Source organism: Oncorhynchus mykiss, chromosome 2 (assembly GCF_013265735.2).
Source record: "Oncorhynchus mykiss isolate Arlee chromosome 2, USDA_OmykA_1.1, whole genome shotgun sequence".
Classification (NCBI taxonomy): domain Eukaryota; kingdom Metazoa; phylum Chordata; class Actinopteri; order Salmoniformes; family Salmonidae; genus Oncorhynchus; species Oncorhynchus mykiss.
The window spans coordinates 51245721-51315576 of NC_048566.1; the positions used below are offsets into that span (position 1 = coordinate 51245721).

Consider the following 69856-nt stretch of genomic DNA (forward strand, 5'->3'; position numbering starts at 1 on the left):
GACTTAACACTCTACACTTCAGTTACTTAACACTTAACAAAAAGCTGCTGTTAGTTTCAGAATGGGTGGCAAGGAATAAGTTTAGTCCTAAATATTTCAATAACTAAAACCATTGTATTTGGGACAAATCATTCACTAAATCCTAAACCTCAACTAAATCTTGTAATGAATGATGTGGATATTGATCAAGTTGAGGTGTCTAAACTGCTTGGAGTAACCCTGGATTGTAAACTGTCATGGTCAAAACATATTGATACAACAGTAGCTAAGATGGGGAGAAGTCTGTCCATAATAAACCACTGCTCTGCCTTCTTAACAACACTATCAACAAGCCAGGTCCTACAGGCCCTCGTTTTGTCACACCTGAACTACTGTTCAGTCGTCTGGTCAGGTGCCACCAAGAGGGACTTACAAAATTACAATTGGCTCAGAACAGGGCAGCACGCCTGGCCCTTAAATGTACACGGGGAGCTAACATTAGTGATAGGCATGTCAATCTCTCATGGCTCAAAGTGGAGGAGAGATTGACTTCATCACGACTTGTTTTTCGTAAGAAGTGTTGGAAAGCTGAATGCATTGAGCTGTCTGCTTAAAGTACTGGCACACAGCTTGGACACCCATGCATACCCCACAAGACATGCCACCAGAGGTCTCTTCACAATCCCCATGTCCAGAACAGACTATGGGAGGCGCAAAGTACTACATAGAGCCATGACTCCATGGAACTGATGCAAGTAGTGGAATCCAATTAAGAAAACGGATAAAAATACACCTATTGAACAGCGAGGACTGTGAAGAGACACACACACAGGCACACAAACGCTAGCACACAAACTCTATACACACGTACAGTGTAATATTGTTGTATGGGGGAATTATACATTTTGTTTTGTAGTGGTGTAATAATGTCATATGATGTACTGTTTTATATTTTGTTTTATATGTAATATATTATATAATATATAATATATATAAATATAATATATTATGTGACTTAATGGGGACAAGCAAATACATACATACAAACACTGCCTGGAAATAATAGTTTTTTGCGTGGACATAGCCATTGATGACTTCCACCATTTTAAAGTAGTCAACTGGGTGGGACTTCCTATGGGTTTAGGAAGGATCACACAATTACATCCAGGTCATCAGGAGGGATCTGCCAAGGAATTATACTTGTGAGCAAATATTCCATAACTGCAGGTGAAAGTAAATCGGCAGCCTTGGCTTCATACCAGTTCAAACAACACACTCCAAGTGGCAGTGTGTTTAAGTGTGTTTACCAACTCAAGTAGGATAATAAGAAAATTGACTTCTTCTAAATGGAGATGGCCTCAATGGCACTGCCCAATTGGATACAAAGTCCATGTGAGGAACACTTCATATGGGGCGGCAGGGTAGCCTAGTGCTTAGAGCAATGGACTAGTAACCGGAAGGTTGCAAGTTCAAATCTCCGAGCTGACAAGGTAAAAATCTGTCATTCTGCCCCTGAACAGCCACTCTTCCTAGGCTGTCATTGAAAATAAGATTTTTTTCTTAACTGACTTGCCTAGTTAAATAAAGTTAAAATAAAAAAAATAACAAATAAATATACAGCACAGTGTCCTCCTACAAAACAACTAGCATGAAAGTGAAGCTGGATATCAACTCCTGCCTCCCACTCTTAGTACAGTATAGCCCTACCCCTCAGACAAGGCTTGATGGCCCCTTGTAGAGCTGAAAACAACTGAATGGGTGTAAGCAATATGGCAAGCAACTCTGTCCAACCCACGAAAGCCTGCCTGCCTAACCCATGACAGTTTCCACCATAGGGAGACAGTCAGAGACACTGACACTTATCATTACAGACACACTGAACTGATTGTCAACATGACATCCATGTTGAATCTATAATGCATTGAAACACTAATGAAATACGTGCAGTGGTTTCTTTCTGTCTGTCTCACGGTGTAACCTGACACCACTGCTCCAGAGAGAGACCCCCTTCACCCTGCGGACCAGTATGCAACCTGGCTATATTTAAACTTCCCTAGTCAATCTCGTAATGAACTTTCAGGACTGTAACGCATGCAAGGATGACCGACTGTCTGTATGACTGACTGTCTGACTGATGAGGTGACTGACTTGAATAGTTATTATAAAAGCTAATAGCTGGACCTCAGCCTCAGAGGAGAGAGAGACAAGAAGAAAGACTCTTCAGCATTCATACCCTGGTAAGACAACACTGTGTCAGATTAGTAAGTACACTGTTCTGAACTCCTGGTTCTGGAGGTTTGCAGTCAAGGTTGAGGTCAATTGCATTTATATTCAGACAATTCAGGAATTAAACTGAAATTCCAATTCAATATTTTTTCTCATATACAAGCACAGATGTCTTGAGGGGGGAGTTGGAATTTTTGTTTATTTCCTGAATTGACTGAATTAAATGGAATTGAGGTGGTGACACTACTAAGCGTCGCTCAGTTCGCCACACTGATTTAAGACAATGCTCTAACCCTGGTTGCAGTATGAGCAGGGTTCTGCCCTAGCCCAGCACTAACACATGATATTCAGCTAATCAAGGTCTTGAGGAATTAGTTGATTATTTAAATCAGGTGTGTTAGTGCTGGGTTGGGACAAATACCTCCACAAGTCGCAGCTCTCTTGGACCACAAGATATACAGATATACTGTAAATTCTGGATTAGAGGTCAATTCTGGATTGGCTCCTAGCCACAGACAGACTAGATATAGACAATTTGTTGGGGCTCAATTTATACTTTTACTGGACCTTTCTGGTCATAGAGAGAATTACTTCTCAGCTACAATAGTCAAAAAAACTATTTGATTGAGTTGAAGTTATAGTCTAGTTGAAGTTATAGTCTGGTTGAAGTCGTAGTCTAGTTGAAGTTATAGTCTAGTTGAAGTCATAGTATAGTTTAAATTGTAGTCTAGTTGAAGTCGTAGTCTAGTTGAAGTCGTAGTCTAGTTGAAGTTATAGTCTAGTTGAAGTCATAGTATAGTTTAAGTCGTAGTCTAGTTCAAGTCGTAGTCTAGTTCAAGTCGTAGTCTAGTTCAAGTCATAGTCTAGTTGAAGTCATAGTATAGTTGAAGTCGTAGTCTAGTTGAAGTTATAGTCTAGTTCAAGTCGTAGTCTAGTTCAAGTCATAGTCTAGTTGAAGTCATAGTATAGTTTAAGTCGTAGTCTAGTTCAAGTCGTAGTCTAGTTGAAGTCGTAGTCTAGTTGAAGTCATAGTCTAGTTGAAGTCATAGTCTAGTTGAAGTCATAGTATAGTTGAAGTCGTAGTCTAGTTGAAGTCATAGTCTAGTTGAAGTCATAGTCTAGTTGAAGTCATAGTCTAGTTGAAGTCATAGTATAGTTGAAGTCGTAGTCTAGTTGAAGTTATAGTCTAGTTCAAGTCGTAGTCTAGTTGAAGTCATAGTCTAGTTGAAGTCATAGTATAGTTTAAGTCGTAGTCTAGTTCAAGTCGTAGTCTAGTTCAAGTCGTAGTCTAGTTTAAGTCGTAGTCTAGTTGAAGTCATAGTCTAGTTGAAGTCATAGTCTAGTTGAAGTCATAGTCTAGTTGAAGTCGTAGTCTAGTTGAAGTCGTAGTCTAGTTGAAGTTATAGTCTAGTTGAAGTCATAGTATAGTTGAAGTCGTAGTCTAGTTGAAGTCGTAGTCTAGTTGAAGTCTTAGTCTAGTTGAAGTCGTAGTCTAGTTGAAGTCGTAGTCTAATAGAAGTCATAGTATAGTTGAAGTCGTAGTCTAGTTCAAGTCGTAGTCTAGTTCAAGTCGTAGTCTAGTTTAAGTCGTAGTCTAGTTGAAGTCATAGTCTAGTTGAAGTCATAGTCTAGTTGAAGTCGTAGTCTAGTTGAAGTCGTAGTCTAGTTGAAGTTATAGTCTAGTTGAAGTCGTAGTCTAGTTGAAGTCGTAGTCTAGTTGAAGTCTTAGTCTAGTTGAAGTCGTAGTCTAGTTGAAGTTGTAGTCTAGTTGAAGTCGTAGTCTAATAGAAGTCGTAGTATAGTTGAAGTTGTAGTCTAGCTGAAGTCGTAGTCTAGTTGAAGTCGTAGTCTAGTTGAAGTTATAGTCTAGTTGAAGTCGTAGTCTAGTTGAAGTCATAGTATAGTTGAAGTCGTAGTCTAGTTGAAGTCGTAGTCTAGTTGAAGTTATAGTCTAGTTGAAGTCATAGTCTAGTTGAAGTCGTAGTCTAGCTGAAGTCGTAGTCTAGTTGAAGTCGTAGTCTAGTTGAAGTCGTAGTCTAGTTGAAGTTGTAGTCTAGTAGAAGTCGTAGTATAGTTGAAGTTGTAGGATTGTTGAAGTCGTAGTCTAGTTGAAGTCGTAGTCTAGTTGAAGTCGTAGTCTAGTTGAAGTCATAGTCTAGTTGAAGTCGTAGTCTAGTTGAAGTCGTAGTCTAGTTGAAGTCGTAGTCTAGTTGAAGTCGTAGTCTAGTTGAAGTCATAGTCTAGTTGAAGTCGTAGTCTAGTTGAAGTCGTAGTCTAGTTGAAGTCGTAGTCTAGTTGAAGTCGTAGTCTAGTTGTAGTCTAGTTGAAGTTATAGTCTAGTTGAAGTTATAGTCTAGTTGAAGTCGTAGTCTAGTTGAAGTCGTAGTCTAGTTGAAGTTGTAGTCTAGTTGAAGTTATAGTCTAGTTTACTTGCTGCTGTTTTTCTTTTATTTCTCCTTTTTCTCTGACAGTTCCCTTGTAGACACAATGATAGTTTGGATTGGCTAGTGCATGTTAAAATGAGTTGTTCCCCTCCTCTTTCCCCCTCAATATTCCTGAACAACATCTGGGACCTCAGCTGAGAACTACATTATCTATTCTCTGTTTTCTTGGAAAAGGGGGTTTAGAAATATTAGTGTTATGCCATTGGCATTTTTTTAAATGTCCTCCAAAAAATTGCACAAAGTTGTCAACAGTTTCACTTGAATCACAGAGAAAAATGTATTATGATCTCTTCCTTCTGTTTAAATATTCAAGAAAGGTGTTGTTATCTTTTATAGTAAACAATAAAGGATTGTTGGGGGCTAACAGGCTAATATTACAATATTACATTTGTTTGTTGAAAAAGAAAAAGGTAGACAGAATTAGAATTACAGATCATACAGTCTCATTGAAAGTGAGAAATGCAGCATTCCCTCATTAGAGATCTATCTTTTATCCAGTGCATTTGGAAAGTATTCAGACCCCTTAACATTTTCCACATTTTGTTACATTACATTCTTCTTCTAAAATTGATTAAATTAAACATTTTCATCATCAATCTACATACAATACCACATAATGACAAAGCGAAAACAGGTTTGTATGCATTTTTGCAAATGTATAAAAAATGTAAAACAGAAATACCTTATTTACATAAGTATTCAGACCCTTTGCTATGAGCCTCCATCATTCTTCAATGAGAGAAGTCTGGAATCACCCAGACTCTTCCTGGAGCTGTCTGCCCGTATTGACTCTCTCTGACAGAGCTCCAGGGCTAGGTACTCCCCAAACTGCAGTTAGTTATCCTCTTCCACTTCCGTTTCCACATCTGCCCAATCACACCCTCTCACTCTCATCTGAACTAAAAACATACTCCACATCCTCGGTCTCGCGTCCTCTCTCTTTTCCCTCTGAGGAGACGCTTCAGACCTCTAGGTGCTCCTGTTTTATCTCACACCTTTCGGGCCTGTGGCCTCCCATTTCTTCTTGAGCGGGTGCCGAAAGTGTCCATGAGGCGCTGCTTTTGGTAAGAGGGAAGTTGTGGTAGATAAAGAGGAGCCAACCCTTCAGGGTGTAGGTATTCAGGCCCTGAACATCTCCACCCAGTTTCCAACTGTTCCTTACTATCCCATTTTTTGCGCAACTGTACTCAGCCTGCATGCCATTGCAGGTCTGAGGGCATCATCTGAGTCAACATTAAAAGGGATACTGCGTTTCTGCTTGACCCCCCATCTCTCCCCCAGTGCCTGTCATTCACCGTTCCAACACTGTATGACTTACTTAAATGACTATACCCACATATTGTACTAGGTACTCCCCTCTCATAGTATAAGCTACATTTATAGTCTGATTGTGTCACTATTGTGGGTGTCTTGTCCATGATATCCTCTGGAACCACATACATGTCTGAATATTCACTTTCCAAGAGCCTCCAGACATCTATCCATCCCAAGGGAGGTACTAATTATTTTCCCTAAGTTTCCCTCTCTTCTCCTAACATTTTATAAAACAGGCCACCCAGTTTTCTAATGTGGCTTCTGCCACTGATCCTGAACTAGGATCTCTGGTCAGTTACAGCCTATCCTGTGGTTTAACCGGGTTCCAGTTGAATTATCATTCTTTCAATTCTACCATTAGATGAATCCATTTATCACAGTCAATTTTTTCACTCATTAACTTTACTTTTACTGTTTCTGGTATTTTGTCCCATACTAAGATTGAGAGGCTTCTTGTCACAACAAATTACTTTAAGTTGCTTTTTCGACGACCAGGTATATTTTACTCTGGCTGTCTTTAGACCAGTTACCTCAGGTCAATAAACTCAAAACTTAACTGTTATAGCCTGGACGTCTCTAATTGGATTTAATGAATTAAGACTCTGTTCCTAGAGATTTAGTTCTTATACCTCTGGTTTTATTCTTTATTTCTCAGGGCCTTTTTAGTTCTTGTACCTTTTATTCTTTATTTCTCAGGGCCTTTTTAGTTATTGCACCTTTTATTCTTTATTTCTCAGGGCCTTTTTAGTTCTTGTACCTCTTATTCTTTATTTCTAAGGGCCTTTTCAGTTCTTGTACCTTTTATTCATTATTTCTCAGGGCCTTTTTAGTTCTTGTACCTTTTATTCTTTATTTCTCAGGACCTTTTTAGTTTGGCGCCTCACCTTTATTCTACTAACCAATTACTTTAGGTTACTTTGTAGATTAGATCCATAGATCCACGTTAGGCGCCAAGAATGTCGAGGTGACTAGTATGGATCGTCTCCCTGATGATCCTACTAAATTCACTCACGCATGGGTAGTCCTGTGGATCTTCACTTGACCTCACAGGTTGGGTCAACTCTCACCACACCTTGTAAGCCTGGATTATCCCATGGTATAAGCCTCTTTCCCAGTGAGGGGGCCTCCCTGTCGTGCTAGCCTAAATTGTGTTTAGAGCGTCAAACTAAATTTTAACAACCGGGTTACCCCTCTTGGTCTATCCCTGCTTGCCACAGGGGTTACCTCACTCCTTCCTACTGATTACACTTCACTGGTAGTTCGTGACAAGGTATACTATAAGTCAGTGGGGGCTATTCTAATATATAATGCTATTAAGCGATGCGATATTTAGTTATAGTACACTATGTACTATTTTAATACGTGGCACGGCTCTTACTACACTGCTGTCGCTGTACTCACAGGCTACGTTCCGCAATAGGGTTATACTACTTATTATAAGCGTGGCATAATCACAAACACTCCTACCAGCGGCTGGTCCTCCCTTCCTAACTGACCGGACAACACCCTCCCACGTGATTCACACTCGTTAAGTCCCGTTGTATAGGGTTTCAACTAAATCATCTTTAGCTGAAAGCAGGGGTTCAGGACTTCGTATGGGTAGAGGACTAAAGCGCTATAGGCTAGACTCCCAGTGCTCCTTTTGAGTGTGCCTTTAACACAGTTACCCTCAAGCTCCCCTTTGGTTGCCTGCTTGAGCTCACAATATGGTTTGGCAACGGGCCACCTTGAAGGTGAAGCCCCTTAGCCAACAGTCGTTATAATGTTCCTTTACTTCTTAGCGCGTTCTCAAACCAACACAATAACTGGTCAATGAAAAACAGTAAAACGTCTTATTTGATTCAGTGTTTAATAGTCACATGTACAGGGAGCAGATTCATTTGATATGGTTCACAACTGATGGATTTTATTAATTTTTAAAACATCTTCAGGATGGGTGTCCCATCCACCAGACGGTTGAGCTAACGTAGGCTTTCCCAAGACATAAACATCAGATATTGGCAGAAAGCTTAAATTCTTGTTAATCTAACTGCACTGTCCAATTTACAGTAGCTATTACAGTGAAAGAACACCATGCTATTGTTTGAGGAAAGTGCACAATTTAAAATTCAACTAGACTAATAAACAAATTAGGCACATTTGGGCAGTCTTGACACAATTTTGAACAGAAATGCAATGGTTCATTGGATCAGTCTAACACTTTTCACATACACTGCTGCCATATAGTGGCCAAAATCTAAATTGCACCTGGGCTGGAATAATACATTATGGCCTTTCTCTTGCATTTCAAAGATGATGGTACAAAAAAATACAAAACGGTTTCTTTTTTCTTTGTATTATCTTTTACCAGATCTATTGTGTTATATTCTCCTACATTCCTTTCACATTTCCACAAACGTCAAAGTGTTTCCTTTCAAATGGTACCACAAATATTCATATCCTTGCTTCAGGGCTTGAGCTACAGGCAGTTAGATTTGGGTATGTCATTTTAGATGAAAATTGAAAAAAAGGGGGCAGATCCTTAAGAGTTTTTAGCAAACTCACATAATATACTGTCCCATTTACACATTATGTTTAAGCAAAGTTACACAACACGGCATCTCCATTACAGTTGATGTCTAGACAAAGTAACACATTGTCTGCTTCACACTTGACGATGTGGTGGCATCTGCTTCAACGCCCACGTGCCATCTGGCAGCTCCACCAGCTCTAACCCAGGGCTTGAGATCAACGGGGATGTCGCCATATAGAATTTACTTCCGCCCTCAGGCAGAGGAACATCTGTATACATACCATCCACAGCCGCCACTTCCTCCCTGCCTTTAAGTGGGCTGTTATGAACCCCTTTGGCCCTGCAGTCTAGGGGGGATGGAAACGAGACCCGTAATATATCTCATGCAAATCATAACAGTGAAAAGGAACAGTGAGAACTAATAACCACAGACAACTTAAATCTACCATTAAACACAATTGATTTATTTTTAAACACACGGTAAAGGGGAGGGGGGGAGCTGAGCTGGACCCAAGGAAAGAAATAATAAACATTCAAAAACCAGGTGGTCCCTGTACAGGGACCGCTCAGCGGAAATTTCAGAGCGCCACCTATAGTACTTTACTTAGTACTCGATAAATCTCAAACTTTCATAAAAATACACATGCAAGGTACTGAATTAAAGCTACACTCGTTGTGAATCTAGCCACCAAGTCAGATTTGTAAAATCTTTCGGCGAAAGCATGAGAAGCTATTATCTGATAGCATGCACCCCCCAAAATACCAGCACGACACGTAAACAACAGATTTTGCGGTAGCTGGCGCTACCCAAAACGCAGAAATAAAATATAAAACATTCATTACCTTGGACGAGCTTCTTTGTTGGCACTCCTATATGTCCCATAAACATCACAATTGGGTCTTTTTCCCGATTAAATTCGTCACTGTATACCCAAAATGTCATTTGCTGAAGGCCAGTCTGATGCTGCAAAAAGTCCATTTACAAGACGCAACGTCACTTTTTAAAATTACAAAAGTCGCCTATAAACTTTTACAAATCACTTCAAACGACGTTTCTAAACCAACTTTAGGTATAAATAAACGTTAATGATGTATCAAATTGATCACGGGGCGATCTGTATTCGACAGCAGCAAGTCTGGAAATCATCTTCCATTTTTTCAGTTTCACAACATACTGTGGTGCTCCTCAAGAAAGGAGGGGTCTATTCGTGTTGTAACCAAGGATAAATGATTCAGATATTGATAGCAATGGTGACATTGTGTGGAAGCTGTAGGCGTTTACATGGGATTCGCATTCATTGAATGGCGGACAAATATTTTTTTTTAGTTTTTGGTAAACAGTTTTACCAGGGATTTTTACTCCTAAACACATTCTGTTATAGCCACAGACCCGATTTAACCAGTTTTAGAAACGTCAGAGTGTTTTCTATCCACACATACTTATCATATGCATATACTATATTCCTGGCATGAGTAGCAGGACTTTGAAATGTTGCGCGATTTTTAACAAAAAGCTGCGAAAATTTGCATCATCCATAACAGGTTATGAACCCCTTTGGCCCTGCAGTCTAGGGGGGATGGAAACGAGACCCGTAATATATCTCATGCAAATCATAACAGTGAAAAGGAACAGTGAGAACTAATAACCACAGACAACTTAAATCTACCATTAAACACAATTGATTTATTTTTAAACACACGGTAAAGGGGAGGGGGGGAGCTGAGCTGGACCCAAGGAAAGAAATAATAAACATCCAAAAACCCCTAAGCTAGTCTTACTTACTTAGGAGCAAAAACAAAAGAGAGAGAGCTCAATCCAAAGAAAGAGGGAGAGAGACAGAGAGAGAGAGAGAGTTTGGGAAAACAACTGAGTGCGTTTTTAAACCAAGGGAAAGGGGATGTGATTAGGTAAGGGGAAAGGAGCAGGTGTGTCTTCTGTCGAGACTGATTAGAGAATGATGATTGCCACCTGTGAGGAGGGGAGAAGGAGAGAGAAGAAATACACGCAGGACACCTGTATCCGTAACATGGGCCATGCTGTTCCTCAGCAGATCCAGGCTGATCCTTTTCTTGTCCTTCTTATGCTTCCTGTTTCAGTGTTAACAAAGTCCGGTCGGGGGACTGAAGGAGTCATGAAGGAGGTCACAATGACCAGCCTTTTTCACAATACCAGGCAAAAAAACACTCCAAGACAAACCTTCAAACCATAATGTCTACACACAACCTACATCATTGTCATCATATTAGATAATGTCAGAGTCAACATAGCTAGTAGAACTAACGCATTAGTAAACCCACAATCTAATCCATGTGTAGAATCACGCAGTAGTGTACGGCAAGCAGTTTAGCAGTTAGCAGATTACCTTGAATTGGAAGTGTTAGATAGCCAGCTACCTAACATAAATGTACCTCCTCTCTATTTGAGTCAGGTTGTTGAGTAGGTTAATTAGCTGGATTAGCTAGCGTAAGTGAAACTGAACCTGAAAGAGAGTTCTCTCTCTGCTGCTTCTCCTTAATTTTTTTTAACTGTTCAACTATTGTTTTTTACTCTCTTTGAGTCAACTACCCGCCACATTGTATGCACTGCAGTGCTAGCTAGCTGCAGCTTATGCTTTCAGTGCTAGATTCATTATCTGATCCTTTGATTGGATGGACAACATGTCAGTTCATGCTGTGATAAGTTGGAGGACATCCTCCAGAAGTTGTCATAACTACTGTGTAAGTCTATGGAAGGGGGTGAGAACCATCAGCCTCCTAGGTTTTGTATTGACGTTGATGTACCCAGAGGAGCGGAAAAAAAAGTTGTCCTCTGGCTACATCATGGTGCTACCCTGTTGAGTCCTGTTGAGCCTGCTGTAGACCTTCATTGCAAAACAATGTGTTTTAATCAGTTATTTGGTGACATTTAGTATAGTTTGATCTAAAAAAGGATAACTTTTAAAAGTTTCACTATTAGTATTTTTATGAAATTCACTGATAGGGATAGTCCTCCACTTCCTGTTCTCAGGAGCCTACACTGACTGAGACATTGAGGAGCTGAGGGGATGATACTTGTTATGTATGGTACAATGGGCTGTATGTTGTACTGTACGTTGTTATGGTTTCCGACAGTGTGCTGCTTTACATATGAATGGGTTTTCAGAATTAGTGGCACATGTCATAAAACTTCAGAGTGATGTAGAATATTAAACTGTGCAGATGTGTGTTCTTCTACAACTAAGCTAGTTACACTGGTTCCTCAATTAAATATTCCTCAATTAAATATTTGGAGCTTATGCCGCTGTCAAGGCTCAGGAGTAGACTCAGATGCAAACAGTTTCGAAGTAACAACAGTTTATTACAAAAACAAGGGACAGGTCAAAGGCAGGCAGAGATCAGTAATCCAGAGCAGAGTCCAAAAGATACAGAACGGCAGGCAGCCTCAGGGTCAGGGCAGGCAGAGGTCAATAATCCAGGGTGGTGTGACAAGGTACAGAACAGTACGCAGGCTCAAGATCGGGGCAGGCAGAATGGTCAAAACTGGGAAAAATAGAAAACAGGAACTAGAGAAAGGCAGGAGCACGGGAAAAACGCTGGTAGGTTTGACAAAACAAAATGAACTGGCAAAAGACAAACAGAGAACACAGGTATAAATACACTGGGGATAATGAGGAAGATGGGCGACACCTGGAGGGGGTGGAGACAAGCACAAAGACAGGTGAAACAGATCAGGGTGCGACTGTTTGAGTTCGATGGTGGCACATTGTAGTAAATTGCATGATTCTGGTCATTGCACCAAACAATCAGAAGGGGAAGTTGCTGATCTATCGGTAGTCTAAACTGTGGCACAAATTGACTATCTTTTCGTAAATTCATGGAGGGGTGAATGTTTCAGTCCGGTTTTATGAGTGTAATTTCCCATTGTAATACTTCTGACAGCCAAATTTCTAACTCCACCCATCATTTATTTTACTTTATAACATTCCCAGAAGGCATGGATTATTATAACCTAATGAAAAACAAACCTGGTAATATAATTTAATTTACTGCAGGCCTAAGACATATGGGTTTAACCTTCAGAATGAATGATTATATTGAAGATCGAAGCCGCCTCAATGACTTCCGAGAGGCAATCCGTTACCCAACAAAATAATATACCTAATTGTTTTTATGACCACAAATGCTAGGCTATTATTCCTCTTTTCCTGCATTAATTAATGTGTCTGCTTGTCTATTTAACATTTGGATAAAAATAATACATGCCATGAATTGAGAACAGATATCTTTTTTTCACAATGCAATTTGTGCTACAGTTTGACAACTCAAATCACTTTAAAAAGCCTTCTAATATTAAACAAATAAATATACTAAAACAATAACTTTAAAAATAAGGTCCATTCGTCACTAGATTTCTTCAAATTACTGTGCAGGAAAAGGATGTCATTTAACGTGCCTGGTTGCAGGCTCGCAGCTGGCTTCTCCCTGAAACCACAGATCCATCTGAAGGTGACGCTTTATCCACCGTGCCTGGTCCCAGACTCGCAGCTGGCTTCTCGCTGAAACCACACATCCATCTGAAGGTGACTCTTTATCCACCGTTCCTGGTTCCAAGCTGACAGCTGGCTTCTCTCTGAAACCACACATCCATCTGAAGGTGACTCTTTATCCACCATGCCTGGTCCCAGGCTCACAGCTGGTTTCTCTCTGAAACCACACATCCATCTGAAGGTCACTCTTTATCCACCGTTCCTGGTCCCAGGCTGACAGCTGGCTTCTCTCTGAAACCACATCTATCTGAAGGTGACTCTTTATTGTTTGGAACCACACAATTACCAGGTGGACAGTAGGCCTCTTGAAGAGATCATGGAAATTCGCAATAGCTGGCCTTATGTTTTCTGCAGTTTTCAGCTGCAGTATCACCTTTTTTCAAAAATCGTCAGTCCACATGTCAAGTGTAATTGCGCCAATGTATTTACCCAAGTTCTCTCATCATTGAATCACACCTGGACCTCATTACCTCCCCTTTATAAGTCCTTTCCTTCTGTTCATTCCTCAGTTGGTATTGCACCTGTGTTCATGTTGACTCGCTTCTGTTATGCTGTCTTGTTTGTTGTTTTCATTAAACGTTTTACCTGCACCTGCTTCTCGACTCACAGCGTCAACGTTACATGTGGTCAATCAGAGTTGACTCCTATTGTAAAGAGTAGCCTAATGGCCAAAATCTTGCATCTGATGCTTAAGTACTCTAAAGTTTTACATTTCTAACTCAACATCACAGACCAGATTTGCCCTAAGGAAAAATGCATCCACCCGTAGAAATATATTTATTTATTATAATCCACATAATAATTCAAATGAAATTAGCTGTAGTGAGAGGAGAGACTGCATGCTAAAGACAATCAGAAAGAATGGTGTCTTTAACGTATATTATAATATAACTTATTTTGAACAAACGCCAGGAATGACTGAGCCCTATGCTGTTTCTGCTTCTGTTGCCTATTTGAGTTTTTGTTTAATATCCTACTGATTCTGTGATTACCAAGCCTCATGCAATCGCAAAATGTTGGATCAAGCAATTTCACAAATCCGTCTGTTTTTAAAAACTTTGTTATTCTGTATTAAAGACTTTACAATTTGTTTTCATTAGAACAGACTCGGCGGTATTACTTATACTTTATTTAGTATTGTTTAAACTGTTCCATATCTCTTGTGCTTTTGACAATGATTTTAAATGAGGCCCAATTCACATGACATGCCTAAAATACTTATATCCACTAAGCTAATAAATAATCACATTTTTCCTTTTGATTATGTTATTTTAATGTATTACTTTGGAATACATGCAAAAGCGATTTGGAGTTGTTGAACAAGAGTGACAAAATGTATTATAATTCAATTTGAATTAACTGAATGATAAGGATGAAGAAGAAGAGTGTGATTGAATTTAGAACAAAAACATATTTTATTTTGTTTCTACTTTGTCAGAAAAAGCTGTAACTTGTAGCCGTGGCTAATTACTTACTAAACCTTACACTTACACTGTAAGGTTTTTATTCTGAGAGAAACAAAACTGGTCTGTTATATTCCATTATATTCTTAAAATATATGTGTTGACTGAATATAAGCAAATGATGTTTGCTAAATTAACAAGTTGATGTCGAATCCATAACGCCTCTGCTACTAAGCACATCTAATCATATCTACAGTATATACAGTATATGCAAATGAGGTAGGATATGAGAGGTAAGGCGATAAATAGGCCATGGTGGCAAAGTAATTACAATAAAGCAATTAAACACTGGAATAGTAGGATGTGCAAGTTGAAATACTTGGGTGCAAAGGAGCAGTACAGTATGGGGATGAGGTAGAATGGATGGGTTATTTACAGATGGGCTATGTACAGATGCAGTGATCTGTGAGCTGCTCTGACAGCTGGTGCTTAAAGCTAGTGAGGGAGGTAAGAGTCTCCAGCTTCAGAGACTTTTGCAGTTTGTTCCAGCCATTGGCAGCAGAGAACTGGAAGGAGAGGCGGCTAAAGGAAGAATTGGCTCTGGGGGTGACCAGTGAGAAATACGGGTGGGTGCTGCTAAGGTGACCAGTGAGCTGAGATAAAGCGGGCTTTACCTAGCAGAGACTTGTTGATGACCTGGAGCCAGTGGGTTTGGCGACGAGTATGAAGCGAGGGCCAGCCAACGAGATCATACAGGTTGCAGTGGTGGGTAGTATATGGGGCTTTGGTGACAAACGGATGGCACTGAGATAGACTGCATCCAATTTGTTGAGTAGAGTGTTGGTGGCTCTTTTGTAAATGACATCGCTGAAGTCGAGGATCGGTAGGATGGTCAGTTTTACGAGGGTATGTTTGGCATGTTGAGTGAAGGATGCTTTGTGGCGAAAAAAGGAAGCCGATTCTAGATTTAATTTTGGGATGGAGATGTTTGATGTGAGTCTGAAAGGAGAGTCTACAGTCTAACCAGACACCTAGGTATTTGTAGTTGTCCACCTATTCTAAGTCAGAACCGTCCAGAGTAGTGATGCTGGACGGGCGGGCAGGTGCGGGCAGCGATCGGTTGAAGAGCGTGCATTTAGTTTTACTTGCATTTAAGAGCAGTTGGAGGCCACAGAAGGTACCTTGGCACCTTGGCCTCTGCTCTGGATTATCGACCCCTGCCTGCCTTGACATGTCGTTTGCCTGCCCCTGTGGTTATAATAAACATTGTTACATCACACAGTCTTCACTTGGGTCTTACCTTGATTCATGATAGTAGGTGTTTTATTTATGACATTTACTTGTGAAATGTTACCGACTAGATAACAATAGAAAGACTAATCTGGTGGTATTGGCAGAGAGTCAGGTGGAGAATGGAGTGAAAGTGCACTGTACAGTAAGTACGCAACAACACTATGGGATAGGTGTAAATGGTTTAGCAACCTTTACAATAAATTGGAATACAAAAGAAGCCATCCACCCTTGATGGGCTATCAGCAGAACAATAGACTCTAATCGAGTTGAGACTTTAAATGTATTAATGGGTGTTTGCAAGGCATGTCACTTCACTCATCTCTTTCCACAGCCCCACAAACTTTTCTAACCACATCTGGATGGATCCATAAAGAGTTACTGTGGGAATAAATATCACTGAATGACAGAAATACTGGAATAAAGTAGGCTAATGGCAACAAATTGTTGCTTACTGAAACACCCAAAGTCATCCAATCGTTATAATAGGATTTGAAGCAATCACCTATCCGCGTGTGGTCAACTATTTCAGCACTGTTTCGCGCTGCTTTGAGACAAGCATGGGGACTGGTCTTGCTTTTTTTTTAACCTTTATTTAACTAGGCAAGTCAGTTAAGAACTAATTATTGTTTACAATGATGGCCTACAAGTACCAATCAATCAGATTTATATTTTTCACAGAATCTCGGTTTGGGTATGGGTTAGCCTACAATTCGAGTGTGGAAATGTTAGGATTATTTTGCTCTTCACTTGCAGTCGCTTAACAGCCTAGGCCTACTTCTGAATGGTCACGTTGTACAGTTCCTTGAGGGCCATCGTGGTATCGGTGTCACGTTTTGACCTTAGTTCCTTTATTATGTTTTTGTGTTAGTTTGTTCAGGGCGTGAGTTGGGGTGGGTAGTCTGTTCTTTTTTCTATGTTGTGTTTATGTGTTTGGCCTGGTATGGTTCTCAATCAGAGGCAGGTGTCGTTCGTTGTCTCTGATTGAGAATCATACTTAGGTAGCCTGTTTTCCCCATTTTAGTTGTGGGTGATTGTTTCTGTCTCTGTGTCTTTACCAGACAGAACTGTTTCGTTTTTGTTCGTTCTCCTTGTTATTTTGTTTTTGGTGTTAATTGTTAATAAATTATTCAACATGGACACGTACTACGCTGCATATTGGTCCGATCCTTCATACTCCTCATCAGAGGAAGACGAATATCATTACAATCGGCTTGAGGGGGATATACACTGCTGTGACACTAACCGACGAGAATTCTCTTGGGAGATAATACGTTCGGCGATTGATTGTGAGGAATTCTAGGTCAGATGAACAAAAGGACTTGAGTTCTTGTATGTTGTTACACTTACAACATGAGTGGTTAATCATGAAACATACACCCCGCCTTTCTTTTTCCCGGAGAGATGTTTATTTCTGTCTGTGAAAAGCACAAAGAATCCTGGTACCGACTCTGACAGCATATCCGGACAGAGCCATGTTTCTATGAAACAGAGCATGTTAAAATTCCTGATGTCTCTCTGGAAAGCAACCATTGCCCTAATTTCGTCTACCTTGTTATCTAGAGACTGGACATTAGTGAGTAATATACTCGGAAGCGGTGGGTGGTGTGCACGCCTCCAAATTCTGATCAGAAGGCAGCTCTGTCTACTTCTGCTGCAGCGAAGTTGTTTTGGGTCAACTTCTGGAATCAGTTCCAATGCCCTGGTTGGTTCGGACAAAGGATCCGCTTTGGGAAAGTCGTATTCCTGATAATAAGTAAGTAAGTTAAGTTGGTAAGTTGACGTCTCTCTGCTATCCAATAGTTCTTCCCGGCTGTATGAAATAACACTTAAGGTTTTCTGGGCTAACAATGTAAGCAATAATACATTTTTTTTTTAAATACTACAAAGCTTCCTAAAGACTAGAAGCGAGGTGACCTTCTCTGTCGGCGCTATTTTAGGCAATACAACAATATTGAGAAAAGAGTATATGTAAAAAGTATATATTTTCTGTACTTACATTGATTAGGGCTGTATTTTATCATGTGGATTACAGGTGGATATCCTTGATCTAGAAAATGATTAAAAAACACTGCCTGAAACAAAACTTTGTAATTGATAGACATTTAATCCTACAACTGGAAGGTTTCAAATACCAATGTTAATTAGATAGATCGTTTTTCTACTTGTCAAGGCCTTTTAAAACAGAAAAGTCAACTCGGCTGTTTACAGCTAGCGCTAGACAACTGTCTCTTTGGTTGCTAACATTGACTAGCTAGGTCAAAGCAACGTAAAACACCACTCAAAATTTTGGAAACCTACTCATTCAAGAGTAGAAAAAGAGTGAAACATCAAAACTATGAAATAACACATAAAATCATGCAGTAACCAAAAAAGTGTTATTAAACAAATCAAAATGTGTTTGATATTTTAGATTCTTCGAAGTAGCCACCCTTTGCCTTTGACAGCTCTGCACACTCTTGGCATTATCTCAACTAGCTTCACCTGGAAGGCTTTTCCAACAGTCTTGAAGGAGTTCCCACATATGCTGAACACTTGTTGGCTGCTTCTCCTTCACTCTGCGGTCCAACTCATCCCAAACCATCTCAGATGGGTTGAGGTTGGGTGATTATGGAGGCCAGGTCATATGATGCAGCACTCCATCACTCTCCTTCTTTGTCAAATAGCCCTTATACAGCCTGGGGGTATGTTGGGTCATTGTCCTGTTGAAAAACAAATGATAGTCCCACTAAACGCAAGCCAGATGTTTTGGCGTATCGCTAGAGAATGCTTTGGTAGCCATGCTGGTTAAGTGTGCCTTGAATTCTATATAAATCACAGACAGTGTCATCAGCAAAGCACCCCCACACCATCACACCTCCTCCTCCATGCTTCACGGTGGGAACTACACATGCAGAGATCATCCATTCACCTACTCTGCATCACAAAGACACGGCAGTTGTAACCAAAAAATCTCAAATTTGGACTCATCAGACGAAATAACAGATTTCCACCGGTTTATGTTCCATTGCTCGTGTTTCTTGCCCCAAGAAAGTCTCTTCTTATTATTGGTGTCCTTTAGTGTGATTTCTTTGCAGCAATTCGACCATGAAAGCCTGATTTACGCGGTCTCCTCTGAACAGTTGATGTTGAGATGTGTCTGTTACTTGAACTCTGTGAAGCATTTATTTGGGCTGCAATTTCTGAGGCTGGTAACTTTAATGAACTTATCATCTACAGCTGACATAACTCTGGGTCATCCTTTCCTGTGGCGTTCGTCATGAGAGCCAGTTTCATCATAGCACTTGACAGTTTTTGTGACTGCACTTAAAATAAACTTTCAAAGTTCTTGAAATGTTCCATATTGACTGACTAATGTCTTTGCTTATTTGAGCTGTTCTTGCCATAATATGGACTTATGGTCTTTATCAAATAGTCCTATCTTCTGTATACCATCACTACCTTTCACAAAAACTAATTGGTTCAAACGCATTAAGGAAAGAAATTTCACAAATGAACTTTTAAAGAAGGCACACCTGTTAATTGAAATGCATTCCAGGTGACTACCTCATGAAGCTGGTTAAGAGAATGACAAAAGTGTGCAAAGCTGTCAGAGGCAAAGGGTGGCTACTTTGAAAAATGTTTTTATCACTGTTTTGAACGAATCAGTTGGAAGGGCATTTGATTTCAACGGGAGTGCACGTTTCTTTCACCGGACCACCTATTTGTGCACGTGCTTGTGCCGGCACAATTATTTTAATGGGTAAAGACCATAAGCAGCGTCAGAGTTGCAAGTTTGGGGAAGATTGCAATTTATCCTACCATTTCTACTGATCTGCATGCCAGTTATGATCATTTTTAAATAATGCATTATCGTGGACACAGTTTCATTTCAATAATAACTTTTTTGTTTCTCAAAATCATTGTCATGTGGTTAATCCTAAAAATCTGAATTAAAATGATACAATTTAAAAGTTCAAATGCAGCTAACAGGCGAGAGCACCAGCCTCCGCCACATGGACACAATGACACACCGTGATCCATTCGCTGCTAAAGAAATAGGAACTCAGAGAGCCTATAGGCCAATGCAGCAGTAGACCTAGAACTTCCATCGTCAACTAAGTAAAATACAATGCCTTTAGAAAATATACATACCCCTTATTCCACATTTTGTTGTTTTACAGCATGAATTCAAAATGGATTAAAAAATAAATTCACCATTCTACATACAATACCCCATAATGACAAAGTGAGAAAAAAAAGTGAGAAAAAAAGTGAAATTATTGAAAATGTATTGAAAATGAAATACAGAAATATGTAATTTACATACACTACCGTTCAAAAGTTTGGGGTCACTTAGAAATGTCCCTATTTTTTAAAGAAAAGCTCATTTATTTGTGTATTAAAAAACATAAAATTGATCAGAAATACAGTGTAGACATTGTTAGTGTTGTAAATTACTATTGTAGCTGGAAACGGCAGATTTTTTATGGAATATCTACATAGGCGTACAGAGGCCCATTATCAGCAACCATCACTCCTGTGTTCCAATGGCACGTTGTGTTAGCTAATCCAATCCAAGTTTATAATTTTAAAAGGCTAATTGATAATTAGAAAACCCTTTTGAAATGATGTTAGCACAGCTGAAAACTTTTGTCAGTCAGTTACGAACAAATTCTTATTTTCAATGACTGCCTAGGAACAGTGGGTTAACTGCAATGTTCAGGGGCACAACAACAGATTTTTACCTTGTCAGCTTGGGGATTTGATCTTACTAGTCCAATGCTCCAACCACTAGGCTACCTGCCACCCCGTTCTGATTAATGAAGCAATAAAGCTGGCCTTTTTCAGACTAGATGAGTATCTGGAGCATCATCATTTGTGGGTTCGATTACAGGCTCAAAATAGTCATTTACAACATTAACAATGTCTACACTGTATTTCTGAATTCTCAATTTTATGTTATTTTAATACACAAAAAAATGAGCTTTTCTTTAAAAAAATATGGACATTTCTAAGTGACCCCAAACCTTTGAACAGTAGTGTAAGTGTTCACACCCCTCTGTCAACACTTTGTAGAAGCACCTTTGGCAGCGATTGAGTCTTTCTGGGTAAGTCTCTAAGAGCTTTCAACACCTGGATGTGCAACATTTGTCCATTATTATTTTTAGATTTTGAAGTAGATTGACGTCAAAACTGTAACACGGCCACTCAGGAACATTAACTGTCTTCTTGGTAAGCAACTCTAGTGTAGATTTGGCCTTGTGTTTTAGGTTGTTGTCCTGCTGAAAGGTGAATTAATCTCAGTGTCTTGTGGAAAGCAGACTGAACCAAGTTTTCCTCTATGATATTGCCTGTGATTAGCTCCCTTCGGTTTCTTTTTTATTCTGAAAAACTCCCCAGTCCTTAACGATTACAAGGATACCCATAACATTTGTATTTGTATTTATTATGGATCCACAATATCTAGTGCAACAGCAGCAGCTACTCTACCTGGAGTCTAGCAAAATTAAAGCAGTTATACATTTTAAACACATTACAATACATTCATAACAGATTTCACAACGTAAGTGTGAGCCCTCAGACCCCTACTCTACTACCACATACAGTGGGGCAAAAAAGTATTTAGTCAGCCACCAATTGTGCAAGTTCTCCCACTTAAAAATATGAGGCCTGTAATTTTCATCATAGGTACACTTCAACTATGACAGACAAAATTAGGGGAAAAAATCCAGAAATCACATTGTAGCATTTTTAATGAATTTATTAGCAAATTGTGGAAAATAAGTATTTGGTCAATAACAAAAGTTTATCTCAATACTTTGTTGTATACCCTTTGTTGGCAATGACAGAGGTCAAACGTTTTCTGTAAGTATTCACAAGGTTTTTACACTGTTGCTGGTATTTTGGCCCATTCCTCCATGCAGATCACCTCTAGAGCAGTGATGTTTTGGGTCTGTTGCTGGGCAACACAGACTTTCAACTCCCTCCAAAGATTTTCTATGGGGTTGAGATCTGGAGACTGGCTAGGCCACTCCAGGACCTTGAAATGCTTCTTACGAAGCCACTCCTTCATTGCCCGGGTGGTGTGTTTGGGATCATTGTCATGCTGAAAGACCCAGCCACGTTTCATCTTCAATGCCCTTGCTAATGGAAGGAGGTTTTCACTCAAAATCTCACGAAACATGGCCCCATTCATTCTTTCCTTTACACGGATCAGTCATTTCTGGTCCCTTTGCAGAAAAACAGACCCAAAGCATGATGTTTCCACCCCCATGCTTCACAGTAGGTATGGTGTTCTTTGGATGCAACTCAGCATTCTTTTTCCTCCAAACACGACAAGTTGAGTTTTTACCAAAAAGTTATATTTTGGTTTCATCTGACCATATGACATTCTCCCAATCTTCTTCTGGATCATCCAAATGCTCTCTAGAAAACTTCAGACGGGCCTGGACATGTACTGGCTTAAGCAGGGGGACACGTCTGGCACTGCAGGATTTGAGTCCCTGGCGGTGTAGTGTGTTACTGATGGTAGGCTTTGTTACTTTGGTCCCAGCTCTCTGCAGGTCATTCACTAGGTCCCCCCGTGTGGTTCTGGGATTTTTGCTCACCATTCTTATGATCATTTTGACCCCACGGGGTGAGATCTTGCGTGGAGCCCCAGATCGAGGGAGATTATCAGTGGTCTTGTTTTTTTATTTTTTTTATTTCACCTTTATTTAACCAGGTAGGCAAGTTGAGAACAAGTTCTCATTTACAATTGCGACCTGGCCAAGATAAAGCAAAGCAGTTCGACACATACAACGACACAGAGTTACACATGGAGTAAAACAAACATACAGTCAATAATACAGTATAAACAAGTCTATATACGATGTGAGCAAATGAGGTGAGATAAGGGAGGTAAAGGCAAAAAGGCCATGGTGGCAAAGTAAATACAATATAGCAAGTAAAACACTGGAATGGTAGATTTGCAATGGGAGAATGTGCAAAGTAAAAATAAAAAATAATGGGGTGCAAAGGAGCAAAATAAATAAATAAATAAAATACAGTAGGGAAAGAGGTAGTTGTTTGGGCTAAATTATAGGTGGACTATGTACAGGTGCAGTAATCTGTGAGCTGCTCTGACAGTTGGTGCTTAATTAAAGCTAGTGAGGGAGATAAGTGTTTCCAGTTTCAGAGATGTTTGTAGTTCGTTCCAGTCATTGGCAGCAGAGAACTGGAAGGAGAGGCGGCCATCATTGTCTTCCATTTCCTAATAATTGCTCCCACAGTTGATTTCTTCAAACCAAGCTGCTAACCTATTGCAGATTCAGTCTTCCCAGCCTGGTGCAGGTCCACAATTTTGTTTCTGGTGTCCTTTGACAGCTCTTTGGTCTTGGCCATAGTGGAGTTTGGAGTGTGACTGTTTGAGGTTGTGGACAGGTGTCTTTTATACTGATAACAAGTTCAAACAGGTGCCATTAATACAGGTAACGAGTGGAGGACAGAGGAGCCTCTTAAAGAAGTAGTTACAGGTCTGTGAGAGCCAGAAATCTTGCTTGTTTGTAGGTGACCAAATGATTATTTTCCACCATAATTTGCAAATAAGTTCATTAAAAATCCTACAATGTGATTTTCTGGATTTTTTTTCTCATTTTGTCTGTCATAGTTGAAGTGTACCTATGATGAAAATTACAGGCCTCTCTCATCTTTTTAAGTGGGAGAACTTGCACAATTGGTGGATGACTAAATCGTTTTTTGCCCCACTGTCTATGCAGTATATCTTGTGTGTGTGTATAGTGTGAACTGTATGTTATTGTGTGTTTGCATGCATGTGTCTATGTTTGTGTTGCTTCACAGTCCCTGCTGTTCCATAAGGTGTACTTTTATCTGTTTTTTAAATCAAATTTTACTGCTTGCATCAGTTACTTGATGTGGAATAGAGTTCCATGTAGTCACGGCTCTATGTAGTATTGTCCGCCTCCCATAGTCTGTTCTGGACTTGGGGACTGTGAAGAGACCTCTGGTGGCATGTCTTGTGGGGTATGGATGGGTGTCCGAGCTGTGTGCCAGTAATTCAAACAGACAGCTTGATGCATTCATCATGTCAATATACCTCTCGCAAGTACAAATTGTGATGAAGTCAATCTCTCCTCAACTTTGGGGCAGGAGAGATTGGCATGCATATTATTAATGTTAGCTATCTGTGTACAACCAAGGGCTGCGCTGCCCTGTTCTGAGCTAATTGCAATTTTCCTTATTCCCTCTTTGTGGCACCTGACTACATGACTGAACAGTATTCCAGGTGTGACAAAACTAGGGCCTGTAGGACCTGCCTTGTTGATAGTGCTATTTATAATGCAGACTACTGTTCAGGCTACTATTGTATCAATATGTTTTGACCATGACCGTTTACAATCCATGGTTACTCCAAGCAGTTTAGTCTCCTCAACTTGCTCAATTTCCACATCATTCATTACAAGATTTAGTTGAGGTTTAGGGTTTAGTGAATGATTTAGTGAATGATTTGTCCCAAATACAAGTAGTTTTTGAAATATTTAAGACTAACTTATTCCTTGCCACCCATTCTGAAACTAACTGCATCTCTTTGTTAAGGGTTGCTTTCATTTCAGTCACGGTGGTAGCTGACGTGTATAGTGTGTTGAGTCATCCGCATACACAGACACATTGGCTTTGCACAACTTGAAAAAAGTAAAGGACCTAGACAGCTATCCTGGGGCATTCCAGATTCTACCTGGATTTTGTTGGAGAGGCTTCCATTATAGATAACACCCTCTGCGTTCTTTTTAGACAGGTAACTCTTTTTCCACAATATATCAGGGGGTGTAAAACCATAAAACATACGTTTTTTTCCAGCAACAGACTATGATCGATAATTTCTAAAGCCGCACTAAAGGCTAACAAAACACCCCCCAGAATCATTTTATCATCAATTTCTCTCAGTCAATCATCAGTTACTTGTGTAAGTGCTGTGCTTGTTGAATGTCTTTCTCTAGAAGTGTGCTGTAAAATAGCATTTTATCTAGTCAAACACAATTTTTTTCCAGAAGTTTACTATGGGTTGGTTACAGGATGATTGCTCGGCCATTTGAGCCAGTAAAGGGGGCTTTACTATTCTTAGGTAGGGGAATAACTTTTGCTTCCACCCAGGCCTGAGGACACTCTAGAAAGTAGGCTTAGATTTAAGATAATGCATATACAGTGCCTTGCGAAAGTATTCGGCCCCCTTGAACTTTGCGACCTTTTGCCACATTTCAGGCTTCAAACATAAAGATATAAAACTGTATTTTTTTGTGAAGAATCAACAACAAGTGGGACACAATCATGAAGTGGAACGACATTTATTGGATATTTCAAACTTTTTTAACAAATCAAAAACTGAAAAATTGGGTGTGCAAAATTATTCAGCCCCTTTACTTTCAGTGCAGCAAACTCTCTCCAGAAGTTCAGTGAGGATCTCTGAATGATCCAATGTTGACCTAAATGACTAATGATGATAAATACAATCCACCTGTGTGTAATCAAGTCTCCGTATAAATGCACCTGCACTGTGATAGTCTCAGAGGTCCGTTAAAAGCGCAGAGAGCATCATGAAGAACAAGGAACACACCAGGCAGGTACGAGATACTGTTGTGAAGAAGTTTAAAGCCGGATTTGGATACAAAAAGATTTCCCAAGCTTTAAACATCCCAAGGAGCACTGTGCAAGCGATAATATTGAAATGGAAGGAGTATCAGACCACTGCAAATCTACCAAGACCTGGCCGTCCCTCTAAACTTTCAGCTCATACAAGGAGAAGACTGATCAGAGATGCAGCCAAGAGGCCCATGATCACTCTGGATGAACTGCAGAGATCTACAGCTGAGGTGGGAGACTCTGTCCATAGGACAACAATCAGTCGTATATTGCACAAATCTGGCCTTTATGGAAGAGTGGCAAGAAGAAAGCCATTTCTTAAAGATTTCCCTCAAATGTGTCGTTTAAAGTTTGCCACAAGCCACCTGGGAGAAACACCAAACATGTGGAAGAAGGTGCTCTGGTCAGATGAAACCAAAATTGAACTTTTTGGCAACAATGCAAAACGTTATGTTTGGCGTAAAAGCAACACAGCTGAACACACCATCCCCACTGTCGAACATGGTGGTGGCAGCATCATGGTTTGGGCCTGCTTTTCTTCAGCAGGGACAGGGAAGATGGTTAAAATTGATGGGAAGATGGATGGAGCCAAATACAGGACTATTCTGGAAGAAAACCTGATGGAGTCTGCAAAAGACCTGAGACTGGGACGGAGATTTGTCTTCCAACAAGACAATGATCCAAAACATAAAGCAAAATCTACAATGGAATGGTTCAAAAATAAACATATCCAGGTGTTAGAATGGCCAAGTCAAAGTCCAGACCTGAATCCAATCGAGAATCTGTGGAAAGAACTGAAAACTGCTGTTCACAAATGCTCTCCATCCAACCTCACTGAGCTCGAGCTGTTTTTCAAGGAGGAATGGGAAAAAATGTTGGTCTCTCGATGGGCAAAACTGATAGAGACATACCCCAAGCGACTTACAGCTGTAATCGCAGCAAAAGGTGGCGCTACAAAGTATTAACTTAAGGGTGCTGAATAATTTTGCACGCCCAATTTTTCAGTTTTTGATTTGTTAAAAAAGTTTGAAATATCCAATAAATGTCGTTCCACTTCATGATTGTGTCCCACTTGTTGTTGATTCTTCACAAAAAATATATTTTATATCTTTATGTTTGAAGCCTGAAATGTGGCAAAAGGTCGCAAAGTTCAAGGGGGCCGAATACTTTCGCAAGGCACTGTAGAAGTGGCATTATCGTCTGCTATTATCCTCAGTAATTTTCCATCCAAGTTGTCAGACCCTGGTGGCTTGTCATTGTTGATAGACAACAATAATTTTACTTACTTTACGGAATTCAAAATTACAATGCTTGTCTTTCATAATTCGGTCAGATATACTTGGATGAGTAGTGTCAGCGTTTGTTTCTGGCATGTCATGCCTAAGTTTGCTAATCTTGCTAATGAAATAATCATTAAAATAGTTGGTAATATCAGTGGGTTTTGTGACGAATGAGCAAGCTGACTTATGATGGAGCGGAGTTTGCCTTTTTCATTTAAGGTGCTCCAAAGATTTGTACTATCATTCTCTATGTCATTTATATTTGTTTCACAGTGTAGTTTCTTCTTTTTATTCAGTTTTGTCACATGATTTCTCAATTTGTAGTACATTTTCTAATCGGTTGTACAGCCAGACCTATTTGCCATCTCTTTTGCCTCATCCCTTTCAACCATACACTTTTTCAATTCATCATCAATCCACGGGGATATAACAGTTTTTACCGTCATTTTCTTAATGGGTGAATGCACAATAGTAACTGGGATTGGCAATTTCATAGATGTGTCAAGTGCAGCATCTGGTTGCTCGTCATTACACACCACGGACCAACATAGGAATCACTACAAAACTTTTTGTTTGAACTCTTAAAACCTCTCTAGGGTATGTGGGACGCTAGCGTCCCATCTGGCCAACATCCAGTGAGATTGCAGAGCGCCAAATTCAAATACAGAAATGCTCATTATAAAAATTCAGAAAACAAAACATATTTTACATAGGTTTAAAGATTAACTTCTTGTTAAACCAACCACAGTGTCATATTTATAAAATGCTTTTCGGCGAAAGCATACCTAGCCCAGAACATACCTAGCCTAGAACATAGCCCAGTTGACAAATTATTACAAACAGTAACCAGCCAAGCTGAAGCGTTACAAAACTCAGAAATAGAGAAAATGAATCCCTTACCTTTAATGATCTTCATATGGTGGCAATCAGAAGACATTCATTTACTCAATAAATGTTCCTTTTGTTTGTTGAAGTCTCTTTATATCCAAAAACCTCAGTTTTGTTAGCGCGTTTTCTTCAGTAATCCACAGGCTCAAACGCAGTCAAAACAATCAGACAAAATAATCCAAATTGTATCCATAAAGTTTATAGAAACATGTCAAGCGATGTTTATATTCAATCCTCAGGTTGTTTTTTTAGCCTAAATGATCTATAATATTTCAACCGGACAATAACGTTGTCAATATAAAAGGTAAACAAGAAATGCACATGCGCATGAAAAAGCTCTGCGACACGGTAGGGTCCACTCATTCAGACTGGTCTTACTCCGTCATTTATAAGAATACAAGCCTGAAACGATTTCTGAAGACTTTGTTCCACTAGATGTCAACAACCAACAAAACCAACAAAAAAAACTACTTCCTGAATTGATTTTTCTCAGGTTTTCGCCTGCTAAATCAGTTCTGTTATATTAACAGACACTATTTTAACAGTTTTGGAAACTTTAGAGTGTTTTCTATCCAAATCTATCAGTTATATGCATATCATATCTTCTGGGCCCAAGTAGCAGGCCGTTTTAATTTGGGCATGCTTTTCATCCAAAATTCCGAATGCTGCCCCCTACCCTAGAGAAGTTAAGTACTATACTAGGTTTCCTAGATATGGCTACTATATTGTGATCACTACATCCAATGGATTTTGATACGGATTTCAAACTAATTTCTGCAGTATTAGTAAAGATATGATCAATACATGTTGATGATTTCATTTCTGTGCTGTAAATACCCTGGTAGTTTGATTGATAATCTGAACCAGGTTGGAGAAACTAGTTACAGTTTGAAGCTTTTTCTTTTTTGAGTGGGCAGCCTGATGAAAGCCAGTCAATATTTAAATCACCCAGAAATTATACGTCTCTATTGATATCACATATATTATCAAGCATTTCACACATGTTATCCAGATACTGACTGTTAGCACCTGGTGATCTATAGCAGCTTCCCACCAGAATGGGCATTATGTGAGGCAGATGAACCTGTAGCCATATTACTTCAACAGCATTTAACATGAGATCCTCTCTAAGCTTTACAGGAATGTGGTTCTGAATATAGACCACAGCACCGCCCCTGTATGGCATTTCTATATTTTCTGTAGATCTTATAACCATGTATTGCTTCCACTGTACCATCAAATGTATTATCTAAGTGAGTTTCAGAACATGAATGTCATCTGTTACTAGAAATTATTGATTTCATGAACCTTGTTTCTTAAGCAACATATGTTAATGTGGGCTATTTCTAACACTTTTCTGGGATGCTTGATTGTTTTTCTTGCTTTACTGGGAAGATTATCAGAGGTAAACATGCTCGGGTTATTTTTGTTTGTGCAGGGTGAGCTGCACACAGTGGACTTCCTGCTAGGACACACCACCTCAGTGTTAACAGTATAATTCGGGTTCATAGGCATATATTACTGCATACAATAGCTGTAGGTTCAGCAGAGACATTCAGGGCAGTAAGAGGGACATAAATTAGGTTACTTACATTGTGTCTATCATTTGAATGGTGTTTCCTCTGACACATTGGTGCAGCTGGGCGGGTGATCAGAAGCGCAGTTTGGCGGGTCATGTTTCGGAGGATGCATGACTCGACCTTTGCCTCTCCCCTGCCCGTTGGGGAGTTGCAGCAATGAGACAAGATTGAAATTGGAGAGAAAAGGGAGAAGAATAAACAATATTCTACAACTTGATTGGAGTCCACCTGTGGTAAATTCAATTGATTGGACATGATTTGGAAAGGCACACACCTGTCTATATAAGGTCCCATAGTTGACAATGCATGTCAGAGCAAAAACTAAGCCATGAGGTCAAAGGAATTTTCCGTTGAGCTCCAAGACAGGATTGTGTTGAGGCACAGATCTAGGGAAGGGTACCAAAACATTTTGTTAGCATTGATGGTCCCCAAGAACACATTGGAACTATCAAGACTCTTCCTTGAGCTGGCCGTCCAGCCAAACTGAGCAATCGGGGGAGAGGGGCCTGGTCAGGGAGCTGACCAAGATTAGGACCTAATTAATTTATTTCATTTGAATGATTTCCTCAACTATAAGTCAGTAAAATCTTTGAAATGGTTGCATGTTGCGTTTGTATTTCTGTTCATTGTATTTTAAACATGTTTTTACTTGTTACGTTGATAGACAGTGAGGGAACAGGAAAGACAAGAGAAAACATGGACTACATTCCGATTCTCTACATTACCCAGAATAGATAATAGATAAGGGCAGATAATAAGAACACAGACGTTGTGTCAAATAGGTAGTGGGACAGATTCGTCCCAACACCATGGCCAACACCATACACTACCACCCGTGGAGGTGGTGGGACTAACCGCTCGACCACCCCCAGGCCTCTAGCTGACAATGTCTATTCTTGTTTTATGGTTGTGTACATGGAGGGAGAAGGGCACAACATTGACTATATTATGACAGTATGATTACATTTCTTTATTGCCGATTAATGACAGATTACATGCAAACAATGTTAATGTGATTCCCATGATAGTCTGATCAAAGGATTGTCTGTGTTGTATATGTCCTGTTATTGTTTGTTGTTATTACCTCTACCTTTAGGGAGGTTGACACAAAACAACTTTATTGTCTAATCATATAAATTATTTGTTTTTCAGGATATTCACCAATTATTTGACACTCTGAAGTTCTGTGAATATGGTAAGTTCAAAATTAATTTGAACTCAAAATGAATCAAATTTCAATAGCTATTGAAACCAAATAACGACAATCATAAAATGGGAAATTATTAAAACAGAGTATGTTTTTCATTGAGAGTAGTTTTGACTCTTTGCCTATCTCTCTCTTGCTTTGTCCCTCGCTCCCTTCCTCCCTCTCTCTGTTTTTCTCGCTCTCTCACTCACTCTCATTCCCTCTACCTCCCTCTCAACCTGTGTCTTGCCCTCCCCTAAGGTTCGTCCTTCCCGCCCCAGCGGTCACCGCCACTGTGACAGCTGTTTCAGCCAGTGCTGCAAGGCCTCTGTGGAGATCTCGGTGTCATGTGTGCTCATCCCCTGCCGCCTACAGTGTGGCGCCCTCTTTCACCTGTGCAAAGAGGAGGAGCATGCACTACTCTGCCCCAATGAGAGGGTGCCGTGCTTAAACGCAGGCTTCGGCTGTCCAATCAGCATGCCCCGTTCCTGGCTGGCGGCCCACCTGCAGGTCTGTCCAGCCAGCGTGGTGTGCTGCTCCATGGAGTGGAACCGCTGGCCAGCCGAGGACGCCCAGTCACACACACATTCGGCCCTGCAGGATAACCTAGTGAAGGAGGAGGGGGGAGGACACGGTGAGGCGCTGGACCTGGCCATGGCTCTGAGAGATCAGCACCATTTGTTCCACTCCCTGAAGATGAAGAATCTCTTCCCTGAGCTGATTGAGAGGGTGGAAGTGGAGGAGAGGGAGGAGCAGAGGAGAAGGGAGGGGAGGAGGAGGGAGAAGGAAGAGAAGGAGAGGGAGGCCCTGGAGGCACAGGGAGTGGATGGACGACTGTCTTTCCCTAACAGGGTTGGCTGTGTGTCTCCTGCTAATCGAGGATGGTATGGACCCCTACCTGAGGATATTCAGGAGGCGGTTATGGAGAGGGACAGAGAGAGGGAGGAGGAGAGAGAGCTGACCCAGGAGGAGAGGGAGGAGCTGGCCAGTGGAAGGGTGGTAGGATCAGAGGGCCCGGTGGCCTACGTCTGGGAGCGCATGTTTAACATGGAGAGGGGAGGCTGCATGATAGCTGAGGCTAACCAAGAGGCAAGGGCAAGGGGCAGAGGTCAGGGTCAAGCATCAGGAGTTAGAGGTCAAGAGATGGAGTCACATCAATCACAGACTCTGACCACCACAGGGACACACGCACTTAATGACACACACACACACACAGACAAACGCCCCAACCCCCAGTGTGTGGCCTGTCTGGCCGGCACTAAGAAGAAGCAGATGTATTACTACAGCCAGCTGGAGCCCATGAAAATCAACACAGTGAGGACCTTTAAGATTCCCACCAGCTTCACGGCCAAACACACACGCATCAGGAACCCAGGACACCGGAAGAGGGTGGATATGGCCGTGGACACCAGCGACCTGGGGGTGGAGCCACAGGACATGCCTATCTGGGAGGAGGTGCAGGTGAGAGTTCAAGGTGAACTCTTTGGATATCTCCAGTCAAAGTAGTTGCAGACCAATAGTCTCCCATTATAGTTCATTAGTCTCCTATTAGCATAAATTCATGCCTAACTGAAAATTTGGGCCCACATCAGAGGAAGTTGCCGCACCTATTTAGAGTAATTCCTTTCCTAAGCGGAAATTCTCATTTAAGCTAATACATATTCAGGAATTGGGGGTGTGAGCGTTGTGGTGATTTCCATGTGTAGCAGAGAAATAATGACAAATAACATACTGACTGACAGCTGTCAGAGTAACTAGCTAGTATGCTAACCTTAGCTGGCCAATGAAAGTTATGTGAGCACTATTTCAGTTAAGACGGTTGAAAATAATGATTTCTTAAAAAGACTACCAGCCTACCTGTCAAGAAATGATTCTCAGCTAAACCATGCCTACACAAGCTGTTGACATGTTGACGTTTGTCTGACTCTTCCCATTTGATAATTCCAGTGAAACTGTGTCATATTCCAGATGTCATTAAGCTAGCTATATATCAGTGCATAATCTAAATTGCCATAGAAATAGAAAGAACATAAGCTCTGGTAATATGGATACCAGGTAGGCTAGTTGAGAACAAGTCTCATTTACAACTGCGACCTGGCCAAGATAAAGCAAAGTAGTGCGAGAAAAACAACACAGAGTTACACACGGGATAAGCAAACAGTCAATAACACAATTGAAAATCTGTATAGTGTGAATATACAGTGTGTGCAAATGAAGTAAGGAGGTAAGGCAATAAATAGGCTATAGTGGAGAAGTACAATTTAGCAAATAACACGGGAGTGATAGATGTGCAGATGAGGATGTGCAAGTAGAAAGACTGTTGTGCAAAAGAGCAGAAAAAAATGATATGGGGATGAGGTAGGTAGTTGGTTGGATGGGCTATCTACAGATGGGCTGTGTACAGCTGCAGCGATCGGAAAGCTGCTCTGACAGACAATGCTTGAAGTTAGTGAGGGAGATATAAGTCTCCAACTTCAGTGATTTTTGCAATTCGTTCCAGTCGTTGCCAGCAGAGAACTGGAAGGAAAGGCGGCCAAATGAAGTTTTGGTTTTGGGAATGACAAGTGAAATATACCTGCTGGAGCGCGTGCTACAGGTGGGTGTTGCTATGGTGACCAGTGAGCTGAGATAAGGCGGAGCTTTACCTAGCAAAGACCTATAGATGACCTGGAGCCAGTGGGTTTGGCGACGAATATGTAGCGAGGACCAGCCAACGAGAGCATAAAGGTCGCAATGGTGGGTAGTTGTTACGGTTTTCTTGCGGCGAAAGAGAGGAGGACCAAAATGCAGCGTGGTTATTCTGATACATGTTTAATAAAAGATGAACACGAACAAATACAAAACAATAAACGTAACGTGAAAACCTAAACAGCCTTTTTTTTATTTTTATAAAAAATACTTTATTACCTTCAATACCATTCATTCTTTACAACTCATAATTTTCATTCATACTCCAATAATGGTATTTTAATTTAACTAAACAAAAACCACAAACAAAACCTCAGGGGAGCATCTTCCTTCCCCGTCATCCTACAAACTACCTTTCCCTATCTCCCTGTCCCTAATCTATCCCCTTACAAATCTAAATGACACCCACCCCTAAACCCCCCTTCCACCTCTCCCGAGCAGCATGCTGCCCCCACTTCCTCTCCTCCCTCTTTATCCTCCCCCTCAAATATCCTTACACCCTCCTCACTATCCCTTCCACCCCCCAATCTCTCCCTGTCTTCACCATGTTCTGCCTGGCTTCCCACAGCCCCCGTTTAAAGAGACTCATGAGAAGCCAGAGCAGAAACCTGTCCCTATCCGTCCCTCTCGCTCTCCCTACACCTCTCTCTAACCTGGCCCACGTCAATACAAAATCCCCCCTTACCAAACCTAACAACACCCGTGCCCTAGCCCATACTACTCCGGCAAAGGCACAGTCCCAAAAGACATGGCATACAGTCTCCTCCCTGCCACAATAGGATCTTGGACAGGTGGGGGATTGCGCCAAACTATGCCGGAAATATTGACCTTTGCGCCAAACTATGATGGAACGTACCGGCAAGCACTTATGGAGGGTCAACCAATTCAGGTCCTTGAGCCTGTTGTCCAGACCCCGCGCCTGCACTCCCTCCCAGACCACTGCCGAGATGCCCACTACAGGCGCCGGACTCCCTGCCTGTCTGTACTCCTCCTCCTCCTACATCCCAGTGACTGTGATCTAAACCTACTCTGGCAACTTCAACCTCAGGGTGCGCACGCAGCCACTTGGCCGCATGACCAAAGTGCCACGGCAGCTGTTCCGCCCGAGGACCCGTGTTAGACCACACCATTACGCTTCTCGCCTGATACGAGAAGAACAACCGCAGGAGGTAACCGGACGGGTGTATCACTGGATGAGCAAGCTCCGTTAACCAGAAAGAAACAAAAATTGCGTCCAGCTTGAGGGGGAGATGTGGTACCCCCCTACCTCCCTCCACGATGGGACAGAGCATGCGTGCCCTGGCGACCCACTCGTACCTGCCACTCCACATGAACTGAAACACAAGCCTCACTAGAGGCCTCCTCAGACAAGCCAGCAATTGGTAGATGTACGCCAAATACAAAAGAGACAGCAACACATCCACCTTTAGGACCAGGACTTTGCCCATAAAAGACAAATACCTAGCCTTCCACATTGCTAGCTTTCTCTGTACCACTGCGATACGCATGTTCCAGTTTAGCGTCGCTGAGCCGGAGGTCTCAAAATGGACCCCGAGAATCCTCAGGGCCCCCTCACAAAGAGATAACCCCCCGGGCACATCCGTTCTACCGCGCCATCTTCCGAAAAACTTGAAGGAAGACTTTGCATGGTTCAGAACCGCTCCCGACGCTCGGGTGAAATCCCCAAAGATGGCAAGGGACCTTGTCAGGCACGAGTCCTTGCACAGCAGCAAGAAAGTGTCGTCGGCATACTGCGTCATCTTAACACGCAGCCCACCACTTCCAGGGATCAACAAGCCTTCCACCCATGTGTCTGCCCTAATGGCAGCCCCCAGAGGCTCCATGTACAGAACGAAGAGGAGAGCCGAGAGTGGGCACCCCTGCCTGACCCCAGACGAAAGGTCAAAAACGTCACCCAAGTGACTATTTACACTAACTCGGCACCCCGCTCCGACATATAATGTACGAATCCATCCTATGAACTTCTCCCCAAATCGACCTAACACTCTGAATAAAAAGGATCTATTCACGCGATCAAAGGCTTTCGCCTGATCTAGCGCTGCTACCATTAAAGGCAGTCCTCTATCTTCAACCCAAGCGATGGAGTCCCTGATTAACTGTAGGTTCCATCTAATAGAGCAGCCCTCTACCCCGCACATCTGATCCTCATGGACGACGTAGGGAAGGGCTTTGCGCAACCGGTCTGCTAAAACCTTTGCAAGTAGCTTGTAATCTACACACAGCATGGTCAACGGCCGCCAGTTGCCAAGGTTACTTCCCCCTTCTTATATAAAAGTGACAGCACACCAACAGCCATTGATCCCCCCGGGACCCTCGTCTCAAGGATGGCCTTCAAGACTTCGAGGACCACTGGTCCAAGTATACCCCAAAACTTGAGATAAAACTCAGCCGGCAGCCCATCCATCCCAGGCACCTTCCCTTTTCCCATCCTCCTAAGAGCGCTCTCAACCTCTTCTAGTGAGATCTGGGCCTCCATCACTTCTCTAATGTCCTCCGGCAACCGCCTGGACAAGTGTTCTAAAAACACATTTCCCTGCTCTACATCTATTTCCCTTTCCTTAAATAAACATTGGAAATGATCAGTTGTCACCCTGACCATATCCTCTGGTTTTCTAACTATAGTACCATTTTCTTCCCTAACGCCATGCATTACCTTCCTACTCTGTCTGGCCCTAACCGACTTAAAGAACATAGCAGAACAAGTCTCATTGTGTTCTAGAAAGACACTATGCGCACGCTCCAGGAAAGCTCGAGCCTTTCACTCCTGCAACTCCCTGAGCTGCACCTTTAGGGTTGCGGATCTCTCCCAGTCAAACGACCCACCGAGGTTGCCTGCCTCAGACTCGAGTTCAATTAACCTTTGGATAAGATCCACCTCCCTCCTCTCCTCCCTTTTTTTCCTCTTGCAATACCCTATTATAAAAGCCCTAATCCTCACCTTAACTAATTCCCACCACTCTAACACCCCCTCGCACATGGACCTGAGGCCTTCAAGCCTCCAAAAGAAACCAAAAAACCGTCAACAAAAGCCTGCTCCTCCAGCACATCCCGATCTAACTTCCAGTACCCCCTACCAAAGAGGCAGACTGGCGACCCCACCTGCAGGAGCACCCCGTCATCATCCGAAAAGAAAACAGGCAACAGCCGCCCAGACAACTTACCCAAAGACCTGGGTACAAAAATATAGTCGAGCCTCCGCGCAACCCCCCTGGATTTGCGCCATGTAGGACTGGCCATTTTCGGAGCAGTGTGCAGGCCACCATCAACCAGATCATGGCAAGCCATTAACCATTAACCCGCCTGCACTGCTATCCCCCCCTATTCCTAAATCTGTATTAAAATCTCCCCCTATCACTAATTTACTATTTGTGACACAATGGGGCGCCAGACAGTCCACCATCTCCCTCCTGGCTGCCACCACCTGTGGCCCATACACCACCACTAATCTAAATTTACAATCCCTTATCGTGACATCCACCCCCATAACCCTCCCCTGCATCACCACAAAAGAACACTCCACTTTTACCTCCCTGTGCCCACACAAAATCCCTACCCCCGATGAGTGCACCCCCCCAATACCCCAAACCAACTCCCCCTTGTCCCACTCCTTCTTAAACCTAATAACATCCCCTCCATCCCTCAGGTGAACCTCCTGTAAAAAACAAAAATCAAACCCCACACCCTCCAAATAAGTAAATACCGCCCTCCTCTTAACAAAATCCCTTAAACCCCTTACATTTAAACTAACAAATGTAAAATTAGACCCCATGAAATAATAAAATAAAAACATGTAATACACTCAATTACTAATCCCAGACAGAATTTAAAAAAAACGGAGACTCACTCGATGCTCCCCTGCTCCATATCTACCGGTGATAACACCATCCGTACTCCCGACGTCCCCCCCTTCCTCCATCTCACCAACCCAGGATGCAGGAATAGTGTTTGGCTCCGGGTGCCCTGCACCCTGGGTCTACCCCCACACTCCTCCTCCTCCCCAGCGCTGCAGCTGGTTTGGAAAAAAATAGGGGAGGCTGAGTCCCCAAACAAAAAACTCCCCACCTCCTCCTGCACCCAGGAGGAGGTAGGTGTGTCCCCACCCAACAGAAGTTGAGGGCCTGGGGAAACCAGCAGCAACACAGAGGTTTCTCCCACCCCCATCACTCTCTTGGCCATCCCCTCCCTCTCACTGTCGGCCAATCGCACCCTCTTCTTCATTCTCTTCTTCGGTGATGGCGGCAGTGGAGAGATACCACCACCCCCCCCCCCGCCAGCTCCTCCACCATACCCCTCATCTCTTCCACCAGGGCACTTTCCCCCCACTCCACTGGCTCTTCCACCGTCTCCTTCTCCACCACTCCTCCCTCGCTTTCTTCTCTCTCATGCTCCTCCACTCGCTTGCCTTCTTCCGCCGCTTTTCCTGGTTCTCCTACTCCCGTGCCTTCCGTTTCCTTCTCTCTTCCATCCGCCGCTTCTTGCTCCTCCTCCTTCCTTGCGACCTTCCCCTCTGGGCCTGTACTCTGGTCATGAGGCGTGCTTCCTTCCCCTCCTCTTCTTCCCCCATCCCCTGCTCCCCCCCCAGCCACAGACGCGTATGACCTCTGACGAGCCGGGCACCCCCGCCACAGGTGTGCTGACGAGCCACACCCGTGACACGCCTTAGGCTCGTCACAATCCTTCGCCTCGTGCTCCCCAGATCCACAAAATCTGCATTTTCTTGCACTGCACGAGGCGAAGATGTGGCCATAGGCCATACAGCGCCTGCAAAATGGAGGTTGACGTGCATAAAACAACGTCCCCCTGTCAGCCCCCAGGGAGAACATAGCAGGAGGATGGAGGTAGCCCCCATGTCCCTTTGGGTCCTCCCTGAGGAGGGCCTGGAAGCCTCTCCTCCCATTCCAAAACCCAAGGGAGTCTTTGAGGTGCCTTGCTGAGGAGACGTTATCCATGCATCTCCCCAGAAAGGCCCTCACCTCTTTTGCACCATCTCCGCAAGGAGAATGGCGCACCCGGCTTACGTTCTCTTCCAAAACAAGGAAAAAATAAAATCCAACGTGACTGAGCCTATACTGGTGCAAACTAACACAGAGACAGGAACAATCACCCACAAAACACTCAAAGAATTTGGCTTCCTAAATATGGTTCCCAATCAGAGACAACGATAAACACCTGCCTCTGATTGAGAACCACTTCAGGCAACCATAGACTTTTCTAGACAACCCCACTATACCACAATCCCAATACCTACAAAACCCCAAGACAAAACTCACCACATAATTAACCCATGTCACACCCTGGCCTGACCAAAATAATAAAGAAAACACAAAATACTAAGACCAGGGCGTGACAGTAGTATATGGGGCTTTGGTGACAAAACGGATGACACTGTGATAGACTGCATCCAATTTTCTGAGTAGAGTGTTGGAGGCTATTTTGTAAATGACATCGCCGAAGCCAAGGATCAGCAGGATAGTCCGTTTTACGAGGGTATGTTTGGCAGCATGAGAGAAGGAGGCTTTGTTACAAAATAGGAAGCCGATTCGAGATTTAACTTTGGATGGAGATGTGAGTCTGGAAGGAGAGTTTACAGTCTAACCAGACACCTAGGTATTTACAGTTGTCCACATATTCTAAGTTATAACTGTCCAGAATAGTGATGCTGGTCGGGCGGGTAGCTATCGGTTGAGGAGCATGCATTTAGTTTTACTTGCATTTAAGAGCAGTTGGAGGTCACGGAAGGAGTGTTAAATGGCATTAAAGCTAATTTGGAGGTTTGTTAACACATTGTCCAAAGAAGGGCCAGATGTATACAGAATGGTGTCGTCTGAGTAGAGGTAGATCAAAGAATCACCAGCAGCAAGAGCAACATCATTGATATATACAGAGAAAAGAGTCTGCCCGAGAATTGAAACCTAGAGACTGCCAGAGGTCCGGACAGCAGGCCCTCCGATTTGATACACTGAACTCTATTTGATAAGTAGTTAATGAACCAGGCGAGGCAGTCATTTGAGAAACCAAGGCTGTTGAGTCTGCCGATTTAGAATGCAGTGATTGACAGAGTCGAAAAAACTTGGTCAGGTTGATGAAGATGGCTGCACAGTACTGGTTTTTATCGATGGTGGTTATGACATCGTTTAGGACCTTGAGCGTGGCTGAGGTGCACCCGTGACCAGCTCGGAAACTGGATTACATAGTGGAGAAGATACGATGGGATTTGAGATGGTTGGTGATCTTTGTTCACTTGGCATTCAAAGACTTTAGCAAGGCAGGGCAGAATGGATATAGGTCTGTAACAGTTTGGGTTTATAGTGTCTCCCCCTTTGAAGAGGGGGATGACCGTGGCTGCTTTCCAATCTTTAGGAATCTCAGACAATATGAAAGAGAGGTTGAATAGGCTAGTAATAGGGGTTGCGAAAATGGTGGATGAAAATTTTAGGAAGAGAGGGTCCAGAATGTCTAGCCAAGCTGATTTGTAGGGGTCCTGATTTTGCAGTTCTTTCAGAACATCAGCTGTCTGGATTTGGGTGAAGAAAAATGCGAGGGGGCTTGGGCCAGTTGCTGCGGGGTGTGCAATGCTGTTGGCTGGGGTAGGGGTAGCCAGGTGGAAAGCGTGGCCAGCCGTAGAGAAATGCTTATTGAAATTCTCGATTTCGTGTATTTATCGGTGGTGACAGTGTTTCCTAGCCTCAGTGCAATGGGTAGCTGAGAGGAGTTGCTCTTATTCCATGGACTTTACAATGTCCCAGAATGTTTTGGAACTAGTGCTGCAGGATGCAAATTTCTGTTTGAAAAAGCTAGCCTTTTCTTTCCTAACTGACTGTGTATTGGTTCCTGACTTCCCTGAAAAGTTGCATACTGCGGGGACTATTCGAAAGTAGTGCAGTGCGCCACAGGATGTTTTTGTGCTGGTCAAGGGCAGTCAAATCTGGAGTGAACCAAGGGCTATATCTATTCCTAGTTCAACATTTTTTGAAAGGGGCATGCTTATTTAAGATGGTGAGGAAGGCACTTCTGAAGAACAACCAGGCATCCTCTACTGACGGGATGAGGTCAATATCCTTCCAGGATACCCGGGCCAGGTCGATTAGAAAGGCCTGCTCGCAGAAGTGTTTCATGGAACGTTTGACAGTGATGAGGGGTGGTCTTTTGACCGCGGACCCATAACGGATGCAGGCAATGAGGCAGTGATCGTTGAGATCTTAGTTGAAAACAATAGAGGTGTATTTAGAGGGCAAGTTTTTTTATTTTTTTTATTTTATTTTACCTTTATTTAACCAGGCAAGTCAGTTAAGAACAAATTCTTATTTTCAATGACGGCCTGGGAACAGTGGGTTAACTGCCTGTTCAGGGGCAGAACGACAGATTTGTACCTTGTCAGCTCGGGGGTTTGAACTCACAACCTTCCGGTTACTAGTCCAACGCTCTAACCACTAGGCTACCCTGCCAAGTTGGTCAGGATGATATCTTTGAGGGTGCCCATGTTTACGGATTTAGGTTTGTTACTGGTAGGTTCCTTGATAATTTGTGTGAGATTGAGGGCATCTAGCTTAAATTGAAGGATTTGCAGATTAACACTGGAGTGATAAATGATCAGATGGTCATGTACAGGTAGAGGCCCGTCTGGAAGTCCAGGACCCAGTTGCACAGACCCAGGGCCCCAATCTTAATGATGAGCTTGGAGGGTACTATGGTGTTGAAGGCTGAGCTGTAGTCAATGAACAGCATTCTTACAAAGGTGTTCCTCTTGTCCAGATGGGATAGTGCAGTGTGATAGCGATTGCATCGTCTGTGGACCTACAGTGCCTTGCGAAAGTATTCGGCCCCCTTGAACTTTGCAACCTTTTGCCACATTTCAGGCCTCAAACATAAAGATATAAAACTGTATTTTTTTGTGAAGAATCAACAACAAGTGGGACACAATCATGAAGTGGAACGACATTTATTGGATATTTCAAACTTTTTTAACAAATCAAAAACTGAAAAATTGGGCGTGCAAAATTATTCAGCCCCTTTGCTTTCAGTGCAGCAAACTCTCTCCAGAAGTTCAGTGAGGATCTCTGAATGATCCAATGTTGACCTAAATGACTAATGATGATAAATACAATCCACCTGTGTGTAATCAAGTCTCCGTGTAAATGCACCTGCACTGTGATAGTCTCAGAGGTCCGTTAAAAGCGCAGAGAGCATCATGAAGAACAAGGAACACACCAGGCAGGTCCGAGATACTGTTGTGAAGAAGTTTAAAGCCGGATTTGGATACAAAAATATTTTCTAAGCTTTAAACATCCCAAGGAGCACTGTGCAAACGATAATATTGAAATGGAAGGCGTATCAGACCACTGCAAATCTACCAAGACCTGGCCGTCCCTCTAAACTTTCAGCTCATACAAGGAGAAGACGATCAGAGATGCAGCCAAGAGGCCCATGATCACTCTGGATGAACTGCAGAGATCTACAGCTGATGTGGGAGACTCTGTCCATAGGACAACAATCAGTCGTATATTGCACAAATCTGGCCTTCATGGAAGAGTGGCAAGAAGAAAGCCATTTCTTAAAGATATCCATAAAAAGTGTTGTTTAAAGTTTGCCACAAGCCACCTGGGAGACACACCAAACATGTGGAAGAAGGTGCTCTGGTCAGATGAAACCAAAATTGAACTTTTTGGCAACAATGCAAAACGTTATGTTTGGCGTAAAAGCAACACAGCTGAACACACCATCCCCACTGTCAAACATGGTGGTGGCAGCATCATGGTTTGGGCCTGCTTTTCTTCAGCAGGGACAGGGAAGATGGTTGAAATTGATGGAAAGATGGATGGAGCCAAATACAGGACCATTCTGGAAGAAAACCTGATGGAGTCTGCAAAAGACCTGAGACTGGGACGGAGATTTGTCTACCAACAAGACAATGATCCAAAACATAAAGCAAAATCTTACAATGGAATGGTTCAAAAATAAACATATCCAGGTGTTAGAATGGCCAAGTCAAAGTCCTGAATCAGACCTGAATCCAATCGAGAATTTGTGGAAAGAACTGAAAACTGCTGTTCACAAATGCTCTCCATCCAACCTCACTGAGCACTGAGTTTTGCAAGGAGGAATGGGAAAAAATTTCAGTCTCTCGATGTGCAAAACTGATAGAGACATACCCCAAGCGACTTACAGCTGTAATCGCAGCAAAAGGTGGCGCTACAAAGTATTAACTTAAGGGGGCTGAATAATTTTGCACGCCCAATTTTTCAGTTTTTGATTTGTTAAAAAAGTTTTAAATATCCAATAAATGTCGTTCCACTTCATGATTGTGTCCCACTTGTTGTTGATTCTTCACAAAAAAAGACAGTTTTATATCTTTATGTTTGAAGCCTGAAATGTGGCAAAAGGTCGCAAAGTTCAAGGGGGCCGAATACTTTCGCAAGGCACTGTATATGGGCGGTAAGCAAATTGAAGTGGGTCTAGGGTGGCAGGTAAGGTGGAGGTGATATGATCCTTGACTAGCCTCTCAAAGCACTTCATGGTGACAGAAGTGAGTGCTATGGGGCAATATTCATTTAGTTCAGTTACCTTTGCTTTATTGGGTACGGGAACAATGGTGGACATCTTGAAACAAGTGGGGACAGTAGACTGGGATAGGGATAGATTGAATATGTCCGTAAACACTCCAGCCAGCTAGTCTGCCCATGCTCTGAGGACGAGGCTAGGGATGCCGCCTGGGCCAGCAGCCTTGCGAGGGTTAACACGTTTAAATGTTTTACTCAAGTCGGCCACGGAGAAGGAGATGGAGGGCCTGCAGTCCTTGGTAGTGGGCCGCATTCACCTGCCATATCAGTTCTGTTATACTCACATACATTATTTTAACAGTTTTGGAAACTTTAGAGTGTTTTCTATCAAATACTACCATGCATATGCATATCCTAGCTTCTGGGCCTGAGTAACAGGCAGTTTACTTTGGGCATGCTTTTCATCCGGATGTCAAAATACTGCCCCCTGCCCTAGAAAGGTTAAACATAAGTGCAAAGTGTGCTTGATAAATAGTGAATATCGGCACAAAAGCAATAATGGCATTACAATTAATATAAGTGTCGATATGACAGCAGTCATAAATAGTACATTATTGTCAGCTCATGCTTACATGGCGTGCATTTTTACTCAATGACATCAGTTTGATTTAATTTAGAGCTTATTCCTTGTCCTAACAGTTGACACAAATCTTCCACTTTCATTTGCTTGACACACTTCCCACAAACACATAACTTGCAGGTTACACAAGTGTCTTGGGATCTGTCTTTGTGCATCTGGCCACCTGGCACCGACTCCTCCCCGGGAGCTGTGAGCAATTGTATCTCACGCAAAGGCTCCCATGGAATCTGTGCTGCTGCCTTGGCCCTCATAGGTCTCAAACGTAGCCCATATGCCAGACTCATGATGAAGTCTCTCCAAAACATCCACACCAACCTATGGAACACAGTAGAGTAGAAAACATTAGGATAATTTTTCCCATAGGAAAAACATGTGTTCTGTCACTTCAAGCATTGTATAAGTTTATGTATGGCAATAGGTGTTATGTAATATTGACATACCTTTGATTGTGGCAGCGATAACGCGGCATGTGCATCCATTCATCTTGGTCTTCTTGTAAATTCATTAAATCACTCACTGTGTACTCCAAGTAGGCCAGAATACACTGATAAAACTTAGTGGGTTTGGTGGACTGATATAGGGACTGATATAGGGTACATTCACATTTGGTGATGACATAAATATCCATAATCTGCTTCCCCTTGCTCATCAACTCACCCATTCCCCCCTTTCTCCCCATCATACATTAAGTAAAGTATCAAATATGTTGTTATATGTGTGAAATTAGTTTCGGTATAGTTTAGGTTAAGTTTAGAAGCAATTATCGGGGTGATTATCAACTGGGCACTGAACATTCCAATGTTGGGAGAATGAGTACAGCAGGCCCTACTGTCGGGAAGAGGGGCAACGGGGAAAACCATTCAAATACAACATTCCCTACTAAAGCTGGCTATAACTCCAGTTCTGTTTGTGATATTAAGATCACATCAACAGCATGATATATACGTACTTATGTAGGAAAAGCCAAGGATGGAGGAGGGCATGACTTAAAAAATAGCATAGTAATAAAATAAATTAATGAGCAGTCAAAATTACATAACTGACCATTTTTCCAAAATGGTAAATTATCTTAATTTATCCCCCATCTTTGCAGCAGCCAAAGATGATCTATTATATTGCTCAGCTCAGATGTGACTCACAAACTTTGCAGGTGTTTCTGATTAATAAACAATTCAATGCTAGTGGGTAGTACCATTCAAATTAAAACAAGCATTGAAACCAAACTTAAGCAAAGAAAATGTTACACATCATTTCATAGGAAAATACACGTCATTGGCACAAATATGCACGAAGCAGACAGTTCGGTTCTGTCACTTCAAGCACAAATGTATCATACTTTGACTAAAACAATGATTCATTGACTTTCATCATGGGTAAGCTCTGGACAATGTCGTTCAGCTCGAAAAAGTGGATTTCTACTGGTGTGAGCGTTTAATCTTGTCCAGCAACAGTGTAAAAAGTTAGGATGTGCAAATCACTCCCAAACCCTTCCTGCATGTATCCTCCAGGCCAGTCTGCTGTGTTCTCTGGAGAAGGAGCAGAGGGGTCACCTGATCGCTGAGTCACAGTCCAGCGACGCCCTCCTGAGCGACACAGGGACGCAGACCTACGCCTTCCTGTCAGCTCCGTTCGGTTGTGACACTTCATTGGCCAGTCTGACGGAGGACCGCCCCCTCCAGCTCCACCTCCAGCTGCAGGCGAAGGGTGTGACAGCCCGACACAACAAGTCTAGCTCCGCCTTCACCTTTCTCTGTGGACACACCTTCCAACGCAGAGAGTTCCCCAAACACTTCAGGTACTCCTAACACTTCAGGTAGCCCAAACACTTCACGTACCTGACCCGCTGTCGTGTAGTATATGATATGGCTTGATATCCTTTAGTATGTTTTCTAAACAAATAAAATTAATGTTCCTCATCATTATTATTCAGGAACGTGCACACCGACATACAGATGTGTGCTAGTGGTTGGTTTGAGCAGAGGTGTCCCCTAGCCTACCTGGGCTGCACTTACAGCCAGAGGAGGTTCCAGCCCTCCACACACACTGCCACCGTCACCTACAAGTAAGAAAGCTCCCTCATAGAAACCTACAGACAGCCCTTACCATTACCTTGACCCTGACAATAACTTTATCTAACCTGTACCTCCAGCAAAGAACTTAGTAGCTTCAGCCTGAGACCCACGGTCCCTGCCTCTCTAAATGAGGAACCCCAATACTCCAAGTCCCAGGCTGCTCCAGAACCAGTCTCAAACCTCAGGAGGCGAAGGTCGAGGGGTGGAGGTGGAGGGGACCAGGACTCTCTGAGCACTCTGCCCTACGAGGTGCTGTACCACATGGCCAGCTTCCTGGACAGCCTTTCCCTGTCCCAACTGGCCCTGGTTTCCCACCTCATGAGGGAGGTGTGTTCCTCTCTGCTGCACGACAGGGGGATGGTCTCCCTCCTCTGGGAGAAGAAGACCTATAAGACTGGCATGGCCAAGTGGAAGGCCAAGAAGGTGGTGAGTTAGCCGAGATAGAAGTTCCTAAATTAGTTTTGCTTTTACTTTGTTGATTTCCTCTCCTCTCTTCTCCTTCCTCCTCTCTGCTCTCCTCTTTTTTGCTTTTTCCTCTTTGTTCTCCTCTTCTCTCTATTCCTTCCTCCTCTCATCTTCTCCTCCCCTCCCCTGTACTCTCCCTCCACTCCTCTTCTCCGCCCAGGTGTGGCAGTTCAGTACTCTGTTCTCTCCAGTAGAAGCATGGTGTTTTGACAACAATGTACCCTCCATGTCAGACCACCTGAAGGTGTGCCCTTACTACGAGATGGAGCCCAGGACCGAGCGTGTGCTCCTGCCTCACATTGTCAACAACAAAATTAACACAGACACACAAAGCAACAGCAAAAGTCTGGTCACCCTGTTCCAGAAGAATATTTGAATAGTGTTTCATAAGATTTAATAGTGGTTCATAAGCTTTCAATAGTAGTTCATAAGGTTTGAATAGTGGTTCATTTGTGCTGCACTTACAATCCTCTACCCTGAGTGCCAGTCTGTTTGTGCCATCATCCTTGTCACTCATTGTCATGCCAAACATGTATGGCTTGACAATAACATCAATAGAGTTGGCAAGAGCTTAAACATATCTGGGACCAAGTTAGCAATCTACTTAAAGAGCCACTGAACATGCTGATTGGCATGTGTGTTTTTCTGTTGCTCATTAGAAAAATTAGATTTCAGTCTTGGAAGTGCGTTTCCTGACCGATTCTGCACTTGGTTAAGGATGTTTGTCCCCCATGACACACTGCGGAAGCCTATTTCACTTCCTCAAAATCCCCAGAATAAATCTAAGATAACTAAAGAAATCTGTAATAAATGTTTTACATTTCTGCTAAGGATGATTTAGTTGCGCAATTCTACATCTAACTAAGATGTTTGGGGCAGTATTTCTCAAGTTAAAAACAAAGTGTAAACAAAGTCTGAGCAGCTGGGCAGATCTGTCTCATAGTCTATGCTATTGAATAGAGAGCAATCACCGCAGCTGTTCACCCCATGTTAGTGGGCAAATTGACATCTTCAAATCAAAACCCAAACTTTATTAATTTACCCGTGGTGAAGCACAGATGTTCCAAACCGTCAGTCTGGGAGTGCAACTGGTCAACTGGAGTCAGGTGCAGGAGAGCAGAGATGAGTGAACAGGCACACTTTAATTGGCAGAAGCACATCAGTTGGACGCAACAGCGTCACAACACTCCAGCCAAAGGCAAAAGCGAATAGAGCACAAATAATGAACAACAATACAATAACACAGGTTCAAAACAATACCCGGAAAAACCCAGCCTGCCACGTCACACAATAAACGTAACAAACAATTACACACACAGACATGGGGGGGAACAGAGGATAATATACACATAGAGTGATGAGGGGATGTAAACCAGGTGTGCAGAAAACAAGACAAAACAAATGGAAAATGAAAGGCAGAGTGGCGATGGCTAGAAGACCGGTGACGTCGACCGCCGAGCGCCGCCTGAACAAGGAAAGGAGCCGACTTCGGCGGGAGTCGTGACACAAACTCAGTTTTAGAGTACAGCACACATTTTGTTGTAACCCCGGACAAAAACACTTTTCTGCCCTGCTAGAGCTGCCCCGGTCAACTGTAATTGCTGTTATTGTATTTTATTAATTTAATATTTTTTTAACTAGGCAAGTGGAAAGTGGAAACGTCTAGGAGCAACAATGGCTCAGCCGCAAAGTGATAGACCACACAAGCTCACAGAAATGGACCACCAAGTGCTGTTCTCTGGATGAATGAATCATCTGGCACCATCTCCAACTGACAAATCTGGGTTTGGTGGATGCCAGAAGAATACTACCTGCCTGAATGCATTGTGCCAACTGTAAAGTTTGGTGGAGGGGTAATAATGGTCTGGGGCTTTTTTTCATGGTTCGGGCTAGGCCCCTTAGTTCCAGTGAAGGGAAATCTTAATGCTACAACATACAATGAAATTCTAGATGATTCTGTGCTTCCAACTTCACTAGCCTGCACAGAACCCTAACCTCAACCCCATCAAACACCGTTGGAATGAATTGGAAAGCCAACTGCGAGCCAGGCATAATCGCCCAACATCAGTGCCCGACCTCACAAATGCTCTTGTGGCTGAACGGAAGCAAATCTCTGCAGCAATGTTCCAACATCTAGTGGAATGCCTTCCAAGAAGAGTGGAGGCTGTTATAGTAGCAAAGGAGGGACCAACTCCATATTAATGCCTTTGATTTTGGATTGACATATTTGACGAGCAGGCGTCCACATACTTTTGGTTATGTAATGTACGTACGTATACACAAATTTCCAGCCTTTCACAATAAAATAATTAGACTGCCCACAATTCATCATCATTACACTATTGTTCTAAATTCAATCATCCTCTTTACCCTCATCATTCAGATAAATCAAATTCAATCACCTTCGTCACCCTGCTCATTATTCAGTTCATAGAAGTCACATGCACCATTATCAGTTTCTATCTGGTTTCTATCGCCCATTCATCCGTTGATGACAGAATAGCATATTTAAATTGTATATTTATTATGTTACTAGTTTTTGCTTAGTAGCCAGAGCAATGCAGCCTCGTGAGTGTTCATGCGTTTATGCAAGGACAGCATGGATATAGAGCTGCACCTCTTGAATTTTGAGTTATTTGACAAAGGTTAGTGTCATAAAAACCGCAGAATATGCTCTTTTTTTTACTATATAGAAATAAAAATGTTTTAAATGGATGTAACTCTGAAGGAGGATTTGATAAAGTGATGCTCCTCTCTCTGCATCTGTAAATTAGAATAGAAGAAAACTTTAGTGTCCATCCAGAATGGACATTTTGCTTTGGCATCACATTACTTTCAAAGGATTGCATATGCATATGTTCTCACATCATACACATTTAAACCAGTCAGTCCATCATATTGCATATACTAAAAATATAGAAGACATTCATACATTTACTCACAACTGACCACTGTCCCAACTGCACTGGATAGATAAGTACACATACCGATACAATTTACATTGCATTTAGTAGTCCAACAGCAAAAGGAACGAATGAATGCTTGAACACATTCTTCTTGGCCATAGGTATTCTGAAGTGCAGCCAGAGGGAAGCCTCTCGAACTGAGGGTGTAGAGAGCCGGAAAGGTCGCCAATGACAGACGGTGCCTTCTTTTTGGTTGCCTTCTGGAACAGACCGCTCAACTGAGCCTGTGGTCGACCAATTACTGTGCTGGCTGTGTTTTCTCTGCTTGTTAGTTTGCTTTTGCTCCTCACGCTCAGATTACCGTACCAGACTGTCAATTTTTATTAAAACATTTTATTTCACCTTTATTTAACCAGGTAGGCAAGTTGAGAACAAGTTCTCATTTACAACTGCGACCTGGCCAAGATAAAGCAAAGCAGTTCGACACATACAAAAACACAGAGTTACACATGGAGTAAACAAACATACAGTCAATAATACAGTAGAAAAACAAGTCTATATACAATGTGTGCAAATGAGGTGAGATAGGGGAGGTAAGGCAACAAATAGGCCATGGTGGCGAAGTAAATACAATATAGCAATTAAACACTGGAATGGTAGATGTGTAGAAGATTAATGTGCAAAGTAGAAATACTAGGGTGCAAAGGAGCAAGATAGGCTATGGGCTATGTACAGGTGCAGTGATCTGTGAGCTGCTCTGACAGTTTGTGCTTAAAGTTAGTGAGGGAGATATGAGTCTCCAGTTTCAGTGATTTTTGTAGTTTGTTCCAGTCATTGGCAGCAGAGAACTGGAAGGAGAGGTGGCCAAAGGAGGAGTTGGCTTTGGGAGTGATCAGTGAGATATACCTGCTGGAGCACGTACTACTATGGTGACCAGTGAGCTGAGATAAGACGGGGCTTTACCTAGCAGGGTCTAGTAGATGACCTGAAGCCAGTGTGTTTGGCGACGAGTATGAAGCGAAGGCCTGCCAATGAGAGAGGACAGGTCGAAGTGGTGGGTAGTACATGGGGCTTTGGTGACAAAATGGATGGCGCTGTGATGGACTGCATCCAATTTGTTGAGTAGAGTGTTGGAGGCTATTTTGTAAATTACATCGCTGAAGTCGAGGATCGGTAGGATGGTCAGTGTTACGAGGGTACCTTTTGGCAGCATGAGTAAAGGATGCTTTGTTGCGAAATAGGAAGCCAATTCTAGATTTCATTTTGAATTGGAGATATTTTATGTGAGTCTGGACGGAGAGTTTACAGTCTAACCAGACACCTAGGTATTTGTAGTTGTTCAGATATTCTAAGTCAGAACAGTCCAGAGTAGTGATGCTGGACGGGGGGGGCAGGTGCGGGCAGCGATCGGTTGAAGTGCATGCATGTAGTTTTAATTGTATTTAAGAGCAGTTGGAGGCCACGGACGGAGAGTTGTATGGCATTGAAGTTGGTCTGGAGGGTAGTTAACACAGTGTCCAAAGAAGAGCCAGAAGTATACAGAATGGTGTCATCTGTGTAGAGGTGGATCAGAGACTCACCAGCAGCAAGAGCGACATCATTGTTGTAAACAGAGAAAAGAGTCGGCCCAAGAATTGAACCCTGTGGCACCCTCATAGAGACTGCCAGAGGCCCGGACAACAGGCCCTCCGATATGAACACTGGTGTCGTCTGAACACTGAACTCTATCGGAGAAGTAGGTGGTGAACCAGGCGAGGCAATCATTTGAGAAACCAAGGCTGTTGAGTCTGCCGATAAGAATGTGGTGATTGACAGAGTCGAAAGCCTTAGCCAGGTAGATGAAAACAGCTGCACAGTATTGTTTCTTATCAATGGCGGTTATGAAATTGTTTAGGACCTTGAGCGTGGCTGGGGTGCACCCATGACCAACTCTGAAACCAGATTGCATAGCGGAGAAGGTACGGTGGGATTCAAAATGGTCAGTAATCTGTTTGTTAACTTGGCTTTCGAAGACCTTAGAAAGGCAGGGTAGGATAGATATAGGTCTGTAGCAGTTTGGGTCAAGAGTGCCACCCCCTTTGAAGAGGGGGATGACCGCAGCTCCTCCCAATCTTTGGGAACGTCAGACGACACGAAAGAGAGGTTGAACAGGCTGGTAAAAGGGGTTGCAACAATTTTGGCAGATCATTTTAGAAGGGAAGGTTCCAGATTGTCTAGCCCGGCTGATTTGTAGTGGTCCAGATTTTGCAGCTCTTTCAGATCATCAGCTATCTGGATTTGGGAGTAGGAGAATGGGGAGGCTTGGGCGAGTTGCTGTGGGGGGTGCAGGGCTGTTGACCGGAGTAGGGGTAGCCAGGTGGAAAGCATGGCCAGCCGTAGAAAAATGCTTGTTGAAATTATCAATTATAGTGGATTTATCGGTGGTGACAGTGTTTCCTAGCCTCAGTACAGTGGGAAGTTGGGAGGAGGTGCTCTTATTCTCCATGGACTTTACAGTGTCCCAGAAATTCTTTGTATTTGTGTTTCAGGAAGCAAATTTCTGCTTGAAAAAGCTAGCCTTGGCTTTCCTAACTGCCTCTGTATATTGGTTCCTGACTGAAAAATGCCATATCACGGGGGCTGTTTGATGCTAATGCAGAACGCCACATGATGTTTTTTGCTGGTCAAGGGCAGTCAGGTCTGGAGAGATCCAAGGGCAATATCTGTTCCTGGTTCTAAATCTCTTGAGTGGGGTATGCTTTTTTAACCAGGTGTCCTCTACTGATGGGATGAGGTCAATATCCAGGATACCCGGGCCAGGCTGATTAGAAAGGCCTGCTTGCTGAAGTGTTTCAGGGAGCGTTTGACAGTGATGAGGAGAGGTCGTTTGACCGCGGATCCATTACGGATGCTGGCAATGAGGCAGTGATCGCTGAGATCTTGGTTGAAAACAGCAGATTTGTATTTAGAGGGCAAGTTGAGGGTGCCCGTGAGGGTGCCCATGTTTACAGCTTTGGGGTTGTACCTGGTAGGTTCATTGATAATTTGTGTGAGATTGAGGGCATCAAGCTTCGATTGTAGGATGGCCGGGGTGTTAAGTATGTCCCCGTTTAGGTCACCTAGCAGCACGAGCTCTGAAGATAGATGGGGGGCAATCAGTTCACATATGGTGTCCAGAGCACAGCTGGGGGCAGAGGGAGGTCTATAGCAAGCGGCAACGGTGAGAGACTTGTTTCTAGAAAAGTGGATTTTTAAAAGTAGAAGTTCAAATTGTTTGGGTACAGACCTGGATAGTAGGACAGAACTCTGCAGGCTATCTCTGCAATAGATTGCAACACTGCCCCCTTAGGCCGTTCTATCTTGTCTGAAAATCTTGAAGTTAGGGATAGAGATTTCAGGGTTTTTGGTGGTCTTCCTAAGCCAGGATTCAGACATGGCTAGGACATCCAGGTTGGCAGAGTGTGCTAAAGCAGTGAATAAAACAAACTTAGGGAGGAGGCTTCTAATGTTAACATGCATAAAACCAAGGCTTGTACGGTTACATAAGTCATCAAAAGAGAGTGCCTGAGGAATAGGAGTTGAGCTAGGCACTCCAGGGCCTGGATTCACCTCTACATCGCCTGAGGAACAGAGGAGGAGTAGGATAAGGGTACGGCTAAAAGCTATAAGGGCTGGTCGTCTAGGACGTCCGGAACAGAGAGTAAAAGGAGCATGTTTCTGGGGGCGATTAAATAGATTCAAGGAATAATGTACAGACAAAGGTATGGTAGGATGTGAATAGAGTGGAGGTAAACCTAAGCAATGAGTGATGATGAGAGAGATATTGTCTCTAGAAACATCATTGAAACCTGGTGATGTCATCGAATGTGTGGGTGGTGGAACTGAAGGGTTGGATAAGGTATATTGAGCAGGGTTAGAGGCTCTACAGTGAAATAAGACAATAAACACTAACCAATATTCAATTTGAGGATACTCTCCACCAAGCTGCTGTACACCATCTCCAGAACATCCTGGCTGACCCCAAACCGCTTCCATTTCCTGATTAAAAACAGGCGCTGGTTTGCCTTACAATATGTTTGATTAGTAATAGAGTTATAGTAAATAAAACAGTCACATAACATCTTATTTTTACAAAGTAAAACATAAAAGTGCTGCTAAAGGGTGAAGATCCCTCAAATGTTAATAACTATCATCCTATCACCAAACTCCCTATCCTGGCCAAAGTCTATGAATCCATAGTGAACTCACAGTTTAAAAAAAGAACATACTGACTGGGGTTCAGTCTGGCTTTATAAATCGGGGCACAGCACCACAACTGCAGCTATAGCAGTGGAAAATTACATCATTAATGCACTTGATAAAAAGCAACATTGTGCTGCTTTGTTTGTGGATTTATTATTTGATTCAGTTGACCATAAATTGTTGCTAGCTAGACTCAGAAACATTGGTCTTAGTGAAGGGGCAGTAAATTGGTTAAGGAATTATTTTTCTGACAGAACACAATGTGTATATACTGACAATCACAAATGTAGCTTTCTTGAGATTAATATAGGCGTGCCCCAGGGTTCCATTTTAGCCCCAGTGTTGTTCTAAATTTGTATTAATGATTTGGGAAATGGGATGCAACCAGCAAAATTACATCTATATGCAGATGATACAGTCATATATACATGTGCTCCTTCTCTGGTTCAGGCTTTTGAAAAGCTCCAGACTGCTTTTCAGTCACTGCAGGCCTCCCTTTATGGTCTCAAACTGGTCTTGAATGTACAAAAAACTAAATTCATGACCTTTAACAGTTAGAACTCAAAGAAGGTTAGCATTGTCATATCTGGTGGCTTATCCATTGAAAAAGTGTCCTCCTATAAATATCTAGGTATTTGGTTGGATGACAAGTTATCCTTTAAAGTTCATGTGGATAATCTTGTGACAAAGCTTAAATTGAAATTTAGTTTTTATTTTCGTAATAAGGCTTGCTTCCCGCTTATGGCTAGAAAGAAGCTTGTTCAGGCCACTTTTTCACTCTGTCATTGATTATGGTGATTTGTTGTATATGCATGCAGCCTCCTCTGTCTTACAGAGACTGGACTCTGTTTATCACTCATCAATCATATCACTCAAGTCACTCACCCACCATTACACCTTGTACCAAATGGTACATTGGACCTCACTTTATATGCGTAGAAAGATGCATTTGTATGTGTTCATCTATAAAGCCCTTTTTGGTAAACTCCCTCTTTACCTCTGTAGTCTGCTCTCCTTCACCACCAGCATTTACCATACCCAGTCTGCTAGGTGGTTGCTACTCAAAGTCCCCAGGACATTCACAGTATTAGACAAGACTGCCTCCTCTTCTTGTGCACCAGACACATAGAATAGTCTACAATCCATGCTTCATCGAGATATGTTAGTGCCACTGAATGAATTTAAAATATTGATGGGACACTGTTACAGAGGAGTGTAAATGCTTGTTGTAGGCTGGATCATGTTGTATTGTATTGTTGTATGTTTTAATAACGTAATGTATTGATTGTTGCTGCCTTCTTGGCCAGGTCTCCCTTGAAAAAGAGACTCTGTCTCAGTGGGCTTTCCTGGTTAAATAAAGGTTAAATAAAGAAAAGAGAATGGTACAAACCCGCAAGGTGTGCAGTGATTTATTTTTTTGCTGCATAACAAACTCATAATTACACTATTGTCTTTCTAAATTATTAATCAACCTCTTCACCCTTCTTATCATTCAGTTAAGCGTAATTTAAATTCAATTGTGAAGTAAGTTGCACAATTATCCCAAATCATTAAATTTGCCAATCATTCAGTGAGGAGAGAGAGAACCATTACAGCCTGGCTGGGTACCAACGGAACGCTGTCTTGGCATGTTAAGTCGGCAATAGGTATGAAAAAAACCTGCGTAACAAGGCTCTAAATACTTTCTGTTTGTGATTTGAAAATTCTGACAAATGAGCAGTGTAAAATACAAACATTCAGGAAAATCAGGGAAGTCGCAGGACACAGCAATCTTTGGGGGAAGATTTGTTGAAATTTACAAAATCAAACATCAGTGGTATTTGGCCTATGGTGGTTCTAGTGTTAAAGGTAGAGTTTGCACAAATTACAAAATTACATATTGGTTTCCTTACCTTGTAAACAGTCTATGAGCGAGATAAGACCGCAATCTATGCTTGGGTTTTGTTTACCTGGTCACTGTCTCCAACTTTTTAGCATGTATAGCACAAAACCATTGGAAGTGAATATCCCTGATATTAGCATTTTTTGCATTTCATTTCCAAATCATCTTAAAGTAACTTTATTGAGCTATACAATAATTTTTTTATACTTTGGGATGATTAGGAAACGGAACATGGAAATGCTTATATTGTGGATTTCCACTTGCATTGGTTTAGTGCTAAAAATGCTAAACAAAATCAAAGCATGGATTGCTATCTTACCTTGTCCATCTACTTGCTAGCATGCTAGCAAATACCCATAGACTTCCAGTCAACGCTAGTTATCAATTGCGCTAGCGCTATTTAGCAACTTCCATCAAACCGCCCAAGTTCATCTGACTCTGGGGAAGTAGATAATCCTGGTGTATCCCTTTAACAAGTAATACATTGTTTTTTAAAAAGGTAGGGGTCGAAATGATTAACACAGCTAAATATTCTCATAAATAAAGTAGTAAAATGTTTAGTATCAAACATTGAAAAGACCAAACAGTACCAGTCAAAAGTTTGGACACACCTACTCATTCCAGAGTTTTTCTTTATTTTTACTATTTTCTGCCTTAGACCACCTCGCCACTTTGGAGGCCCCCGCTTGTTGTCTTGTGTGACTTAGCTATAAGTCGTGGCGTACAGACAAGAGCCGGGTGCGACTGCAGTATGTGACATCCCGTTTGTACAATCTGTAGGTACTCTTCTGGAAACATGCAGGAAGGAACAGACAACGGTGGCAACGTCAGCTATTCAAGCTAAACACCTTTTATACACTTTTATTCCTCTCCCGTTTGCACACATCTGCTAACTGCCACATAGACAAAGAGGTTGGACTTTTCTATAAAAGTTGAGCGAACTCTGTTCGTTGAGCTTTCTAGTCTGACATACATGAAGGGTAACCTTTTGTCATTTGCTGTATGGTTGATGAGAAACTCCATATTGCAAATGTATGGTCCCTTACTAGACGTCAGCGAATGTTTCTAAAATTCGCCGACGGCGGCGTGTCATGCACCGGGGACAGATCTTCCAGGAAGTCATCGAACGAAGTCTCTCGGACATTCGATTTCCGTTTTATAAAATGTTCAAATTTTTGTCATTTTTCCGCTGTCCCGGTAAATACCACCAGAGGGCGAATGGAATCATATTGCAAATGTACAAAACATCACCAATCACAACATGGCCAGTGAGAATATGTTTGGCATAATGGGCAGTTAGCCCCGAACAAGATGGTGTCGAGGCTTCAACGCTTTTTTGGGGGGATTAAAGGCCATTTTTCTGGGATTAAAGGTCAAAAATGAAAATAGAGCGCTAATTTGACCGCTTCACATCAAATCAGGAAAAAAATAACCAGACATTTATCTATCGTAATTTAAGAGAAAGTCAAATGTACAATTGGTGATGCTCAAATTAGTCAGAAATGGCATTATAAATATTCACTTATCTTTGATGATCTTTATCAGAATGCACTCCCAGGAATCCCAGTTCCACAATAAATGTTTGATTTGTTTGATAAAGTTCACAATTTATGTCCAATCACCTACTGTTTGCGCGTTTGGTAAACAAATCCAAACTCACGCTCTCATGTGAAATGCGCATGACCAGCGCGTGGCTCTCTGCCAGACACCTGACTCATTCAGCACTCATTCGGCCTCACTTAACAGTAGAAGCCTCAAACCAGTTTCTAAAGACGGTTGACATCTTGTGGAAGCCTTAGGAAGTGCAACTTGACCCATATCCCACTGTGTATTTGATAGGGGCTGAGTTGAAAATCGACCAACCTCAGATTTCCCACTTCCTGTTTGGATTTTTTCTCAGGTTGTTGCCTGCCATATGAGTTCTGTTATACTCACAGACATTATTCAAACAGTTTTAGAAACTTCAGAGTGTTTTCTATCCAAATGCGAATAATATGCATATATTAGCAACTGGGACTGAGGAGCAGGCCGTTTACTCTGGGCAACTTATTCATCCAAGCTACTCAATACTGCCCCCAGCCATAAGAAGTTAACTTCTTATTGATCAAATCCCGTTAGCGGGATCGATTTGACAACATCCGGTGAAATGGCACAGCGCCAAATTCAAATGAAATTATTAGAAATATTTATAAAATTTCATAAAATCACAAGTGCAATACACCAAAATGAAGCTTAACTTCTTGTTAATCCAGCCACTGTGTCAGATTTTTAAAAGGCTTTACGGCTAAAGCAAACCATGCGATTATCAAAACTCAGAAATAACAATATAATTCATGCCTTACCTTTGAATATCTTCTTATGTTGGCACTCCAATATGTTCCATAAACATCACAAATGGTCCTTTTGTTCGATTAATTCCTTCATTATATCCCCGAAATGTCAATTTATTTGGCACGTTTTATCCAGAAAAACACCAGAAAAACACCGGTTCCAACTCGCCCAACATGACTACAAATGATCTATTAAGTTACCTGTAAACTTGGTCCAAACATTTCAAACAACTTTCCTAATCCAATCTTAGATATCTTAAAACGTGAATAATCGATCAAATTTAAGACAGTCCACTTGGTTCGACACCCAGAAAGGAAAGGGCTACTTCTTCATTTCTCAAAGGAAAAACATCAACCAATTTCTAAAGACTGTTGACATCTAGTGGAAGCCATAGGAACTGCAACCAGGTGCCTCATAAATCTAGTATCCAATAGAAAAAATTTGAAAACAGAGTCATCTCAATTTTTTTTTCCCCTGGATGGTTTGCCAAATAAATTATGTTACACTCACAGACATGATTTTAACAGTTTTAGAAACTTGAGTGTTTTCTATCTAAACCTACCTATATATAACTAAATGCATATCCTAGCTTCTGGGCAGTTTATTTTGGGCACGCTTTTCATCCGGACATGAAAATACCGCCCCCCCCCCCCCCCCCCCCCCCCCTAATTTGTGGAGAAGTTGAAAAACTAGTTTTAATGACTCCAACCTAAGTGTATGTAGAATTCCGACTTCAACTGTATGTCAATTATGTAATGATCCGACCTCATTCTGTCCCCTCCCCTGCCATGTATATCTCACTAGGTCGGGGTATTTAAGCCTCCTTATATCCACTAATTCCAATATATTCATGACTTTCATGATTTCCTTAAGTGCCTGAGGGTGAAAGTTTGTAGTGTTATTTCCTTTATGGTCCATAGAGGTGTTTAAATCCGTATTATTATTATTATCTCCCACCATAATAACAGTCTAGTGTTGCTTGTAGAGTTGATCAATTCTTATATATATTTTCAAAGAAGCTTGGACCGTATAGGTTAATAAGCCAAATCTGTTTATGGTCCAATAACATATTTCAAATAATTAATCTAACTTGATGATCTGTTTGGACAATTTGCACATTTGGATCGAAATTACTGTTAATTAATATCATCACCCCTTTCGAATTTCTTTGCCCATGGGAGAAATTTACACTACTGTTCAAAATTTTGGGGTCACTTAGAAATGTCCTTGTTTTTGAAAGAAAAGCAACAAAAAAAATCCATTAAAACACCTGTCTCAATGTCAACAGTGAAGAGGCGACTCAGCAGATTTGCAAAGAAAAAGCCAAATCACAGACTGGCCAATAAAAATAAAAGATTAAGCTTGGCAAAAGAACACAGACACTGGACAGAGGAACTGACTAGAAGGCCAGCATCCCAGAGTCGCCTCTTCACTTTAGACATTGAGATTTGTGTTTTGCGGGTACTATTTAATGACGATGCCAGTTGAGGACTTGTGAGATGTCTGTTTCTCAGAGTAGACACGAATGTGCTTGTCCTCTTGCTCAGTTGTGCACCGGGGCCTCCCACTCCTTTTTCTATTCTGGTTAGAGCCAGTTTGCGCTGTTCTGTGAAGGGAGTAGCACACAGCGTTGTACGAGATCTTCAGTTTCTTGGCGATTTCTCGCATGGAATGGGCTTCATTTCTCAGAACAAGAATAGACTGACACATTTGAGAAGACATTTATTTGTTTCTGGCCATTTTGAGCCTGTAATCGAACCCACAAATGCTGATGCTCCAGATACTCAACTAGTCTAAAGGCCAGTTTTATTCATTCTTTAACCAGAACAACAGTTTTCAGCTGTGCTAACAAAATTGCAAAAGGGTTTTCTAATGATCAAATGGCTAATCCAAGTGTATCATTTTAAAAGGCTAACACAATGTGCCATTGAAACACAGGAGTGATGGTTGCTGATAATGGGCCTCTGTACACCTATGTAGATATTCCATTCAAAATCAGCTGTTTGTAATGCGATGCTACTGGCGGCAGAGAAATCAGGAGCAGGAGAGCGGAAACTGATTTACAACGGTTGTGTTTAATAACCATAAACCACCGTCAACAGAATAATACAATAAATGGGTCAAACAAAACCCGGTAAATACCAGCATACCGTGAACAAGCACTACAACAAACAATTACGGACAAGGACAACTCAACATGTAACTGATGGAACTGGAACCAGGTGTGATGGAAGACAAAACCAATGGAAAATGAAAAGTGGATCAGCGATGGCTAGAAGGTCGGTGACATCGACCGCCGAACGAACAAGAAGAGGGACCAACTTCGGCGGAAGTCGTGGCACCGTTTCCTGCTACAATAGACATTTACAACATTAACAAATGTCTACACTGTATTGAAGTTATTTTAAATGAACAAAAAATTATTTTTATTTATTAAAAACAAGGACCTTTCTAAGTGACCCCAAACTTTTGAACGGTAGTGTACATATTTGCAATTCCTAAATGCAATTTCTTTATGTAGAAAAACACAATTTCTACCATATCAACCTCACAGAAACATTGTAATGGTGTTATGGGGTATCCAGTGTACATTCAAGTGTCCGAATGTGGTAATTGTTACGGTAGTTGTTAAATGTGCCTAAAAGTTAGTGTTCACTATAAAAACTGAATATCTACAACACCAACCTATCTCTGACATTGTGGTGGTGTCTGGGGACATACAGGTGTTTTTTCAACCTCTCCAAAGTGCCTGTTTAGCCTAGGCATATCCAATGTATTGGTCCCACATACAAAATAACTGTTTACAAAAACAATATAAAAGTAACAGATATACAGTACAGTACCAGTCAAAGGTTTGGTCACACCTACTCATTCCAGGGTTTGTCTTTATTTTTACTATTTTCTACATTATAAAATAGTGAAGACATCAAAACTATGAAATAACACATATGGAATCATGTAGTAACCAAAAAAGTGTTCAACAAATCAAAATATATTTTCTATATATAGCAACCCTTTGCCTTTATCACAGCTTTGCATACTCTTGGCACTCTCCACCAGCTTCATGAGGTAACCAGGAATGCAATTCAATTAACAGGTGCGCCTTGTTAAAAGTTACATTTGTGGAATTTCTTTCCTTCTTAATGCGTTTGAGCCAATCAGTTGGGTTGTGACATGGTAGGGATGGTATACAGATGATAGCCCAATTTGGTAAAAGACCAAGTCCATATTATGGCAAGAACAGCTCAAATAAACAAAGAGAAATGACAGTCTATCATTACTTTAAGACATGAAGATCAGTCAAGAACTTTGAAAGTTTCTTCAAGTGCAGTCGAAGAAAACATCAATCGCTATGATAAAACTGGCTCTCAGGAGGACCGCCACAGGAAAGGAAGACCTAGATTTACCTCTGCTGTAGAGGAAAAGTTAGAGTTACCATCCCAAATAAATGCTTCACAGATTTCAAATAGACACATCTCAACATCAACTGTTCAGAGGCGTGAATCAGGTCTTCATGGTCAAATTGCTGCAAATAAACCATTACTAAAGGACACCAATAAGAAGAAGAGATTTGCTTGGGCAGGGAAACATGAGCAATGGACATTAGACTGGTGGAAATCTGTCCTTTGGTCTGAGTCCAAATTTGCCATTTTTGGTTCCAACCCTGTGTCTGTGTGAGACACAGAGTAGGTGAACGGATGATCTCTGCATGTGTGGTTCCCACCGTGAAGCATGGAGGAGGAGGAGGTGTGATGGTGCTTTGCTGGTGACACTGTCAGTGATTTATTTACTGCATTCTGCAGTGATACCACAGCATTCGTCATCTCACACATACTCTAAAATCAGAAATATATTTTGATTTGTTTAAAACTTGTTGGGTTACTACATGACTCCATATGTGTTATTTCATAGTTTTGATGTCTCCAATGTAGAAAATCTGCAATGTAGAAAATCATAATAATAAAGAAAAACCCTTGAATGACTAGGTGTGTCCAAACTTCTGACTGGTAGAGTAAATTAAAAACATATAAAAATGTCTTATCAAACACAAACTTGGTTACACAAGTGTCCATCACTAAAAAGGAACTATTTACAAATGCTGAACTATTTACAAATGGCATTCTTGTGTTCTTGTGTAGCTTGTGCATGTCGTGATAGTCTTTTAAGTAGTTCCCTCTTTGTCAGAAACAAAAAGTGATCTGGCATTTCGGACAGAAGATCTGTCATTTCACCCTTTTTTCCCCACTGTGTCTTGTGCAACACTTGCAGTTCTTCCTTTTGTCTTTTGGCATGTGTGTTGGATAGTGGTGCTCACCTTGAGTGGGGGGTCTTGTGATGGTTGTGAGGTTGCTTTGGGGCCCCAATTCAGCCATTTACAACACCAGCTGCTCTCGGAAGGCCAACTGGGAGAGAGGGGTTTGACCTTTTGCTTTGGCCATCTACTTGTTGAGAATGAAAGCATTTACTTTAAGTCTTATACCACTTCCTGGTCTTATGGAGGACCTGGTAGTAGCCTATAAGAGCATCAGATAAGTCAAGACCCCCCATGCTGGGATTGTAGTCCTTCACAGAAACGGGGACATTCTTCCAATTTTCAGACTCCTTGAGATGATCGTTATTGAATGCCTTATGCTGTGTGGTGAGTATGATTACTTCCCTAGTGTCCTTCCATTTCACAAAAAGTCCTGATCCAAAGTATGGTCCCCCTCTCATCTGTCTTTGTCATGTCGTTTACCTTGGTTTTGGGGAAACTGATTATGTCAGGACGAATGGTGCCACAAGCCCCTTTTTTCTTTTCCATGAGGTCTATGAAAAGTGGATGAAGAAGCATCAGACAAGGTTATTGACATAGTGGAGGTTGAAGACCTTGACCGGCGGGGGTGCTTGCTGGGGAGGGGTGGCTCCCAAATGTTATCATCCAAATCCTCTGCATCCTCCACTCTGTGGTGAATAATATAAAGGTATACTGTTAAGACATTTATAAAACAACATTACTGTAAAGTAAAAACACCATGCCTAAATGGTATCTGTACAGTGACTCACATAGAAGGTGTGAACCACACACACAATACAAACAGTAACAAATTGAAGTCAAAGGCAGAGGTGAGAACCACAAATGTGATTCACCACCTGGATTCGGTCTTATGTAGCAAAATGTGAAATTGTGTTTTTTACATTGGATAAAAGTAGAGACTCAGAGCTACAAAATGGTATATTATACATTGCATTTAAGGAACAATGGGAAAGTAATTCTGCTTTGAAAGTTGACCAACTTGAAACTCACTTTTGAGAAAATCTCCTTTGACTGTTTTGGTATCTAGTGAAAATCCCCTCTTTGTCCACACCCATTCAGCATTGTTCACACCCTCTTAAGTTTAGGCCTACCCATCTCGTTTCAATTTCATTACGCTTTTTTGCAGATGTTTACCGACACAGGCCATATTCAACGGGTGTTGTACACACGTCACGCAACGTCAGCTAACGAGCCAGCCAGCTAACGTTAGCTAGTTAAACAACAAATGAACAAAGTGCCAACACTGTCTAACATTAGAGTCTATCTAGAAAAGCAAACAGCTCTGGGAAACAAATAATAATGTCCGCTAGGGAGACGGCCAGCTAACGTTAGCTAGCTAGCTAACAGTACACTTAGGCTTAAGACATATAGCTAGCTTGCTAGGTAAACAATGAACCTAGCTAGGTAAACAATGTTTAAGACCACACACGTCACGTAACGTTAACTAACGAGCCAGCCAGCTAATGTTAGCTAGTTTAACAACAATGAACAAAGTGGCAACAATGCCACAGTGCTGGGAGCTAACCAACCACGTCCAATGTCAGCTAGCTAACATTAGGCTCTAACTAGAAATGCAAACGGCTCTGGGAAACAAATAATAACGTCAGGTACGGAGCCAGCCAGCTAACGTCAGCTAGCTAGCTAACAGTACACCTTAACTATAAATGAAACCATAAATGTGTAATATGTGAAAATGTAGCTAGCAAACGGTAGACTATCAACAAGTGCCTCTCTGCCCGGAATGCCATAACACGGTTGCCCTTAATTTGAAGATGTAATCCGGAGATAGATAGGTCTCTCTGTTTAGCTATCATACTCTAATTCCACTGATTTCAAAACTTTATCCTCCAGAAAATGGAGAGCAACATTTATGCAGCTCCACTAGACAATACATCTTTTAAAAAGCCGTGTTCAACAGGATTACTAACACAGATTGACAAACTCAAATAGATAGCAGCCTTCAATATGGCAGACCAACCCCGACTCCTCTCTTGGTATTTCCAGCCCAGTCATTATCCCATCCAATCATGGCTAGTGGGAAGGTTGCTAACGTTTTCCGTGGCTTAACCAACAAGCTTCGTAATTTAACAATTTTATTTGTATTTACAGATGATATACAAGTTTGCTATTAAGGCACATGAAAGTTCACATGTTCCAGAAGACATTCCTGACAAAAACCACATATTGTTTTAAAAAGCTTATGCTCAAGTGTCTCTCTTGTGAAGTTGTGACGCTTGACATATGCCTAGTTTCCTGAACCAAGTCACATTTGGCATAGCCAGATCAGGATCGAACATAGAGTGTGAAGGATCTGCACCAGAAGGAGCAGAGGTCCTGGCTGGTATTCCCAGTGTTACACAGTCAAAATCAAATCAAATGTATTTGTCACATACACATGGTTAGCAAATGTTAATGCGAGTGTAGCGAAATGCTTGTGCTTCTTGTTCCGACAATGCAGTAATAACCAACGAGTAATCTAACCTAACAATTTCAAAACTACTACCTTATACCCACACAAGTGTAAAGGGATAAAGAATATGTACATAAAGATATATGGATGAGTGATGGTACAGAACGGTATAGGCAAGATGCAGTAGATGGTATCGAGTACAGTATATACATATGAGATAAGTAATGTAGGGTATGTAAACAAAGTGGCATAGTTTAAAGTGGCTAGTGATACATCTATTACATAAAGATACAGTAGATTATATAGAGTACAGTATATACATATGAGATGAGTAATGTAGGGTGTGTAAACATTATATTAAGTAGCATTGTTTGAAGTAGCTAGTGATATATTTTACATCAATTTCCATCAATTCCCATTATAAAGTGTCTGGAGTTGAGTCAGTGTGTTGGCAGCAGCCACTCAATGTTAGTGGTGGCCTTGAGATAGAAGCTGTTTTTCAGTCTCTCGGTCCCTGCTTTGATGCACCTGTACTGACCTGTACTCGCCTTCTGGATGATATCGGGGTGAACAGGCAGTGGCTCGGGTGGTTGTTGTCCTTGATGATCTTTATGGCCTTCCTGTGACATCGGGTGTTGTAGGTGTCCTGGAGGGCAGGTAGTTTGCCCCCGGTGATGCGTTGTGCACACCTCACTATCCTCTGGAGAGCCTTATGGTTGTGGGCGGAGCAGTTGCCGTACCAGGCGGTGATAGGTAGAGGTTTGTGAGTGCTTTTGGTGACAAGCCAAATTTCTTCAGCCTCCTGTCCCGTCGATGTGGATAGGGGGGTGCTCCCTATGCTGTTTCCTGAAGTCCACAATCATCTCCTTTGTTTTGTTGACGTTGAGTGTGAGGTTATTTTCCTGACACCACACTTGGAGGGCCCTCACCTCCTCCCTGTAGGCCGTCTCGTCGTTGTTGGTAATCAAGCCTACCACTGTAGTGTCGTCCGCAAACTTGATGATTGAGTTGGAGGCGTGCATGGCCACGCAGTCGTGGGTGAACAGGGAGTACAGGAGAGGGCTCAAAATACACCCTTGTGGGGCCCCAGTGTTGAGGATCAGCAGGGTGGAGATGTTGTTACCTACCCTCACCACCTGGGGGCAGCCCTTGCTGTAACTTGCTTGATAAAAGTTAAGGGTCTCATCTATGGCTTAAATCTAAAGTACCCTAAAGAACTGAAATATACCTTTGTGGTATTCCAAAAAGTATTTTTGGAACTTGATGATCTCAGGACCTCTCCACGGGTCCAAGCTCTAAAGATGAAGTTACTTGTTTTCAGAGATACACTCAGAAGCTGTGGTCTAAACCCTACTCAGTAAGCTGAAAAGCTAGTTGCTAGGTGGTATAGGAGCTAAAGTTTACATGATGCTCTTTGTCAGATGAAGTCATAAGAGACATTGTCAATTCCCGTTTAAAAATCAGCTTTGTTTTAAAACTTACTCCATATGCACTAGTGGATATCTTTCAGGATTATTTGGCAGGTGCAAGCTATCTGAATGTAACTTTACCTAAGGAGGCAAGGTGTAGTTATACCCAGAATGCTTACAGATTACAAAATAATAAGCTCTCCACAAATGCCCAAAGCGTAGGGTTTAAGGGGCAATTTGAGATTGAAGTTTGAAGAAATGTTAACATTTTATTCAAAATAAAGGTGTTGAAGTTTGAAACTGAACACTGTTTCTTTTTGCATATTCCCTTATACAGAAATAATACTTTTTGTTATTTATCCCAATAATAATGAGGAAACTATTTGCATCGGCTTTTTAAGTATAGTTGTGATTATATATTTGAGAAGTAGGAACCCAATTTAAATACATTTTACTAACCTGAGTAACATAAGTAACTAAGTAAAAAACATTTGTAGCTAAAACACAGAATATTAATTACGATACTGAGTAAATTCAGCAAATTATACTTACAATATTAGTTATGTAACTGATTACATTAAGTACAGTTGAAGTCAAAGTTTACAAACAGTTAGGTTGGAGTCATTAAAACTCAAAACTCATACCTGTGAATGTATTTCAAGGCCTACCTTCCAACGCAATGCCTCTTTGCTTGACACCATGGGAAAATCAAAAGAAATCAGCCAAAACCTCAGAAAAAATGTATTGAAGACCTCCACTAGTCTGGTTCATCCAACGCCCGAAGGTTCCACATTCATCTGTACAAACAATAGTAAGCAAGTATAAACATCATGGGACCACGCAGCCGTCATACCCTCAGGAAGGAGACACATTCTGTCTCCTAGAGATGAACGTAATTTGGTGCGAAAAGTGCAAATCAATCCTAGAACAACATCAAAGGACCTTGTGAAGATGCTGGAGGAAACAGGTACAAAAGTATCTACAGTGGGGCAAAAAGGTATTTAGTCAGCCACCAATTGTACAAGTTGTCCTACGTAAAAAGATGAGAGAGGCCTGTCATTTTCATCATAGGTACACTTCAACTATGATAGACAAAATGAGGGAAAAAAATCCAGAAAATCACATTGTAGGATTTAATTTATTTGCAAATGATGGTGAAAAATAAGTATTTACAAACCTACAAACAAGCAAGATTTCTGGCTCTCACGGACCTGTAACTTCTTCTTTAAGAGGCTCCTCTGTCCTCCATTCGTTACCTGTATTAATGGCACCTGTTTGAACTTGTTATCAGTATAAAAGACACCTGTCCACAATCTCAAACAGTCACACTCTAAACTCCACTATGGCCAAAACCAAAGAGCTGTCAAAGGACACCAGAATCAAAATTGTAGACCTGCACCAGGCTGGGAAGACTGAATCTGCAATAGGTAAGCGCTTGGTTTGAAGAAATCAACTGTGGGAGCAATTATTAGGAAATGGAAGACATACAAGACCACTGATAATCTCCCTCGATCTGGGGCTCCACGCAAGATCTCACCCCGTGGGGTCAAAATGATCACAAGAACGGTGAGCAAAAATCCCAAAACCACACGGGGGGACCTAGTGAATGACCTGCAGAGAGCTGGGACCAAAGTAACAAAGCCTACCATCAGTAACACACTACGCCGCCAGGGACTCAAATCCTGCAGTGCCAGACGTGTCCCCTTGCTTAAGCCAGTACATGTCCAGGCCCGTCTGAAGTTTGCTAGAGAGCATTTGGATGATCCAGAAGAAGATTGGGAGAATGTCATATGGTCAGATGAAACCAAAATATAACTTTTTCGTAAAAACTCAACTCGTCATGTTTGGAGGACAAAGAATGCTGAGTTGCATCCAAAGAACACCATACCCACTGTGAAGCATGAGGGTGGAAACATCATGCTTTGGGTCTGTTTTTCTGCAAAGGGACCAAGACGACTGATCCGTGTAAAGGAAAGAATGAATGGGGCCATGTATCTTGAGATTGAGTGAAAACCTCCTTCCATCAGCAAGGGCATTGAAGACGAAATGTGGCTGGGTCTTTCAGCATGACAATGATCCTAAACACACCGCCTGGGCAACGAAGGAGTGGCTTCGTAAGAAGCATTTCAAGGTCCTGGAGTGGCCTAGCCAGTCTCCAGATCTCAACCCCATAGAAAGTCTTTGGAGGGAGTTGAAAGTCCGTGTTGCCCAGCATCAGCCCCAAAACATCACTGCTCTAGAGGAGATCTGCATGGAGGAATGGGCCAAAATACCAGCAACAGTGTGTGAAACCCTTGTGAAGACTTACAGAAAACGTTTGACCTCTGTCATTGCCAACAAAGGGTATATAACAAAGTATTGTGATAAACTTTGTTATTGACCAAATACTTATTTTCCCATCATAATTTGCAAATAAATTCATTAAAAGTCCTACAATGTGATTTTCTGGATTTTTTTTCTAATTTTGTCTGTCATAGTTGAATTGTACCTATGATGAAAATTACAGGCCTCTCATCTTTTTAAGTGGGAGAACTTGCACAATTGGTGGCTGACTAAATACTTTTTTCCCCCACTGTATATCCACAGTAAAACGAGTCCTATATTGACATAAACTGAAAGGCCACTTAGCAAGGAAGAAGCCACAGCTCCAAATCCGCCATTGAAAAAGCCAGACTACGTTTTGCAACTGCACATGGGGACAAAGATTGTACTTTTTGGAGAAATATCCTCTGGTCTGATGAAACAAAAATAGAACCGTTTGGCCATAATGACCATCGTTATGTTTGGAGGAAAAAGGGGGAGGCTTGCAAGTCGAAGAACACATCCCAACCATGATGCACGGAGGTGGAAGCATCATGTTGTGGGGGTGCTTTGCTGCAGAAGGGACTGGTGCACTTCACAAAATAGATGGCATCATGAGGATGGACAATTATGTGGATATATTGAAGCAATATCTCAAGACATCAGTCAGGAAGTTAAAGCTTGGTCGCAAATGGGACTTCCAAATGGACAATGACCCCGAGCATACTTCCAAAGTTGTGGCAAAATGGCTTAAGGACAACAAAGTCAAGGTATTGGAATGGCCATCACAAAGCCCTGACCTCAATCCTATAGAACATTTGTGGGCAGAACTGAAAAAGTGTGTGCGAGCAAGGAGGCCTACAAACCTGACTCAGTTACACCAGCTCTGTCAGGAGGAACGGGCCAAAATTCACCCAACTTATTGTGGAAGGCTACCCTAAATGTTTAACACAAGTTAAACAATTTAAAGGCAATGCTACCAAATACTAACTAAGTGTATGTAAACTTATGACCCACTGGGAATGTGATGAAATAAATAAAATCTGAAATAAATCACTCTACTATTATTCTGAAATTTCAAATTCTTAAAATAAAGTGGTGATCCGAACTGACCTAAAATCAGAGATGTTTTACTCTGATTAAATGTCAGGAATTGTGAAACACTGAGTTTAAATGTATTTGGCTAAGGTATATGTACATTTCTGACTTCAACTGTAAGTATGTATGTATGTATGTATGTATGTATGTATGTATGTATGTATGTATGTATGTATATTATATATATATATATATATATATATATATAGTGGATTATATATAGTGGATTGGAAGTGATGCAGACAATTACATTGATGGAAGCTACAATCTATCTGCAATATTAAAGGTGATCTACCCACTAATTTGTAATAAAAAAAAAATGAAATAAAACAAAAACACCATCTCACAGTAAATTCTCAGCCGCCATAAACGATCACATGCAACACATTTTGCCATTCTACTGTGCCTTTTGTGTATAGGCATGTGTCTTAAAAGGGATGTTGGGAAACTGCACAGTTTCCCAGACCAATGCATAAGTCACCCCAGCATGAGAGCTCATTCTTCACATGCAAGTCCAGTTCAGGTGTCACATGGGCTGGCCAGCCATGGGAGGTAGCAAAATATGTACATAAGAAGGCAATGCACATCAGCACTTTCCAGATGGCTTTTATTTTGGCTGTTGGATGGACACATGACATGTGACAGTCCAGTTCTATGGTGTCTCTGCCTGTTGTAACTGCAAGTGGGGCAATGGTGGAGTGGACCTATTGAGGACAGTTCTGGGAGATTCAGGATGTTTTTTTGTTTTTTTATTTAACCTTTATTTAACCAGGCAAGTCAGTTAATAACAAATTCATATTTACAATGACGGCCTACCCCTGCCAAACCCTAACCCGGACGACACTGGGCCAATTGTGCGCAGCCCTATGGGACTCCCAATCACTGCCGGTTGTGATACAGCCTGGAATTGAACCAGGGTCTGTAGTTACGCCTCTAGCACTGAGATACAGTGCCTTAGAGCACTGCACCACTCGGAAGCCCATTGCATTGACATTGGAGAAGTGCAATTCCTATTACATGTGAAGGACCACTAAGTTTATGGCATTTCTCTTCAATGAGTGTCAGGTTGTGTTGGTTCACATGCCTTATGTGCTAGTCAGGTGTGTTTGCATCCTCCCCATACACCATGATGTCACAAAGTCAATATACATGACCAAAAATATGTGGACACCAGCCCTTCGAACATCTGATTACAAAATCATAGACATGGAGTTAGTGAGGTCGGACACTGATGTTGGGCAATTAGACCTGGATGGCAGTCAGCGTTTCAATTCATCCCAAAAGGTGTTCGACGGGGTTGAGCTCAGGACTCTGTGCGGGCCAGTCAAGTTCTTCTACACCGATCTCGACAAATAATTTCTGTATGGCCCTCTGT

General features: G+C 41.9%; 1 protein-coding gene across 2 annotated transcripts; it reads left to right on the forward strand.

Moving 5' to 3' along the window:
- Window positions 1–2020: 2020 nt before the first annotated feature.
- On the forward strand, window positions 2021–49026 carry LOC110491302 (F-box only protein 40). 2 transcript variants are annotated; one of them, XM_021564667.2, is made up of 7 exons: window positions 2021–2216; window positions 30213–30255; window positions 30508–31707; window positions 44601–44887; window positions 45023–45154; window positions 45242–45590; window positions 48697–49026. In XM_021564667.2, exons 2-7 carry the CDS (start codon window positions 30253–30255, stop codon window positions 48703–48705), a joined length of 1980 nt encoding a protein of 659 aa, XP_021420342.1. In that variant the 5' UTR covers window positions 2021–2216; window positions 30213–30252; the 3' UTR covers window positions 48706–49026. The 2 variants fall into 2 exon arrangements, with proteins under 2 accessions (XP_021420342.1, XP_021420334.1); XM_021564659.2 differs by lacking the exon at window positions 48697–49026 and adding an exon at window positions 45790–47504.
- Window positions 49027–69856: the final 20830 nt, after the last annotated feature.

Bases quoted from the DNA above. Each gene is read 5' to 3' on its own strand.
- LOC110491302 (XM_021564659.2), top strand. The intron at 31,708-44,600 runs GTGAGAGTTCAA...TGTATCCTCCAG, and splicing joins CTATCTGGGAGGAGGTGCAG to GCCAGTCTGCTGTGTTCTCT. The intron at 44,888-45,022 runs GTACTCCTAACA...ATTATTATTCAG, and splicing joins GAGTTCCCCAAACACTTCAG to GAACGTGCACACCGACATAC.